Source organism: Engystomops pustulosus, chromosome 7 (assembly GCF_040894005.1).
Source record: "Engystomops pustulosus chromosome 7, aEngPut4.maternal, whole genome shotgun sequence".
In the NCBI taxonomy this organism is placed as follows: Eukaryota; Metazoa; Chordata; class Amphibia; order Anura; family Leptodactylidae; genus Engystomops; species Engystomops pustulosus.
Genome location: NC_092417.1, coordinates 84,889,948 through 84,962,036, shown reverse-complemented (window position 1 = coordinate 84,962,036; position 72,089 = coordinate 84,889,948). Strand labels below are relative to the sequence as shown.

Here is a 72,089-nt window from a genome sequence, read left to right as displayed (position 1 = left end):
AAATTAGGATGAAACAACAGGAGAGGAGAGCTATGTGGGAGAGAAAGGGTAACCCTCTTACCAGTAACCAAACGGTAAACACAAAAAACCTTACTCCAAAAGGGCTGGAGCCTGGAATCGCTCCACCAGATACCCACCTCTGCATCACTCCGCCAACACACATCATAATTTATAATTATTTTCCTTGGCACTAAAGGGCAGTGGTATCTTGTCCGAAAGGAGGAAGGATTTATCCAGTTCGGCATTTGTAATTTCTACCCCAATCTTTCCAAGCCTTGACAAAGCCTGGCCTACCCAGGGTAGCATCCCCAAGCAATATGCCATATAAAGTGGAAAGTGTGGACCAGTGCAAAAGACATCCAGAAGAGGGCTTTAGGGGAAGACCCAAGGGCAGTATGACCCGGTCTGGTGCTGTGTATGACGTTAGCTGCCTATGCTCCAGTCACAACATGGACATGTCAGGGTGAGAAGCCTAAATAGTCTCCAAAGAAGGGATGGAAGAGTCATCAACAATCTGGCCCATTATAATGCCTGAGAAGGCCTCTCAACAGAGAAATCTCTGCCTACCCACCCAGGGAGGAAGGCAGGGTTATGGAACAGCAGAGTCATAAGGCCCCTCATGCTGATCATGATGATCATCCCTGGCAGCCAGCCTATCCCAGACAGAGAAGAAATAGGGGGAAACAAGGAGTGAACTAAATTAGAGGAGCTTAGATTAGCCGGGATCCAGAGAAGGCTGCAAAGTTTTTAGTGTGTGAGATCAAGCTTTATTTGAACACATGTCTAATTAACCTCCTAAATGCTGAGCGTAAACACAAGAAAAGGGAGGTAGGCGGACAGATTGTGCAAGGTCTGGTACAGGTACAAGAAACCAGGAAGTCCATCCATTTTGATAACATTTATGCGACCAAACTAGGATACTGGACGAGATCCCTAATGGTACGCTCTAAAAGAAGTTTATAGTATATATATAGGAGTGTATATAGGAGTGATAAGTCAACCGGGTTGTTGTAGCGGAAATGGGAGTCCCGCCACTTGAAGGGGAATTGTGAGGACAGAAGGCTTGCTTCAGTTCCAAGAAGAGAGATCATCAGTATTTCAGATTTAGAGAAGTTAACCTTATTTACTGAGGGAGCAGAATTTCTTGAATTCCTCTAACATGGCTGTGAAGGAAAATCTAGGCTGAGAGATATAAAGGAGAAAATCTTAGGCATAAAGAAACTGTGTACATTGAGGTTCTCTCCCCTGAATGAAGCCCGCCTGATCGTTATGTATAATGGATTGTGAGGAATGCCCCAAGCCGATTGGACATCAGATTGGGCGATAATTAGTACATATGGAATGATCTTTGTCAGGCTTGGGGAGAACAATGATTTCTGCCTACAAGTATTGTTGGGGTAAAGGAGCCGATGTAAAGATACTGTTAAATTTGCGTGTTAACAAAGGGGCTAGTTCAGCCATAAGGACCTTATAGAAGCAGGGAGTGAACCCGTAGTTTCTGATTTTTTCAAAGCCACCACATGGCTTTACTGCAAAGGGTCCCTACTGAGGTTCTGTTGCCCAGTGGTCTTCTGAAACCTGGAGCTGGCCCTGCTAAGTGCCCACCAGTAAAATCTAATTTGGAGCCCACCACATTGCCTTTGCTTTGGACTGTTATAGTTCTGGAGTCAGTAACCTCTGGCTCTAACTTTGAACTCCCTTATCAAGCCAGGAATACATGCCCAAAAAGCATTTTTGGGAATCACTGACAACTAATATTTTACAGGGAGCATGCCCATGTTAGCCAAGCAAGCAGTTCCTGTAATTTATTTCTACCAGTCATCCAATTCTAAAGCTAATCTGAATCTGTAATACCCCAGAAAATACCTGAATGAAACTATGTTGGGCAACATTTAGAAATATAATAACTCATCACAGAGACGATCAGGTTTCTTTAGCAATTAAAGTGATTAATGCAGCTGAAACCAGAATATAAAGTAGAACAGAAAATCCCAAACCTCTTTGGTATAATCCTTGCTGGAGAATTATGTACATAGCAAGGATAAAATAATAAACTTCTAGAGAACAGGGGACTTTAGGCCACTTACTGACACTAAGCTCTCAACTATTCCTATACGCCTCCAAATACATCTGCAGAATAATAATAATAGGAGATTAACAGTAAAACATTCTACACTGAGCCTTATCCATTCAGGCACTAATCTCATTCTCAGAAATGGGGGAATGTTAAAGGGCCACAAACCATTAAGTCATGCAGTGTTAAAAGATCAGTGACTGCACACATTTATATAAAGTATATATGTAGAACTTCATCATATTAAAGGAAATCTACCATCAAAATTAAGCATGATAAGCCAGGGACACTTACTCATAGATCCAGGCAATGTGACTGTGGTAATCTTCTTATATTTGCTATGCATGGCCTCCTTCCTTATAAAATCAACTTTAAAATTATAAACCCGAAGCTATTTAGGCCCCTTTTGATCTGGCATTAGAAGCTGTTACACTATCTCACCTAGGATAGCCCCTCAGACTCATTAGCATAATTTTAAACTTGATTTGAGAAATAAGGAGGCCATGGATAACAAATATAATAAGATTGCCATAACCCTGTTGCCTGGATCTATGAGTGAGTGTCACTGGTTTATCGTGCTTTATTTTGATGATAAACATGCCAACTGATGTACCCAACTTAAAGAATGTTTTTCTCAATTAGCTTCTTGCAAATCTATACTTTTGGGCGACCGAAGCTGAACAATCCTGAACCACTATTGTTTAACCCCTTCCCGCCGCGGCCCTTTTTCGATTTTGCGTTTTCATTTTTCACTCCCCACATTAAAAAATCTGTAACTTTTTTATTTTTCCATGTACAGAGCTGTGTGATGGCTTATTTTCTGCGTAATAAATTACACTTCAAAATGGTGGTATTAAATATTTCGTGCCATGTACCGGGAAGCGGGAAAAAAATTCCAAATGCAGTGAAATTGGTAAAAAAAACGCATTTGTGCCGTATTCTTGTGGGCTTGGATTGTACAGATTTCACTGTGCACCCCAAATGTCTACTTTATTCTTTGGGTCGGTACGATTACGGGGATACCAAATTTGTATAGGTTTTATAATGTTTTCATACTTTTAAAAAAATTAAAACCTCCTGTACAAAAGTTTTTTGGGGGATTTTGCCATCTTCTGGCGCTAATAACTTTTTCATTTTTTGGTGTACGGAGCTGTGGGTGGTGTCGTTTTTTGCGGATTTTGATGACGTTTACAATGTTCTCATTTTTAGGACTGTAAGACCTTTTGCTCACTTTTTATAGAATTTTTAATTTTTTTTTAAGTGGCAAAAAAGTGCCATTTTCGACTTTGGGCGCGATTTTCTGTTACAGGGTTAAACGCAGTGAAAAACCGTTATCATATTTTGATAGATCAGGCATTTTCGGACGCGGCAATACCTAATGTGTTTATGATTTTTACTGTTTATTTATATTTATATCAATTCTAGGGAAAGGGGGGTGATTTGAATTGATTTGTGGTTTTTTTATTATAATTTTTTTATTTTAACTTTTTTTTAATTTTTATTTTTACTATTTTTCAGACTCCCTAGGGTACTTTAACCCTAGGGTGTCTGTACGATCCTATCATATACTGCCATACTACAGTATGGCAGTATATGGGGATTTTACTACTCATACATTACAATGTGCTGACAGCACATTGTAATGAATGGGTTAACCCGAATTGAGACCCGAAGCTACCATGGCGACGGATCGCCGCTCCTCGGTGACGTCACGGGGTGCGACGATCCACGGAAAGATGGCGGCGCCCGCGCGTCACCATCTTTTTAAAGCCGCCGGCACCGATCGCGGGTGTTACCGGAAAGCCTTTGCTGCAATATGCAGCAAAGACTTACCGGCTATGGAGAGGGCTCGGCCCGCGAGCCCTCTCCATGTACCGGGACCCGACATGTGACGTACTATTACGTCACATGTCGGTAAGGGGTTAATGTCCTTGTATCTCAAAGGTATCCACTTTTCTGAAAGAGGGAGGGCCAATTCTAGCCTTTTCGCTGTCTGAGGAGAAAACTGAAAATGCTGCTCCCATGTCTGATGATGCTACCTCACACTCTAGTAGTCAGTAAACGACATAGACATTAGTGACATCTAGTATCTTACAGTTGATGTTCTGCTCAGGAAGTCAGGAAGAGGACTTTTTCATGATTTCTCCCAGCCATAGTTTATCTCTGCTGAATTCACAGTCACATGTCTTCAGCTCCATGAAGCACGACTCCACACTGCGCCCCCAAAAAACCACAGTCACTTACAGTATAATGGATTTTGTTCCTAAATATATATTATATTCACAACACAACTGAACACTATTCCCCACATCCTTTATATAGACCCCCCGATAATAATAATAATTATTATTATCTACCACACCACAAGAACTGCAGCAACCTGCTAATTTATATAGGCACCCATTTTATTTATAAGAGATCCCCTAATTTATTTATAACAGCCCCCATTTACATACTCCCAAATTAAATTATATACAGTACTCCATATAAGGCTACCCAGTTTAATTAAAATCCACCCCAATATACAGATCCCCTATAGACAGTATATAAAGCCATGCCAACCCCAGTAACACACACCCTCCTTCAGTAGCACAAAGCCTCCCCCAGTATACACAGCCACCACTGTATACACTGCCTCTTACAGCATACACAGCCTCCCCATGATGATGACATCACACCAGCCTGTGTCCTGTGCACCACTCTTCCTATAAATTACATTGGCGCCTTTAAGGTGACAATGTCATTGATTTTTCAGGTAGTATGGAATTGCCAGTCTTTGGGTCCACAATCTGCCGCCAGAGGCTGTAATTTTATCCTGCCTCATGGCAGAGGTTAATTTTCCTTGGTTAGTACTGTTTATTTGGGTCATGAAGCTTTATGCAGGATTTGTTATTTTCTTTTATTAAAGAATAATAGTCGTCCACTGTCCCTAATGAGGCAAGGTTCACATAACACAACCCAAAATATGGCAGTCACAGCCCTAGATCTGTAAGACTAAACAGCAGTCCTGAGTAGTCAAAAATGTTAAGCTAAACACATGAATATGTGCAGCAAAATAGAAGAAAAGGACATGTGTATAAAGCAGTTTATGAAAAATAAGTACCCTATATTCTTGAGTATATTCTTGACCTAAATATAAGCTGAGGCCCCTAATTTTACCACAAAAACTGGGAATACCTATTGACTCGAGTATAAGCCTACCTAGGGTGTAAAATGCATTGGTTACAGCCTCCCCCCTGCCCCAGTATATAGCCAGCCCGGTCCCTGTATATTGCCAGCCAGTCCACTCTATATAGCCAACCATCTAGTTCCCTGTATATAGTCAGCCAGCCCCTGCATATTTACTCCATATTTTATTGTACATGTATCCATTCTTTTCCGTATATTGTACTTTTCATATATATTTATGAACCATATAATTAGAAAACATCAACTAAATGAATTGCTCTTTTATATTTCTGACCCCCCTTCCTTGTGTTTCTACGTATTATCACCTTTCTCAGTCTTTGTCACTTGATAAAGGGGTTATTCCAATCCCGAAACGCGTTGTGTTTTTAGACTTATATTAAATTCTATTTATTAATCCTACTCCGAGTGCGCCACTTTACTGGATCACAAATAATAAACTCTGTACTCACCTTTTCATGACGTCAGCTGCTTGCAGACATCGTAGTCTGTACACCGCCAGTACGTACGGACCTGGGACTGCGTACGGAGTTGGGGTTTTTTTTTATTGCTGAGTGGTACTTTTTCAGCACAAAAATTGTGCTGAAAAACTTTGCTCATACTTGAGAATATACGGTAATAAGCTTTATTACATAGCCAAAATGTAGACAAAAACACAGTACATACAAATATTAAAGCATTTAAAGGTACAAAAGTACCCAGAAAATAACATATATTGGTGTGGGCAAAGTGGCCCACCCAAATCACCTCCAAATATGACAGTATTAGTATGCTGCATCTCTATACCCAATAAAGACATATTAGTCATGGTAAAAACAAATGGATGCCCAGATGTAAAATATAACAAGACAATTGAAGAAACAGGATGCAAAAGGTGAAGTAGATCAGGTAGCCCCATATTGTAGCAAATATACCACAAAGGACCCAGTTAGCACTAGACATCAGTTGGATCCAGCAGGTAGTAAGGGACGAATGGAGCACTCCACACATTACATTACCTACTTCATGAGGGGTATATTTCGGGTTCAAAGCACACCACAGTAGCCATTGTCATTGTAAATAACCCAGCACGAAAGAAAGGACACTTCATGGATTCTTTTCATTTGGAAGTGATACTAAACAGAGGGGCTTCAATGTTAGCTGCAGAATTTCTAATAGAAAGCTATTAGAGTAATGTGACGGGATATCTGCATCCTCCTGCAGGCGGCGCGGAGCGTGACGTCACACTCCGCGCCGCCCGCACAGTGAAGCTGACATCCTGTGCGCTGTGTTTTATGGCGGCTGCCATAGATACAAATGTACTGGCGGCATCCCGAAAGAGGAGAAGGAGGTCGCCCCGCATCGTGGGAACGGGAGGTGAGTACAGATTTATTATTTTACTGGGGACTTGTTATGAATTATGGGGCGCTGTATTTATAACTGTTGGGCTGTATATTCATGGGAGGCTACAGTATATTCACAGGGGGGGGGGGGTTGTATATTCATGGGGTGGGTTGTATAATAATGGGGGGTTGCTGTATATTATTGTGGGGGGCTGTATATTCATGGAAGGCTACTGTATATCATTCGGGGACTGTACGTATGACTTGGGGGCTGTTTATTCATGGGGGGGATGCTGTATATTATTAGGGGTTTATGTATAACTGGGGGGTCTCTATATTCATAGGGGGATGCTGTATACTATACCGCGCGGCAAGCAGTGTAAATATTGGAGCACCGAGTGGGCGATTGCGGGCAATTTTAAATAGAAAAAAATTATATTTAAATGAATGTAGAAGCAGCCGAGCTAAGAGCTCCGTTAATGTACATTTAATATGCTCGTTTGGATGGAGGATCACATTTAACATTTGCCCTCAGCTGTCAGAATAGTTCAGGATATAATGAGCTCTTGTAGCCATTCATTTCTTGCATACAGAAGCCAGACACCTACATGTTCAGGTAAAGGGTACACGTTATTGAACAATGTATGTTTGCTGTTGAAAATTCCAAGTCCTCCTTTCGATTGACACTCATAACTGAATTTGGAGGGACTTTGCCAACAGCTTTTACCTCCTAAATTGCCAGCCCCCTCAGCTAGGCTATGAAGGGAAGAGTTACGCCTCTACTCATTTGCTTGAGATGAGTAATTTTTAGAGGCTGGAAGAAAACCATTATTTCAGATGCCCATATCTTGGGCTCTATAATACCTAGATACATGCTTTGGTATCATATTAAAAGTAAGAATCTCATCAGGCTTGTGTAATTATATGGGGCACAGAACAGAAAATATAGACGTGTAAGATGTAAATGTCTTTTTCTTTTCTATACATGCTGCAATTTGAAAGATGAGATTCCTATCTTTAATATGTATGGTTCAAGGTTTTACATTAGTCTTAGATGTGGGCACCTGAAGTGATACCCCCTGCAGAATATCAGCATGACTCTTCTCAAGCTTTCTTGTTTATAGATCACATGTATATGACTTTGGAGGTCAGTTTTTAAGCTTAAACAGGCAAGCGTTTACACAAAAGAAGGAATTAAGTAATTTAGTCAGATAAGAGCTTATAACAATCTAGGTATTTTAGCTAGTTGCTATTTGTTGGTTTTATTGTGACTTGTATTCTTGAATTGCAGAGGTGGCAACTTTGTGCACTAGGGGCACAATTTGTAGTTCTAGGACCCTCCTTACGAATAGATCCATAAAGAACGTTAAGGAGATCAGTAGCTGTAGGAACACAGCAATTTGTGAACAAAAGTGGCATTGTCTGGCTCCGTGGATTAATAGGACCAATGGCACCAGTGCTCCAACCTGCCATAAATCACACAGGCTCATATAGGAGAGATCTATGTAGGGGAACTTACAATATGAATTCTACAGAAATAAGTGTGTACACTAGTTAGAATAGTATTATGAGACATTAGATTGGTTGGCTCAAGCTCGTGTCATAGATGCTCTTCTTTTGTTAAAGTAATAGCAACACAGCCTTATAAAAATGTTTCTACCTCTTTAATTAAGAACTGAGGTTATAAAAACTAGATCATAACTTAAAACAACCAGACAGATGAATTATGCATTCATAGGGGAAGTAAGATTCAATAATCCCAACACCATGTCTGACTGCCACTGTGTAATTTCCATGTATTTGATTGATGGTTAAATGAGATAATCCTCATCACACCTCTGGGAAACGATGCCGTAGATGTGAGCGAACGTCCTTATACTTATCATCTCTTGAAATGCAGACAAAACACAAATCTCCTCGTCAGTGTCAGAAGGACAGGAAAAGCGTCTCTCGGAAAGATTTAGAATAATGAGACAAGGCTCAAGATTCTTCAGTCCGGTGCGAGTTATGATCAGGATGATGTACTGAGAGTAATAGACTCTCTGCATGAAGCAAACTAGGGATAAGAAGAGATTTCTGAGGCCAGGGAAATGGTTGGGGGGAGGGGGAGTTGTTATCAGAAAATGAAATTTTTTTAATCTATAAAAGATAGATCTGAAAATTAAACAGATGTATTTTCAGAGAAATGATTCTATAGGCTAAGTATAGTTAGTCTTATTACTATCAATTATGTTGTAGGGTTTTTTTTACAATGAGATCCTATTGCTGAGGAAACACCTACTCTATGCCTACACTGCAAAATATATTGCAGCCTTCCATTAAAATAATTTGTAGATTTTCGTAGCATTTTCTAACTGTGTTGGGCTACCATTTTTATTGTAAGCCTGACGCAGTGTGCACCTATTTCGCCTTATTCATGTGGTTTAGGTGGTGCCACGATAATGGTGCTTTTCAGACACTCATGAATTTTAGTTTTTTGTGGGCACACAATTTGGGAACAGCTGGGGAATCCAACACTTTTCTTGCACTTCTAGTTTCCCAACACTTTTTTTGCCACAATTTTTGTTGCGCACTAAGAGCTGTAAAAAGCTGGTCTATGGATTTCTATTTCACCTTCATGAATGTGGAGACAGTTCTAACCCCTGGCGCCACAATGAGAGCCACCAAAACATTACTTAGTTCACACAACATAAATCCATACCATAGCATATAGTAAATATAAATAGTCTGTGTGAACTAAATAACAATATAAAAATGACACATTTTATGGGAACGACATACAGATAAAACAACACACACTGCCTATGTGCTAATCGGGTTTTGATTATGTTGTCCCCTTGATAACTAGTAGTGTTCAAGGGAGTGGAGGCTAAAGTAAGCTACCACACCAATAAAACATTGCACTCACCTCACAGTGAAGGTGGCATATATAATACATATAGATAATGAATAAGGGGACAAGAAGTAAATGAATAATAAATACCGACCACAGGCAGTGTGTTTCGCACAAATTTGCTTCGTCTGGGGGCCACAATGCAACATCCCAGTGAAAACGTTAGCACTACAGATGAGCGAACATACTCGTCCGAGCTTGATGCTCGTTCAAGCATTAGCGTACTCGAAACTGCTCGTTGCTCGGACGAATACTTTGCCCGCTCGAGAAAATGGCATCTCCCGCCGTTTTGCTTTTTGGCGGCCAGAAACAGAGCCAATCACAAGCCAGGAGACTCTGCACTCCACCCAGCATGACGTGGTACACTTACACGTCGATAGCAGTGGTTGGCTGGCCAGATCAGGTGACCCTGGAATAGACTAGCCCCTGCCTGCGCTGCTCGGATCATTCTGTGTCTGGATGCCGCTACGGAGAGAGCTGCTGCTGGTCAGGGAAAGCGTTAGGCTGTTCTATTAGAATAGTGTTAGGCAGGAGTGATTCTACAAGAACCCAACAGCCCTTCTTAGGGCTACAATAACGTTATACATTTTTTTTTTTTATTTGCAGCTAGTACCATATTGTGAGGAATTTGCAGGGGGACTTGCTCATCTCATCTGGCATAGCAGTGTGCTTTCATAGTTGGCTAGAAAATAGCCAAAGGAGAATCCAAACGGCTTACTTAGGCCTACAATAGCGTTATATATTTTATTTCTGGTTGATCTGCTGGTGGCTGGCCTTGCTGTAGTGCATCTACTACCATATTGTGAGGAATTTGCAGTGAGACTTGCGACCGTTGTGTTTAGCGCTTAGTGACGCACATATCCATCGCAAACACCGCAGTGGGACAATTTATTAGGGCTTGGATTTCAATTAGGCACAGTCTGCCATTTACTTTTTATTTTACGTTTATTTTTTCATAACTCAGCGTCATCTCATCTGGCATAGCAGTGTGCTTTCAGACTTGGCTAGAAAATAGCCATAGGAGAATCCAAACGGCTTGCTTAGGCCTACAATAGCGTTATATATTTTATTTCTGGTTGATCTGCTGGTGGCTGGCCTTGCTGTAGTGCATCTACTACCATATTGTGAGGAATTTGCAGTGAGACTTGCGACCGTTGTGTTTAGCGCTTAGTGACGCACATATCCATCGCAAACACCGAAGTGGGACAATTTATTAGGGCTTGGATTTCAATTAGGCACAGTCTGCCATTTACTTTTTATTTTACGTTTATTTTTTGATAACTCAGCGTCATCTCATCTGGCATAGCAGTGTGCTTTCATAGTTGGCTAGAAAATAGCCATAGGAGAATCCAAACGGCTTACTTAGGCCTACAATAGCGTTATATATTTTATTTCTGGTTGATCTGCTGGTGGCTGGCCTTGCTGTAGTGCATCTACTACCATATTGTGAGGAATTTGCAGTGAGACTTGCGACCGTTGTGTTTAGCGCTTAGTGACGCACATATCCATCGCAAAGACCGAAGTGGGACAATTTATTAGGGCTTTGATTGAAATTAGGCACAGTCTGCCATTTACTTTTTATTTTACGTTTATTTTTTCATAACTCAGCGTCATCTCATCTGGCATAGCAGTGTGCTTTCAGACTTGGCTAGAAAATAGCCATAGCAATAGGATAGCATCGTTTGGTTTTAAAAACTAAAAACACAAAAAAAAACAAAAAAAAACAAAAAAAAAAAAAGGAAAAAAAAAATTAAAGTTATAATTTTCATTTTCAAAATGTTTAACCCGAGGGCTAGGGGTAGAGGACGAGGGCGGGGACGTGGGCGTCCAACTACTGCAGGGGTCAGAGGCCGTGGTCCTGGGCGGGGTGAGACACCACCTGCTGATGAGGGAGCAGGGGAACGCCGCAGAGCTACACTCCCTAGGTTCATGTCTGAAGTTACTGGGACTCGTGGTAGAGCACTGTTGAGGCCAGAACAGTGCGAACAGGTGATGTCGTGGATTGCCGACAATGCTTCGAGCAATTTGTCCACCAGTCAGTCTTCCACGCAGTCCACCCATGTCACCGAAATCGGCACTCCTCCAGCTCCTCCACCTCAGCCTCCCCCCCCAGTCTGCCCCCTCCCAGGAAAATTTGGCATTTGAACCGGCATACTCTGAGGAACTGTTTTCTGGACCCTTCCCACAGTCACAAACCACTTGTCCGGTTGCTGCTGAGCAATTTTCCGATGCCCAGGTTTTCCACCAGTCGCAGTCTGTGGGTGATGATGACCTTCTTGACGTAGTGGAAGAAGTGTGTAAATAGGTGTCCGACGATGAGGAGACACGGTTGTCAGACAGTGGTGAAGTTGTTGTCAGGGCAGGAAGTCCGAGGGGGGAGCAGACTGAGGGATCGGAGGATGATGAAGTGACAGACCCAAGCTGGGTTGAGAGGCCGGGTGAACACAGTGCTTCTGAGACGGAGGAGAGTCCTTGACCAGAACAGGTTGGAAGAGGCAGTGGTGGGGCCAGACGGAGAGGCAGGGCCAGAGCTGGTGCATCAGCGCCAAATGTGTCACGTAGTGAAGCTCCCGTGGCGAGGGCTCCCGCGGCGAGGGCTAGACTTTCAGAAGTCTGGAGGTTCTTAAAGGAAACACCGGATGACCGACGGACTGTGGTGTGCAACCTTTGCCAAACCAGGATCAGCAGGGGTTCCACCACTACTAGCTTAACTACCACCAGTATGCGCAGGCATATGAATGCTAAACACCCCACTCAGTGGCACAAGCCCGTTCACCTCCGGCCGTGCACACCACTGCTCCTTCCCCTGTGTCAGCTGATATTCAGCCCCCTGCCCAGGACCCTTGCCCAAAAACCCCATCGTCTCCTCCACGATCCTCCACAGCATCCACCAGCGTTCAGCTCTCCATACCCCAGACGCTGGAGCGGAAAAGGAAATATAGTGCAACCCACCCGCACGCCCAAGCCCTCAATGTCCACATCTCCAGATTGCTTAGCCTGGAGATGCTGCCCTATAGGCTGGTAGAGATCGAGGCCTTTCGCAACCTCATGGCGGCGGCCGCCCCTCGGTATTCGGTCCCCAGCCGCCACTACTTTTCCCGATGTGCCGTCCCAGCCCTGCACCAGCACGTGTCAGACAACATCATCCGTGCCTTGACCAACGCCGTTTCTGACAAGGTCCACCTGACCACGGACACGTGGACGAGTGCTGCCGGGCAGGGCCACTATATATCGCTGACGGCACATTGGGTTAACTTGGTGGAGGCTGGGACAGAGTCTGACCCTGCGGCTGGTCATATACTGCCGACGCCGAGGATTGCGGGGCCTACCTCGGTCCAGGTCTCAAAGGCCTACTATACCTCCTCCTCCTCCCACCCCTCCTCCACCTCCCCCTCCGAATTACCATCCGTGGGCATGGCGCCATCAGTCGCTAGCTCTAGGCACAGCAGCATTGCCGTCGCTAAGCGACAGCAGGCGGTGCTCAAACTGCTGAGCCTAGGCGATAAAAGGCACACCGCCCAAGAGCTATTACAGGGCATTCCACATCAAACTTGTTAACTTTGTCGCCACCCTGCAATTAGCACATTGTAATGCATGGGTTAAAACGAAGTAGCCTCGGGTGTTCGGAACACAGCATTGCCGGCGGCGATCGCGGAGAAAACACCCGCGATCGGTGCTAGCACCGATCGCGGGTGTTACCGGTAAGCCTTTGCTGCAATATGCAGCAAAGACTTACCGGCTATGGAGAGGGCTCGGCCCGCAAGCCCTCTCCATGCACCGGGACCCGGCGGGAAGGGGTTAATCTACTACTAGTTCACTGCCTCCATACATGGTCCCCTTATCAAACGAGCTGTGTCAGGCAGAATTTTCAGGTGTTTCACCACATACATAGTGGAACTCGGCGCGTCTGTCGCCGCCATGCTGGAGACCTGCAGTTGCAATCACAGAAGCGCAATATGGATGCCCCATACTGTCGCTCTTAATCATGGAAGTCGTCTCCATGGCTGCCTCCAAATGTCGTCCCCTTATCAAACGAGCTGTGTCAGGCTCATTTTTCGGGTGTTTCACCAGATACGTTATGGAACTTGGTCACTATGTCGCCACCATGCTGTGTTATCGACTAAATATACCGTCAACCTTTTGTTCACAGAGGAAATAATTTCAGCGCTTCTTGCTCACCTCCTTTGGTTCCTCTCTGCCACCCATTGGTTTGAAGCCTGAGTCCATTTAGGGTATGTCGCCATGCCACTCTCTAGCCTGCCACTGCTGCCCCTGCCTCTGCATGCCGTCCCCTATAGTGTCAGGGTCAATTATTGGATGTTTTAGATGCTATCTAGCTTCATTCTGTCACTCTGTCATGGCCATGCTGTTGCCCATAATTTTGGCATAATGGTGCGTTTAAGCAGCCTCAGAGGCATCCATGCATGCTGCCCCTGCTGTTTCCTGTCAATTTCCGTGGTGTTTCCATCCTTTTCTGAGGTTTCCAGGTGTTTGGCCAAGCTTCCCTGTGCAGAGCCTTGGTCCCCTTAAAAAATGCTCGAGTCTCCCATTGACTTCAATGGGGCTCGTTATTCGAGACGAGCACTCGAGCATCGGGAAAAGTTTGTCTCGAATAACGAGTACATCTCTAGTTAGCACCATTCATATGCGAAAAACACAGACCCTGCGCATAAATGATAAATGCCCCACAATGTGCCTGCCTATCCCAGGAGACAACTCTCCCATTACTTAATCCCCTTTAAGAAGACCACACATTGGACTTTTTGGGAAATATATTGAGCCCTGTACTCCAAATTCTGGCTTATAAACTTCAAAGTAGAGTAAAGATTGGATAGCAATACACATGCATCTCTACTGCTTAAAAGATACATTTTGATACAACAATAGGAGTATAATATGCACATTCTTCAAAATATTTATTTGGAATTAGTCCATAAAGCACAGAGTATGCAATACCTCAGAAAGCGATGGTGGGGTGTGATGCAGAATCCATTTTGAAAGGTCTGCCCCCCACCCCATTAGACCTTTGTACTTTTATGGCTTTTCTACCTCAATACAATATTACAGTTTCCTTTACCTTGATACAATATTACAGTTTCATCTTGAAATTACCTTTCTTCCTCTGCATAGGCCAAGTCCACATTTTTTTGCATTTATTTTGAGCAATCTGATTAAATAGACAGTGGCTTCATAAGTGAAGGTCAGCTGAGTATTTATTGCAAGTAAATGTCAGTGCTATTAAAGCTTATTCCCTTTCCTTCAGATTCTAAACCAAAATGGATTTTTTTTTTGCTGAAATAAATCTCATAAAAGACTACAGTAAATGTTCTGAGCAAAAAAATGGAAGATTCATAAGTGTTTGCTTGGATTATTGCTAGAAAAATTGTAAACACGAACAGCCTCTGCAAAGGAGTAAAAAAGTGTGGTTTCCTCTTGAAAACCTTTTTGTCTCACAGGTCCCATAGCAGCCTTGTAGTAGCTAGAAGGTGTGCCACATTACAAATGGACTCATTGCCAACACAGTAGTCTGACGCTACAAGCCATGTGTCTACTTTGCACAATTCAGACAGTGGAAGAAGGGACAGAAGAATGATGTAACACATGCAGGATCAGACAAAAGATTAGTAGTCTAGAATTCTACAGCCAATGGTGCAAATTTACAGTGGATAGGAAAGTATTCAGACCCCTTAAATGTTTCACTCTTTGTTTTATTGCAGTAAATTGATAAGATCAAAAAAGTTCCTTTTTTGCTTGTTAACCCCTTAAGGCACTTTTTAGTTTTTGCGTCTATTTTTCACTCCCCAAATTCAAAAATATATAACTTTTTTTATTTTTCTATGTAAAGAGCTGTGTGAGGGCTTGTTTTCAGTGCAAAATTATATATATATACACTCACCGGCCACTTTATTAGGTACACCATGCTAGTAACGGGTTGGACCCCCTTTTGCCTTCAGAACTGCCTCAATTCTTCGTGGCATAGATTCAACAAGGTGCTGGAAGCATTGCTCAGAGATTTTGGTCCATATTGACATGATGGCATCACACAGTTGCCGCAGATTTGTCGGCTGCACATCCATGATGCGAATCTCCCGTTCCACCACATCCCAAAGATGCTCTATTGGATTGAGATCTGGTGACTGAGGAGGCCATTTGAGTACAGTGAACTCATTGTCATGTTCAAGAAACCAGTCTGAGATGATTCCAGCTTTATGACATGGTGCATTATCCTGCTGAAAGTAGCCATCAGATGTTGGGTACATTGTGGTCATAAAGGGATGGACATGGTCAGCAACAATACTCAGGTAGGCTGTGGTGTTGCAACGATGCTCAATTGGTACCAAGGGGCCCAAAGAGTGCCAAGAAAATATTCCCCACACCATGACACCACCACCACCAGCCTGAACCGTTGATACAAGGCAGGATGGATCCATGCTTTCATGTTGTTGACACCAAATTCTGACCCTACCATCCGAATGTCGCAGCAGAAATCGAGACTCATCAGACCAGGCAACATTTTTCCAATCTTCTACTGTCCAATTTCGATGAGCTTGTGCAAATTGTAGCCTCAGTTTCCTGTTCTTAGCTGAAAGGAGTGGCACCCGGTGTGGTCTTCTGCTGCTGTAGCCCATCTGCCTCAAAGTTTGACGTACTGTGCGTTCAGAGATGCTCTTCTGCCTACCTTGGTTGTAACGGGTGGCAATTTGAGTCACTGTTGCCTTTCTATCAGCTCGAACCAGTCTGCCCATTCTCCTCTGACCTCTGGCATCAACAAGGCATTTCCACCCACAGAACAGCGCTCACTGGATGTTTTTTCTTTTCCGGACCATTCTCTGTAAACCCTAGAGGTGGTTGTGTGTGAAAATCCCAGTAGATCAGCAGTTTCTGAAATACTCAGACCAGCCCTTCTGGCACCAACAACCATGCCACGTTCAAAGGCACTCAAATCACCTTTCTTCCCCATACTGATGCTCGGTTTGAACTGCAGGAGATTGTCTTGACCATGTCTACATGCCTAAATGCACTGAGTTGCCGCCATGTGATTGGCTGATTAGAACTTAAAGGGAACTACCACCACGAATCTACCTATAAAGGTAGGTGGCCGGTGAGTGTATATATATACACAGAGCAGCTCAAAAAAATACAAGGCGGGTGCAAGCCTCCTTAGGCCGGGCAGCAGGTCCTCAGTAATATGTATGCAGAGAAAAGGCAGCACTCCAAGATTTCAGTAAAACGTGAGAGTCCTCTTTATTTCATATCCCAATACAGCTGTATTGGGATATGAAATAAAGAGGACTTTCACGTTTTACTGAAATCTTGGAGTGCTGCCTTTTCTCTGCATATATATATAAATATTCTATGCCATATACTGGAAATACTGGAAATGATGAAAAAACACATTTGCGGCAGGCATTTCTTGAGGGCTTGGATTTTATGGCTTTCACTTTGCGCCCAAAATGACAGGTCTACATCATTCATTTGGTCAGTGCAATCATTGCGATAACAAATTTGTATAAAAATTAAAACCTCCTGTACAAAAAAAAAAAAATTTTTCATTTTGCCACCTTCTGGCGCTAATAACTTTTTTATACTTCGTTGTATGGAGCTGTAGGTGGTGTCATATTTTGCCACTTTTTATGATGTTTTCAATGCTTTAATTTTTAGGACGGTACAACCTTTTGATCATGTTTTTATATTTTTCAAAGTGGCAAAAGAAGGCTAATTTTGGGTGCTATTTTCTATTACAGGATTAAACGCAGTAAAAAAACGTTATTATATTTTGATAGATCGGACATTTGTGGACATGGCAATACCTAACGTGTTTATGATTTTTACTGTTTATTTATATTTATATGACTTCTAGGGAAAGGGGGTGATTTGATTTTTTTGTTTTTTTATATATATATATATATATTTTTTACTTTTTTTTATTTTTTACTATTTTTCAGACTCCCTAGGCTACTTAAACCCTAGGTCAGTGATGGCGAACCTTTAAGAGACCGAGTGTCCAAACTAAAATGCAAAATGTACCTACTTAACACAAAGTGCCAATAAGGCAATTCACACTCAGGGCCAGTACCTGATCAGTAGTAACTCCTCTCTAGTGCTTCTAAATTGAATTGCGTTTTAAAATGCAAACTGCCCAATAATGCCAACATAGATAACTAGAAAATCTGCAGCAGTCCTAGGTTAGTAATTAATAAAAAAAATAGATCACTACATACGTAATGAGCTACTGGGCTTAACAGTCCAGTGTTAAGTTTACACAGAACTTCTTGGATACCAGATCGCATATATTACACAGGACTGCTGGGATACCAGATCGCAAATATTACTCAGGACTGCTGCAGTCTGCCAACTTTCTTTTCTTGCATAGGACTGCTACCTTATAAATCACTGTTTTACATGAAGGAAGAGGCAGAAGTCCTATGTAATGAATGAAAACTGTCTAGCTACAGAAGTCCTATGTAACTTATGGAGCAATAAAATGCAGCAGTCTGTTACTCAAATTGGCTTTTGTACCACACAGGACTGCTGCAGCCTAATGTTCCATAGTTTACTTAGGACTGCTGTATTTCCCTCAATGTGACACAAAAAGTACAGGGTAAAACCTTTTACAGGACTGCCTGAGGGAGGGTGAAGCAGCAGTCCTATGCATGTAACTTACATAGGACTGCTGCTTTTCCCTCCATGTAAAGGAGACAGTCCTGTGTAAGTACAATAGTGCTGTTCCATACACAGGAGTGTCTGATAGGGATTGGGATCCTGCAGTCCTATGTACAGTGAGTGAATAAGCATCAGGGCTGTTTGTGGGGTCGGGTGACAAAGGAGGATAAATGCAAGTGGAATGAGCATAACTGAGAGCTCACCCAGCAGCCTTCTCACAGCCTGGACTCCTGTGCTGCATCTGTAGCTTATCCTCAGTTCTTCCTGATGACAGGCGGGAGGAGAGCATGGGCTGAGGCAGGAGACGCTGTGTGAGTGTCCAGCGTCTGTGACTCCGCCCACATGCGACCTCTGACCTCTGTGGCCGGCTCCGTGCTGCTGCATGCTGAGGAATGTGTTAGCTGTGAGCAGACAGCAGCGCTGGCACACAGGAAACTCCACAGAGACCTGACAACTTCACAGCATGAAGATCGGCTGAGCAGGGTCAGTTCCAGTGAGCCTCCGGCAGTGGTTCCGGCATAGGTGCGGGTGCCCACAGAGAGGGCTCTGCGTGCCCTCTCTGGCACGCGTGCCATAGGTTCGCCACCACTGCCCTAGGTTGTCTGATTGATCCTACTATGTACTGCTACAGTATGGCAGTATATGGGGATTTTGCACATCATCTTTTACAATGTGCAAATCGCACATTGTAATAGATAGCCTAAAACTCAAAGGGTTACCACAGGTTAGTGAAGTGAAGTCAATGTGAAGCAAACACCCGGTGAGTATGAAGGGGGCTTAGCCAATGAGCCCTCTTAATACTCCCCCCTACGCAACAAGACGTACAGGTACGTCTTTTTGTGCTATAGGGTTAATGCACACTCTGCATCTCATTTTAACAGCAAAAAACAGAAATGTAGATATATTTGCTAATTTATTAAACAAGAAAAACTGAAATAATATGTAGCCATAAATATTGAGACCCTTTGCTGTTACACTCATATTTAACTGACATGCTCCCAATTACCTTGTGATCCTCCTTGAGATGTTTCTACCCCTTCATTGGAGTTCAGCTTATTTTAATTAAGCTGATTGGATTTGATAAGTAAAGGCACATACCTGTCCATATAAGACACACAGTGCATGTGAAAGCACAGTAGAATCATGAGGCCTAGTGAACTACTCATAGAGCTCAGAGAGAATTATGGCAAGGCACAGATCTGTCCAATGATACAAAAGAATTTCTGCAGCACTCAAGGTTTCTAAAAGCACAGTGGCCTCAATAATGCTTAAATGGAAGAAATTTGGGAGAAACACAACTCTTCCTGTGTTTTGGCACAGAGACTAGAAATCTTATCGTAGTATGTTTTCAGGTATACTGTATAAGCCCCATGGCCTTCATACAATACACACTAAAAAGGTGCTCTTTAATGTATGTATGCCTTACATCTGTGCTTCAGTAAGAGTTCCCTAACATTTAAGAAGAATGAGATTTCTGCTATTGTGAGTGGTGTGATGGTGGGTTTATAGCCGGGGGGCTCTGTCAGCTATACATGCTTATTAAACCTTAGATGTAGGAACATTTATAACAATTCCAAGTATCTTTATGTTCGCAGAATTCATCTTTTAGAAAATGACTTTTCATCGCCTCTCTGAGCATTTGGAAGCTCTGCGCAGCACTAAACAATTATAGTGCGTCTCAGTCTGTGTCAGCTGAAGCAAAGTGTTTCCAGAAAAAGCTGAGGTGATAAAATGAGAGACTCTTATAAAAAGAGGAGGACAATGACTCGGTTCCGTCGAGGTGACAGAACCTTAAAGGAAAAACATTATTAAGAAGGGCTCTTTTAGTACTGCTCTCTTGTGAATGCTTACCTAATTGTAAGTTTTTCCTTACCTTGATTTTATTTGCCATTGTTTGATCCATTTTGTGATGTTGTGAGAGATATAATCCTCTACAGGCGCCATTTTGGAGATCAAGCGGACATTTTACTCTTAGCCAGGGATAATGTTGATCTGTGTACAGCCATCGAAATGACTGGAGACTTCATTTTGTGTGAAAGTGTTTAGAAATTACTGTGTCTTCATTAGCTATCTTATCTTTTCTTCAGTTTCTCTGTGTGAATATGTGAAGGCCATGTTGTGACTTATACAGAGCTAACACAAGGGCAATTAGTATAAACATTCTGTCTCCCTGGAGACAGTGATCAGTGTGAGAAATAATATATAAAGTTCACCTACATGTTTTGGGAAAGTGAATTTATTGGGAGATATTCATTATGGCCAATAGCATTGCAGTATTCTGTATCACCTTTTCATGTCCCCTATGCTGATGATTTTATGTTTTATATATGCAGCTGCGCACTAATAAAATGGAGAGTTTCTGCATTTTCTAAGAGATTGGTGTGTCTTAGTTTGTGCTCTCGTCCCAGTACCGGTAAACCATGAAAGGGTTAATATGAAAGTCACCTTGCAATGTTGTTTAACCCCTCTAATGATCCTCCCTTCAAAAATCCATAACTTTTTTATTTCACCATTTGCATGTATGAAGGCTTGTTTTCAGTGTAACAAATTGTTCTTCCTAGTGTCAGTATTTAATATTGCATGGCATGTATTGAAATGTGAGGAAAAATTCCAAATGCTTTGTAATTGATGAAAAAATTTTCATCAATTTTCTTGTGGGCCCTGTTTTCATGGTTTTTACTGTGTTCTCCACATGTCACCTCCCCTTTACTCTTTGTAACGGGTCACACAAACAACTGGAAGGTACCTGGGAGTACCCAGGAGGAAAGTCTCTATGGGAAGAGTCCGGAGGGAGTGGTCTATGGACCACTGGACCCTCTGGACCAGTGTGGGAGATGGAGTCCAGAGGGAGGAGTCTGCGGACCAGTGGACCCTCAGAACCACCGCTGGAGGTCCGCGGTGGTAGCCAAGGTACCGAGTATGCAGGAAACAGACCAAGCCTGGGATGACAGCAGGAACACAGAGGAACACTGGTACGGACTGAAGACACCGCTGGACTGGAACCCTGGAAGGCACAGCAGGGAGCATATGGGAATGCTGGAGACAGGAGACACGGAGGAGTCTGGAAACGCTGGAAGACAGCTCACACCAGGAGCGTATGGGAACGCTGGAGACAGGAGACACAAAGGCATCTGGAAATGCTGGAGGAACACGGAGGTGCCTGGAAACGCTGCAAGACAGGACACACCAGGAGCGTACGGGAACGCTGGAGACAGGAAACACGGAGGTGTCTGGAAACGCTGGAAGAAAACGGAGGCGTCTGGAAACGCTGGAAGACAGGACACACCAGGAGCGTATGGGAATGCTGCAGACAGGAAACACTAAGGTGTCTGGAAATGCTGGAAGAAAACGGAGGCGTCTGGAAACGCTGCAAGACAGGACACACCAGGAGCGTATGGGAATGCTGCAGACAGGAAACACTAAGGTGTCTGGAAATGCTGGAAGAAAACGGAGGCGTCTGGAAACGCTGCAAGACAGGACACACCAGGAGCGTATGGGAATGCTGGAGACAGGAAACACTAAGGTGTCTGGAAATGCTGGAAGAACACGGAGGCGTCTGGAAATGCTGGAAGAACACGGAGGCATCTGGAAACGCTAGAAGACAGGAGCGTCTGGAAACGCTGATGGGCAATAACTTCAACAGGAACCACTATGGAAAGCGAGGTGAGGTGTAAACCTTGGAAGTTCCATAGAATGCTGAAGATCCGGTCAGGAAGGAAGGGAGGTGCCGGATTATAAAGGCTGAGTAGGATTAGCCAGTGCCAAAACGTCCAGGAGGACGTTGGCCCTTTAAATCCTGAGAAGTCGTCGCACGCGCCCTAGCAGCGGGAGCAGGCAGCCTGGAGGGAAGGAGGTGTGCAGCCTACACGCCAGGACCCGAAGCCCAGCTAGGAGCCAGGAGAGGTAAGTCTGGTCAGGGGGATGGGGACAGGCATACAGCACAGCATGGTGTACCCGCGATCCGCGACATGGATCGCGGGAGCACCCGTGACACTCTTTTGGATCAGTACGATCATGTGGAAATTTACATAGGTTTTATTGTGTTTTAATAGATTTCAAAAGATTGAAACCTTGTACACAATTTTTTTTTTCAGGGTGATATGGGTTTCTTTGCTACCATTTTGGAGACTGTGCAACCTTTTGATCACTTTTTATTCAGAGGGCTCAGCCCGTGATTATAGCTGCTTTGTATATTGGCAAACACATACATGTTTGGTATTGTTGCAAATGTGTGAGTGGGCAGATTATGCTGTGCTATAACGTTTTTTTGTTGAACGTAATAACTTGAGCTGCAAAAAAGTATATGTATATATATATATATATATATATATATCTTACTACTTGTCAAACAAAGTTGAAATTTTGCTGTGATCAATCCCACCCACAGACAGCAGATTCTAGTTTCAGAATTAATTTGGCTGTAGGCTGGTCTCTTCTTTGGTCAGAATTGCTGCAGATATTCCACTGCAATTCTATAGTTTGTGTCCCCCAACATAAAGTTTTATAATTTTGTAAGAAGCTTACTCATACTGTAGACAGTATTCTGGATTTTCCCATTTAACTATGAGTGTTACATATCTCCGTACATCCTCATAATATCTTGTCAAATAATCAGTTTACAAATATCAGTTCTCCTCTTTTCCAGCCTTCTCATTTCAATGAGCTCTATGTAGTGAACAGAAGTGGCAATTCTTCTGGCTCTACCAGATCTGTTCATTTTACTGGACAGGGAGATTGGGAAATTAAAATTGTGTATTTGGGTACACAATACCAGCAAACATGACCCACAAGAAGTCAGCAGATCAAAATCTGGTAGCACTACTGGTGAGAAATATTGCAATATTGGGTACAGGAAACATACTTATAAGGGAATATACTTATTGGGCCTCATGCACACCACCACAACATGAGCAAGAATAGGGTCTGCTCTGAAATTTGTACTGCCCCCGCCTGGCTAAGTCACAGTGCAGTGAGACACTGTGACCGTGGTAGTTTTGTGTATATATGCTACCAGCATTATTTTGCCTGTGCTGGATGTTTGGAAATAGGATGGGGTTCTGAGGCCCAGTTTTACGGCCTGCTTTATTTCTGTGAGCTATGGTCTCCAGCATTTAGGACAGTAGAATCACTATTCTGGACAATTAATACCACCAGTGGCCTTTCTGGTCTCATGACAGACGGTCCCACCAATATACACACCTGGAAGGTCAATTGGCAACCCACCCAACCCATGCTCACTGGCATGACAGTGCTGCTGAGCTAGGAAGAACCAGATCAGCTCTGCTAGTGATAATTTTCCCTATGCTGTCTATTTTCATCTGTAACCAAGGGCAAATTTGCCATTTTAGGGAAAAGTTATTTCTTGGGGCCCCCAAATACTAACTCAGACCCTTGGTGTGACATAGGATTGCTCCCCTTCTCTGAGAGGATACTAGACCAAGAGAAGGTCACACCGACAGGGACAATGCTGGTAATCTAAGTGCCACTCCAATGAACTTGCATCTCAACACTGTGTGGGGCAGTAGTGTGGGATGTGTTATAGAGACATTCGCCCCTGCCTATAACTTGGGCACCGACGGATGTCCAAATTTCTGTAAAAGACTGCTATATAATTAATAATAATAACTAAAATGCAAAGTACGGAAATATATCAACCAAACTGTTGCCAAGGCTGTATACAATTTTGAATCAAATAAAATTTAAAAAGTGAAAATTATTTTCTCTAAAAAGTGTTAATAAACAGCCTTTGGTGTAAAAAAAAAGTGGTACATAACTTATTGACAGAACAACAAATGAAAAACTTAGGGTTTGTAATACAAGTACACAAAAATGTTATCCATCAATGTCTCAGCATGTTAAAGAGCCCCTGATACAGATACAAATGTAAACTGGAATACAATCTCATGATCTAAAATTTTGCCTGGATAAACTAGGAAAATCTCTTTCATGATTTTATTTACTGGGAGGAATCAGAGACATTGAAAATATGAAGGAACTGAAAAAAGTTTGAAAAAAGTTGCAGAACTTTTTATTCTACAGACTACATTTATTCTATCATTCTTCTTTTGATGTTAAAGTTCGGAAATAGCGCCACTAGTGAGGACCCTCTAATGTTGAACCCCACTGTAAGACTGAAAAGCTCTGTTTATTAAACTTCTCCTTAAAGCATTAACACAAGTCCAACCGCAGAAACATTGGTATAAATCAAATTTTAGTAATTACCTTTGAGGACAGTGTAAGAACAAATTGGTTAATCTTAAGCACCACAAATGGTTTGTTGCTACAGCCGGTCTTTTAATTATGATACTTTAATTAGGCACAAAGTTAATTTAGTCTTCCTTCAGCTGTCATAATCAACCTAGAAATACGGCAAGAAAAATCATTTCACATAGCAGTGGGTGGTGTCAGCTGCTGGGGTGAGTGAGGAGGACAGAGAAATGAACAGTCACTAGGGACATTTTCATATGCAGTTGTTTCTAGGTGTTTTTGTACCAACTGAACTGAGTAGATACCTGTCTGTTTGTTATCTGACCACGATTGTGTACAGAGAAAATCATCATGATCTAGTTTAATCCTTTTTCATACACTAGATTTATGAAGTGAAACTTCTCAAAAAGTTGCCAATCCACTACAGTTCCTCAGTGGCGCAGGAAATACTTAGGAAAATGTTGCAAGATGTTGCCATTAGGTCAGTGGCACATCAAAGGGCAGTCAGTTCTACTCTTATCTATTTTGCAAGCAACAGAAAACAGCTGAAATCAACCAAAAGTTGTCTTCTCTTGAGGTTTTATACTGCATTTCTCCTACGACTGGGGGCTTAGCTCAACCTCTGCGTTACAAATGTGAAAAACATGACCATGTGATCAGAAGCATTAAAAACTATTGCATTTAATGTGGCAATGTGCTGTCCTTAAAAAGAACAGACAGCACATGAACATTTATTACTGTTATGTGAATCAGTAGTTCTCATGGCCTTGACCATTGTTTCCACAGCCTAATGTGTGGCCAACTGCCTAAGCTGCAAAACTCAGAGCATTTCCCATTCATGACCTAGTTAATAGATCGGCAGACTTTTCTTTCTGTCAACGGGCCTCAGACAGCAGACTGTTGTGGTTTGAAAGCAGCCATGTGGGCCTGTAATCTACAGGCATGTTTAATATGCCTCCCAACCGTAACAGATCCGGTGGGAGAATTTGGATTTTGGGGTATATCATGCTTTCTTGGGTGGTGGAAAATATGTCCCAGAATTAACTCCACTTGTGGCTCTTTGCTCCAACCATTGTGGTTCTGTTTACTGTTCACAAACTTTTGTTCCTTTAAGTACAATGTAAAACTTTTCAAGAGAATAGTGTACTGAGGATAATAAGGACAGAGCAGCATAAGAACAGGGCTTTATTTGCCCTGTTGAAATACTTGGTACATCTCAGAAAGTTGATTTTGAAAGTAAGAAGATCTTGATCATGATGGTTTTTGATGGTAGATTTCCTTTAACTTGAGTGAGTTAGGGTTAATGAGTTAAAATTAGTGAGTTACGATAAGTTGATTAGAGTTAGTAGCCATGGGTTAATGTGTGGGTAAATAGATTAGGGTTAGTGGATTATGGTTGGTCAGTGAGGGTGAGGAAGTTAGGGTTAGTATACAGTGGCGTAACAAGACAGTAGTGGGCCCGGATGCAACCTTGGGTTCAGGGCCCCAATTATGCTGCCACCCCCTTCTCACACATGACACAGCCTTCCCACACAGCAGCCTCCATTTAAAATGTCCAGCAGCAGCCTCCACTCAACAAAAATGTCCAACAGCAGCCTCCACTCAATAAAAATGACAGACAGCAGCCTCCTTTTAATAAAAATGACCGTCAGCAACCTCCACTCAATAAAAAAGGACCAACAGCAGCCTCCACTCCTACATGAATGACAGCAGCATCCACTAAATACACATGACCGACAGAAGCCTCAACTCAATAAAAAGGACCGACAGCAGCCTCCACTCAATAAAAAGGACCAACAGCAGCCTCCACTCAATAAACATGACAGACAGCTGCCTCCACTTAATAAAAATGACCAACAGCAGCCTCCACTCAATAAAAATGACCGGCAGCATCCACTCAATAAACATGACCAACAGCTGCCTTCACTTAATAAACATGACCGACAGCAGCCTCCACTCACTGAAATGTCCAGCAGCAGCCTCCAAGCACCGAAATATTCAGCAGCAGCCTCCACTCTCGGGAGTGCAGCAGCAGCCTGCTAGGGTGGGCGGGGGCCTATCCCAGGAGCACATGCATTCCAGTACTCTGTGTTCCTCTGGGCTTCTGTGTTCTTATGCCCAGCGCTGGCAGCGTGATTACGTAATTACACTGTGCGATGCTGGAACACTGGCATTCCGTCCCACACACTACTATAGTGATGGAGCAGGAACTGTCCGTGTATATCACTGCCTGCTCTGTCCCGCTTTTAGCAGTGGCAGAGCACAGCATATGTGAGTGCATTAGGCACTGGAGTCCACATAATTAGAGGAAGTGAGCTGGATTGTTTTTCTAGTAGTCACACTGTCTATAGCCCGGATTGCCAGGCAGGGCCAGAGAGACAGTTATCTAGCCTGGCCAAGGGGTGGGGGAACATCATATGCTGGAGCACAAAGCATGTGGCATGTTTCAGGGTCAGTGAACCCCCTGGACCACAGCGAGAGATGACACTAGCCGACACCTGGGCCAGGAATCTAAGTGGCACCCGGCCTCGGGATCAGGCAAAGGCAGGCAAGTCAGGGCAGGCGGCAGAGATTCTAGGTCAGAGGTCATGTCCAAGGTCACAACTGGAGATCAATGCAGGAACGGGATTGGAGACAGGAACAGGAACAAGGAATGCAATGGAAGCTTTCTCTAAGGCAGTGAGCTCAAAGATCCGGCAGGGAATGTTGGGAGCAGCCAGCTTAAATAGGAAACCCGGAAGTGCCACAGTCAATCAGAGGTACACTGGCCTTTTAAATCTAAGAGAGCCAGTGCATGCGAGTCCTAGAGTGCGGTTACATGCACAAGGTCTAGCCAGGACGGGAGCTGGAGAGTAGAGAGGTAAGCGAGGGCTGGAACAAGCAGCACCACGGAGAGGAGCATGGGTGTGCCTGCAATCCGAGACATGGATCGCAGGGACACCCGTGACAGCGTATTTGATACATTTACTGCTCTACCACACCTGATACAAAAAGATGCTGACAATGGACAGAGATCTTTAGCATATCACATTTCCTATGAGAGCATACATGATTACCATAACAGAGTGCACCCCACCAGTCCCTCAATTCAATATACAGTCTCCAGTTTCTTTTGCCTTTATTTTGGGAAATATTAATTATTATTGACTACAGCTCATGCATATTATCCCCATACTAAATTAAAACCTTCATAATATATAATGATATATCCTTATAAACTTATTGATTTAGTGGCCACAGTAAATATTTGTAGTCAGTGGGTTCTTTATAATTTATTAAAGGGGCATAGTGTGTATTACAATTTATGTAGGAGGCAGAGTATATATAAGAAATGAAAGCAGGTAAAACCTGATCAGATTTGAGATATGTGGGTGATACAACCTGGTCAGTTATGGTGTGTAAGGTAGAGTATATCTGAAATACACTGGGTGGCGTATAATCTGGTCGGTTGTGGTATGAGGGGTATCTAATATGTATACGTGGAGCACAGCGTGGTCATCTGTGGTGCATGCGAAAGCCAAGAGAAGACATCCTGTAGCTATTACCCAAAGTAGCAGATTGTAACCTGTAAGTTACTAGATACTAGTAACTAGAATACTTCTGCCTATGTCTGATCAGTACTGTAGTCAGTAACAGTGGTGTTAGTGAACCACATCACATACATATTAGTGTCACAATGGTAAACTGTAATGTGTGTTGGGACTAGTATGGGTCATCAAAATTTTCTCTGTACATCAGAGTACCATAACTCTTACCCTGTCAGTCTGTCTATAGTTTGACCCCAAAACACTCCATGACATACCTGCATGTCATGGCATCATTAAGGGAGTATGAAGAGTGTCACAGACGGATTTTCAAAGCTTGATCCATAGGGTCCACTACCAGTAAATAAATGATATAGCAGTGAGAGATTGTGGCTAGTTGTTTACTAGGGATGCATTCAGGGCCAATTTAATACATTGGAGGAGCCAGTGCAACATTTACAAAGTCGGGCCCCCTATTACTCTCAGGGAAAATTTAAGGTAAAGATTGTGGGCTTCCCACCTTTACATTGTAGAAATATCCCAGAAATCTGAGAATATCCAATACAGACGTGAAAACAGCCCACGGTTGACCATGTAACTCATAATAATCCTGTAGAATTTGCTACTCATGTGGCTATGGATAATGGTTTGCTGGCCCATTTAGTTGTATTGGCAATGACTTCAGTCAATTCAGGTCACTTTAACATTTTTGTGCATGGGCAGTTCACGTTTCTGATTTGCTACATTTTAAGTCTCAGACTTTTATCACCTAATCTGCATCATAATCTGCAAGAAATATGCAAATATGCATAATACACGCATCATGGTCAAGGTAATCTGCAGCAGATCTACATGGAAAAACTTCTGCATTTCAAAATGTCTAGGTGATATGTTGGCATTAATGAATGGATGAAAAGGATTGAGCCGTACAGCACGATGAGTGAAAGAAATACACACCAATTTATAAACTGTATCTCATTGAATGGGGTTTGTCAGAAGAGCATGCAGGGCACGGGAAATCTTAGATTGATTAATCATCTATCATAACAAGGAAGGCACAGGAGTGTCAGGGACAATCACAAGTATAAAGTCCGCCACCAAGAAGCAAGCTACCATAACATGTACTGACAGGAGGAATAGAGCGAAATAGAAAAGCAATACAAATAACCTTTATGTCCTTTAATATTTTCCTGCTTTTTGGGTTGTTTAAACTGAAATCTACCATCAAAATCAAGCATTATAACTTACACTTACTCATAGATCCAGAAACTGGGGCTTATTAAGTAAGAACAGTCCATGGATCGCATTTGCGTCTGACTTTCCGACATTTTTGGGATTTGCACTGCTGTGACAGCTATTGAGCAGGGGATTGTGTCGCACGTGATCGGATTTTGGCGCAGCTGTGCCGGCTTTCAAGGGACGGAAATTGGAATTGGCGGGAATCGGACTGAACGCGCAATTTAAGATTCAATTTGTGTCGCAAGACAATGCACTTTCATGCACCGGAAAGAAAAGAAGGTGAACTCCGGCGGGGAAGTAAAACATGCAGGATATCAGGCGCACAATCTTAGTGAATGGAGGCACCTTCAAGGATCGATCATGACGGGTAAGTAAATGTGCCCCACTGTGACTGTGGTAATTTTCTTATATTTGTTATCCATGTTCTTCCTTCTAAAATCAACCATTAAAATGATGATAATGAGTCAGAATAGCTCTGGGAGGCTTTATCTCATTACAGCAAAGGAAGTTTAAACACATAGTGGGAGGAGAGAAGTGCTCTATGCACACTGTAACAGCCTGTGAAGCTACAGCATGGAGGGGCTCTGGTAACACCCTTCGGAGCCCTCCCATGCTTATAGTTTCACAACACTTTTTTGCAGCATTTTCTGGCGCAAAATAAGACCTACAAAAAAGCAAGTCTACCAACTTCTAAACCCCTTCATGAATCTGGTTTGCCATTTCTGACATTTTCATTTGTTTTTCTTGCAGTGCACCAAATACATTAACCCCTTAAGGACGCAGGGTTTTTCCGCTCATTTCTCGCTCTCCACCTTCAAAAATCCATAACTTTTTCATTTTTACGTGTACAGACCTGTGTGAGGGCTTATTTTGTGCGTAACAAATTTTACTTTGCAGCAATGTTATTTATTTTAACATGCCGTGTACTGCGAAGCTGAAAAAAAATTCCAAATGTGGAAAAACTGAAAAAAAAACATCACGTTCTTGTGGGCTCAGTTTTTTCGACTTTGACTGTGCACTCAAAATAACACCTCAGCTTTATTCTTTGGCTCGGTGCGATCGCGGTGATACCAAATTTATATAGGCTTTATTGTGTTTTAATACATTTTCAAAAATTAAACGAATGTGTACAAAAAAGAAAAAAACATTTTTGCCATCTTCTGACGCTAATAACTTTTTCATACTTTTGTGCATGCAGCTGTGTGAGGTGTCATTTTTTGCGAAATGATGCGACGTTTTCATTGCTACAATTTTGAGGTCTGTGCAACATTTTGATCATTTTTTATTTCATTTTTTATGTGATGTAAAAAGGTGTAAAAGTCGCATTTCGGACATTTGGGCGCCATTTCCTGCCTCAGAGGTCACCGCCGGAAATAACTGTTTTTATATTTTGATAGATCGGGCATTTTGGTGATTTTGTGATTATTACTGTTTATTATGTTTTATATCCATTCTAGGGAAAGGCAGGTGATTTGAACTTTTAATATTTTATAATTTTTTTTTATTTTTTAAACTTTTTTTTTCTTTTTTTTTTCACTATTTTTTAGACCATCTAGGGTACATTAACCCTAGATGGTCAGATCGTTCCTACCATATACTGCAATACTTCTGCATCACAGTATATGGCATTTCTGCACACTATACATTACAATGCGCCACAGGCTCATTGTAATGGATATGCAGAAGCCATGTATCCTCAGGTCAAACGAATACCCGAGGCTACCATGGCAACCAATCGCGGCGCGGCGATCGTAACAAAGATGGCGGCGCCCGCACGCCGCCGTCTTTTAAATGCCGCCGGCAACTTTGCCGGCGGCAACGGAGGGGTTAATAGCCGTGATCGGTGCAAGCACCGACCGTGGTTAGTAGCGGTGGGGGTTTTCTGCAATATGCAAAAACCCCCACCTTTGTATGAAGAGGACTCAGCCCCTGAGCCCTCTTCATACACTCCTTATACCTCTGCGCCGTAGAGCTACGGCGCAGAGCGTTAAGGGGTTAAAAGGGGCATTCTCATTTCTTCAAATTAATGTTATGGTTTACATGATGAAAATTATAATTTTTTCCAATAAACTTTCTGTATCAATTCCTCGCAGTTTTTTAGATCTCTGCTTGCTGTCCTGCTATAGGAAGTTTCTATTTTAACTTCCTATGGGCAGAAATCTGTGCATGGTCACACAGGTGCATGGCTCATTAGTTTCATAGAAAGTAATCATAGCTTTGTGATGTGAGCCGTGCACCTGTGTGACCATGGTCAGATTTCTGTCCACTGGAAATAAACAATGAAGCTGTGATAAAGTCTATTGGAAAATTGTATAACTTTTTATTGTACAAACAATAACATTTACTTTCTGAAATGGGAGCATCCTTTTAACACTGGGAGCTGCAATATAAAATCACAATGGAAATCACCACAAAAATCAGGCGCCAAAACATAATAAATACCCCACACTGTGTAATAGTACAGAGACAGGGGTGGAAACTGGCCTGTTGCCCCGGTTTGAGCAAGTGAGTTGTTAAAAACATGACCAAGCCAGGGGCTAACCAGGTCAGAGAGCTGGCTCCAACCCCTTGCTTTCTGCAATGGAACTTGGAAATTTTCAGTTACCGTGCTCTGCTGCTCTCAGTGCACCACTCCGGCAGCCAGCGTGCATCAACCTGTAGCCAGAGATGACCAACACTACATCTCCACCATCTACTCATTGCTGTAAAGAAGGCTCAGACTACTGGCTACTGGGAGTATTATTGTGGCTACTGGGGACATCACAGTGGCTACTAGCAGAATTACTGTGCCTACTGTGGCAGGCACTGTGACTATTGGCTACTGGCACTATTGTCTACTGCAGGGGTCAGGAACTTATGGCTCGCGAGCCAGATGTGGCTCTTTTGATGGCCGCATCTGGCTCGCAGACCGGGCTCCTGATGGGGCCGGTGGAAAAATAAAAAAACATGTATTAACCTTTCCGACACTCCCCTGCAGCTGCTCTACTTGAAGCACTCTGGCTGGTGGTGACAGTTCCGTGCGTGCCTGCTTCACACAGACTATGACATCATCAAGCAGCTGACATCCTAGTTAGTGAACCGCACACAGCCAGCCGGACTGCTTCAAGTAGCGGAGCTGCGGGGGAGCATCGGAAAGGTTAGTACATGGTTTTTTTATTGGTATGTACTGGGGTGGGAGACGGGCTGGCAGGCTGTATACAAGAGGGTGGTGGCTGGCTTTATACATGGGGGGCAGAATGACTGTATACAGGGGTGGCTAGCTGTATACAGGGGGATGCTGGATGGCTGTATACAGGTGGGGGGCTGGATGGCTATATACAGGTGGGAGCAGAATGGCTGTATACAGGGGGGGCAGAATAGCTGTATACAGGGTTGGCTGGCTGTATACAGGGGATGGCTGGCTGTATACAGGCGGGAGGCTGGCTATATAATGGGGGGGGGCACGCTGGCTATATACTGAGGGGGCTGTCTGGCTATATACTGGGGGGACTGGCTGGCTATATACTGGGTGGGCTGGCTATATACTAGGGGGGGCTGACTGTCTATGTATAGGGGGGCTGGCTATATACTGGGTGGGCTGGGTGGATATATACTGGGTGGGGTGGCTGGCTATATACTGGTGAGGGGCATGCTGGCTATATACTGGGGCACGCTATATACTAGGTGGGCAGGCTGGCTATATACTGGGTGGACTGGCTGTATGCTAAGGGGACTGGCTAGCTATATACTGGGGGGGGCTGACTGACTATATACTGGGTGGGCAGGCTGGCTATATAATGGGTGGGCTGGCACTGTGTCCCCCTCATATCATAGCACACATTAGTATTTTGCCATTGTGCGGTATATGTCATACCAATGCACATTAGGAGGTTCATCAGTGATGGTAAGGATAAGACACAGGTAAAAATGGCATCAACATACAGGTGATAAGCTGCTCCTTTGTGTACAGAACATGAAGTATTTTCTCAGCCATGACTTACTGCTCCTGCATTTAACCTCAGATGTCTTTAGCTACATGCAGCCCATCTAAACACTGTGCAACTAAAAAAATGACAATTTTTTTCAATTACAGAGTAATGTCGCCTGATAAATACAGTGTGCCCCTTAATAATGCTTACCTCTCACAGCACAACTGACCATACCACTAGAGATCAGTGAGCACTAAAATGCTCGAGTGCTCGTTACTCGAGTTGAACTTTTTCCGATGCTCGAGTGCTCGTTTTGAATAACGGACCCCATTGAAGTCAACTGGAGACTTGAGCATTTTTCAAAGGGTCCAAGGGGAATAATTAAATGTGTCATTTTATTGAGAAATAAGGAAGTCAGACCTGTTTCTTAATTTTTATTTATTCAATGGAATATTCGTGGAACTTAAAAAAGGAGAATGACCCGTGTTAAACATCTGTAATGTGTTCTTCACACATATTGTTCTTCACATACTATTGTGAAGAACACCTTTCTGCACTAATGTCTTCTGATAAGTTAGCAGATGTATGGAAACACCTGCAATGTGTTCTTCACTGTGTTCTTCACTATGTTCTTCACTTAAATGATCCTTAAGTGAAAGCCCGTTCTCGAGTAGGCGAAGTACGAGCAACGAGCCGTTTCGAGTACGCTAATACTCGAACGAGCATCAAGCCCGGACGAGTATGCTCACTCATTTCTACACGCTACCCCCAATTAATTGCATTATATATTGGACCGAAAATGTTATTATTAGAATGGCAAGTGTGTGTAAAGCAGTAATCAAAGCAAAAGGTGGCTACTTTGAAGAACCTAGAACATGAGATATGTTTTGAGTTATTTCACACTTTTTTGTTAAGTATATAATTCCGCTTGTTAATTCATAGTTTTGATGTCTTCAGTGTGAAACTACAATTTTTATAAAAAGATGTAGCAAAAACAGTCTATTGTAGCACATCCATGTAAAATTTATGTTCCTTTATTACTTATCCATTAAAAGTGTACAACAGTGTACATGTAAGTAACAAAACCTACACGTTTCAGCTGTATTCACATAGGTTTTGTTACATACATGTACAATGAATGGGACTATGTATTTTGAAATTTTGAGTACAAAACTCTTTCCATTAGCAAGGGCATTCAAGATGAAACGTGACTGGGTCTTTCAGCAGTAAAATGTTCCCAAGCACATTACCAGGACAATAAAGGAGTGGCTTTGTAAGAAGCATTTCAAGGTCCTGGAGTGGCCAAGCCAGTCTTCAGATGTCAACCCCATAGAAAACCTTTGGAGGGAGCTGAAAGTCCTTGTTGCCCAGTGACTGCTGTAGAGGAGATCTGCATGGATGAATGTCCCAACATACCTGTTGCACCAATTGTTATTGTGGCATCCGAAATGAACCATCCACAGTCCCTAGCTGCAGGTGTGGATCTATTCAGACAAATAACACTTGTGGTTACTCTCTTTTTGTATCTGAAATGGGGCTGAGCCCAATAATTACTCACATAATTATGTGGGGTCTTATTAAGCAGTGACCTCATGCAATAGCCTTGCCACTTTTCCTAAAATTCTCCTCTCACTCACAGCTTTACCTCACTCTGACTAACTCCAAATTCAACATAAGACAACTCTACCACTATATCTAAGAGGTTTTAGTGATGGGAAAATCTCCACCCACCTTCTGGATCCAGCCAATAAGGATATGGATTCATCCCAATCTCAATCAGCCTGTAGTAATAATTAACAACAACTTGGGGTCAACATTACACTCTAGGTACAAAATAACATTACATTTGTCATGTCAATTTCTTTACATATGCATTAATTATAACAATTTAGAAATTCCCTTTGGGTCATTACATAAATACTTATTTTCCACCATAATTTGCACATCATTTCTTTGAAATTCAGACAATGTGATTTTCTGGATGTGTTCTCTCATTTAGTCTCTCATAGTTGAAGTCTACCTATGATGTCAATTATCTCTCTCATCTTTTTAAGTGGAAGAATTTGCACAATTGGTATGTGAGTGCAATCACCCTGTTAGAAATGACCCCTCAACATGTTAAGGGGTCTTCTAGTGGATCTATAGAAAATACTTATCTATTATTGCACACTTATGGGGCCCAAAATAAAATAACAAAACAACTTATCTTTTGGCCCCAGTGTAGTAACGTCATGATACAACCCACATAGCGTGTATCTTAAAGCATCAGTGTTGAGGGCGATAAACCTCCTCTTCCTAGCGATGCAACCGGAGTGCACATGGCAGTGAACAGCTGCAAGTGCGGGCCCTTCTCCATCGTCGGGCCCGGACGTGGCTGAATTCCTTTTCGTTGCACTTCATTTGTGTCCCACTTATTGTTGATTCTTTACCAAAAAATTACAATTGTATATCTTTATGATTGAAGCCTGAAATGTGGTAAACGGTAGAAAAGTTCAAGGGGATGAATACTTTCACAAGGCCCTGTAAATAGTGTAATAATATCAAAAGCATTTTAAATATTGGAATTGTTGATTAGAGTAGGTGTTCTTTTTTGTTGTGCCATGCGAAGGGCCATCTTGCTCCCAAAGTACGGAGGCGGTTGTTAAAAATTTGAATCCTACCCCTGCACATAGGTGATGTATATAGTCATGTCACTGAACAGGGATAATAACACAGTGAAGTTGCAGAACCCTGCTACCCTAGTAGTTAAGCCCATTCTCTGTAATGAAAAGTGGATGTTAACAACTTAATGAAGTGTAAGAGTAGACAACCCCTTTAATTGCCTCTCCACTTTTTTGGTAACAGATGACAGTGCTGAATTTGACATTGTCAAGTCCCATTAAAATTCTGAAACAACCTTACAGCAACAACAAAAAAAAGTGATACACTACAGGTCCTTGGTGCAGCCACTCACCCTTAAGCTTTGTCTGTAGGACACTGATTCCTTTCTTGGAACTCCCCAAGTAATGTGTGGTCAGCAGGTTCTGACGATAAAACCTTATGAAGGATTCCTATTAGCAATCTGCCGAGAATGACTTCTAATCCATTTCACGCTCAGTTTCTCTCAGGTTCTAATAAAGAGGTGAGACTATTTCATATGCGCACCGGGGTTTGTAGGAACATCAAAAATATATACAAAACCGATGAGCGGAATTGTATGCAGCGGGCTGTTAACACTCGCTGCCGCCTGCTAATGAAAAATGACAGAAGAGCCGCAAAATTAAGTCCCGCGTGTCTCTTTCTTCTTAAAAAATGAATTTTTGCTTCCAGCACAGTTTCTCAGAGCCTTGCCGCCATTTATCACAAGGACAGCATGGAAGAGAAATTATGTATCACAGACCGAAATAGCAGACATTTTACCAAACACGCACAAAATTTAGAACAATGAAATGAAGAACAACTATAAAAAGCCGTGTAGACTTTTTCTATTTTTTTCTTGTTTTTATAGTTGAACTTTATAAAATGAATTAACGATGTGGACACCTGCACACTGTATGTAATATATAATATAGCAGCAGAGTAAACCCCGGCTGTACAGTATATTTTCCCAGAAATCTTCACTAAAGACTCAATGGCTTGAGCAATGATAACTTGAAGTAAATATTTTCTTAGCACATTTCTTCAGTTCATTGAGGTTTGTGGACAGTCCTTAACATAACATAACTTATCCATAACTCTCTTAACCCCTTAACGCTGAAGCCACTTTTCACCTTTCTGACACGGCCCATTTTTTCAAATCTGCCCTGTGTCACTATAAATGGTTATAACTTTGAAACTCTTTAACATAGCCAAGTGATTTTAAAATTGTTTTCTCGTGACACATTGTACTTCATGTTAGTTGAAAAATTTTGGTGGTATGTTTTGCATTTATTTATGAGAAAATCAGATATTTGGTGAAAATTTGGAAAAATTCTCGATTTTCGAACTTCAAAATGTTCTACTTTTTCCACACATAGTCATAACAGCAAAAAAACTTAATAACTAACATTCACTGAATGTCTACTGTATGTGGACATGTTTTTTTATGCATACTCTTATTTTTGTAGGATGTTATGGTGCGATTTTTCACATTTTCATAAAAAACGCAAAATCCTGCTATTGAGGGACCTGCTCAGGTTTCAAATCACTTTGAGAGGCCTAAATAAAAGTAAAACCCCATAAATTACTCCATTATAGAAACTACACCCCTCAACGTACATAAAACAACTTTTATGAAGTTTGTTAACCCTTTAATTGTTTTACAGGGATACAATTTTGAAAGTACATTTTTTTTGGCTAAATTAATGTGTTTTTCAAAAAATGTACAAATTCTCAGTGGATAAAATACCAAATCGCTCCACAAAATTTGATACCCAATCCCTCCCGCATATAAAAATACCTCATATTTGGTGGTATCCTGCTGTATGGGCACACACCAGGGCATCAAAGGGAAGCTGCGCCATTCAGAGCAGATTATGCATTGTCACTTTTTATTGGCTATGCAATCTTTATTTTTTTGGCAATTTGGACATATAAGGGCTTATTTTTTGCGACATGAGATGCACTTTACAAATACTTCATTTTAGTCGGTCATTAGCTTATTGATGAGATTTTATTAACTCTGGAATGTATGGGTGAAAAGAAAATTGTCAATTTTGGTTTCCTTTCTTTTTGTATTTTTTGGGGGTCGTACACTAAAAACACTATATTATCGTTATTCTATAGGTCACTACGATTACGGTGATACCTCATTTATATAGTTTTCATTTATTTTTACAATTTTACTGGAAAAAAACTAATATAGAGGAAATCTCATTTGTTTTTGCATCGCCATCTTTTCGGAAACTTTAATATTTTTTGTTGACAGAGCTTGTTTAGGGCTTATTTTTTACGTGTTGAGTTGTCCTTTCAATTGATACCATTTTGGCGCACATAACTTATTTTGATCACTTTTTAGAACATTTTTGTGAAGAGATTTTATGAAAAATGTACATTTTTGGGTTTTGTTTTTACGGCGTTTACCGAGCGGGCCCAATAATGTTTCTGAGTTTTTGTAAGGATTGTTACGGACGTGACAATACCAAATATGTGGGTTTTTTTGTCGATTTTGTGTTTTTTTCATTTTATTGCTTGAGTATAGGGAATGTTTGTGTTTAGGGTACTTTAATTTAATTATATATACTCGATATACTCGAGTATAAGCCGACCCAAGTATAAGCCGAGGCCAATAATTTTACCACAAAAACCTGGTAAAACCTATATTTTTTTTACTCGAGTATAAGCCGAGTTTGGGGTTTCAGCACATTTTTTTTGTGCAAAAAAACTAGGCTTATACTCGAGTATATATGGTAATTCTTTTAATTAAAAAATGTTTTTATTAAATGTTTTTAACTGTGTTTTATCACTTTTACAGGTAAGCTTAAACAAGCGATCCACTGATTCTTCACCTTATACAGTGTAATACAGATGCTGCGCATGCTCAGTGTGCTACAGCCGGGTCCTGCTAGAAGGCAGGGACCCGGCTCACGGAGGAGGATCACGCAGGGGGGGTCCGATTCTTGTGAAATGCCCCTTGCACGCCGTGGTCAGCGCAACTGCGGCGTGTTAGGGGTTATAAAAAATCCCTTAGATAAATCCACAGTATCGTTCCACTCCCTCTCCTTAGGGATTTTTCTGGTGTAAGGAGTGGGAGTGGAACGATACTGTGGATTTATCTAAGAATATTGAAAAGACTTAAGAGGAGCTTCGGTCAGATTGATTTTTTATATATTTTATGTTTGGACGGGGGATTGGTCCGAGACTGTGTGACAGCTCCAAATAGGGCTCAGCTTGCAACCCAGTATATTTTTCAAATTGTGTTAGGGGTTAACACCCGTGATTGGAGAAATCTCCGATCACGGGTGTTAGAGGCAGGTGTCAGCTATAATATATAGCCGACACCCGCAGCTTCTGGCCCCGGCTCCGTGCCAGAAGCTTGACGTAATAGTACTGCATTTTGCGGGAACGCACCTCCCGCCATGTAGTACTATTACGTCTAATGTCGGGAAGGGGTTAAGGTCCTGCTAGGGGAAGTCACCTGTAATTGGGCCATTATAATACCATGATTACTTTTTCAATCACTCCGCTGTAGATTTGCTAGTTTTTTTTTTTTTAAATTGCCTTTCTGCATTTGACACTTATCGAATAACATCAAGTCCCATCAATATACTCAGGGCTAATCTTAATAATCTACCTGGTGAGTAGATTCCTTCAGGGGGCATACATATAAACCTCTCCCCTCATGTTACCTCCACAGCCCTGAACATCTACTCCCCTTTTGATGTTATAATGTGCTGTCCGCTTGTTTTATTTTTCTGTATTTTTAGATATCTTTTGCGCATCAGATTTATCAAAGTGCCTTAAACAGCTTGATAAATGTGGACCAATGTCTGCAGTGGATATGCATTTTTTTTGTTAAAAAGTCACATGAAAGTTACCAATTTAAAGGAAATCTATCATCAAAATCAAGCATGATAAACCAGGGACACGTACTGAAAGATCCAGGCACCGTAGCTATTGTAATCCTCTTATATTTATCAATGGCCTCCTTCCTTCTAAAATCTACTTTTACAATAATGCTAATGAGCCTGAAGCGGTCCTTGGGGTGTTACCAGAGCCCCTCCATGCTACAGCTTCACAGGCTGTTTCACGGTCTCCCCCTCCACCTCTGCTTCCTCAGCATTTCCCCATTCCCTCTTCCTGTAATCTCACTGCAGTAGAGGAAATTCACATTGGGACGGGAAATGTTTTTTATACACCATAACAACATATGAATCTGCAGCATGGATGCTCTGTAGTAAAAACCCCAGGAGCATAAGTTAAACTCGATTTTAGAAGAAAGGAGGCCATGATTAAAATATGTAAGAATATTACCACAGTTACAGTGTCTGGATCTATGAGTAATTGTCCCTGCTTTATAAATCATGATGTATTTTCATGGTAGATTTCCCTTAATGCAACTTGACAGATGCAACAAATGTCATTTTGAAGACATAAAATGGAGGTAACTGCAATGTTACATCCCTCCATGACTGAAAGGTACCCTGGTCCTGTGGCTGCAAAACATTGACATACCTCAGTTTCTGTTATCTACATCCATGAAATAATAGTGCAGGTATCTAAGTTTTTTTCATGGATAATGGATCAGTGGAAAACAACTGAAATGTGAAATCACCCATTAAAAACAATGGAACATTAAGTCATTTGTGAAAATCAATGAACCACAGACTGGAAAAACTTGGAAAACTAAAGTGTTTCCCCCTTTGGGTGATTTCACAATGATGTGTGTAATGCTCATCCATTGCACTTACATTGCATTTTGTCTCTGTTTTTTCTCCAAGATGCTTCTGTCTCTTTGTCTGCTTTGTCTCTGTTTCTCTGCGTTGAACTGAAGGTTTAACATTGTTTTGAAAACACCTTGTTTCTCAGCCTTATACGTGAAAAAATTGACCTGTCATCAGTATTTTTAGCGGACCCATATATTGCCTTCCATGATCCACATCAGTGAAAATCAACGGACAGGTATAAAATTGTTTACACACTCATCTGATCAGTGAAAATAAAAGGCAATGTGAAAGCACCCATAGACAACAGATATTTTCACTGATCCATTGACCGTGGAAAAAGTTCTGAAACATATCCGTTGATTTTCACTGATGCGGATCACAAAAGGCTATAGAAGTCTATAGGGCCGTAAAAAAAATCATAAAACATCAGTTTTTTCACTAATGAGGATGGGGAGCCAGTTGTTGTGTTTTAATTCCTTCAGATGCAGTAAGGTTGCGATCACACAGTTACAGTTCACACTTCATTATAAAGAACATGCATTTAGTTTTGATGTTACTTGCTTCTTAATTTAACAGGAGCAAAATTATTTAACATGTTTCTCCTGCAAGATAAGAACCTTTTGCGTGAAAATGGACCACGGTTCTTTATAATCCCGTTGTAATGAAATTTTTACAGCACCCTAAAGGTGCACCTAGTTTTTCACACACTGCTTTTGCATTTTTAAATAGTTTTTGAATGATGAGATGGTGGAATCTGTGTAATGTGGTTCTTCAGAGGTTGCAGTTACAGTAACTCATTTTAAGAAATACTAAAGACCAGATGTTTTTTTATTATGTTGTGATTTGTACTGTAAAACCATTAAATTAAAAAATGTTATGTTTTATTTTTTTCATTACTGTAAAATGCATTAAAATTAATTTTAACAGCCTGATCATGATAACTAAAGTGTGAGCCAGATAAATGCTGCCTTCTCCAAGATTATTCAGACAGGACAAGCTTATCTTTTCTATTCAGGCTCGTTACAGAGAAAATTTTCTACTTTCAAGGAGACACTGGAGGATTGGGCAATTATGACCACAATCAGCTCTTATTAAAAGGCCAAACAGGGAACAAATTTGGATTCAGTTCAATAACTTTTTGTGTAATTAACAGGAAGTCTTTGGACTTTAACGCTTTGTTTCCTGCCTCTGGTCAGAATGTAAAAAATAGGTGTTTAACTATTTACAGCTAAACGTTTTCATAGATTACAAAGGTAAGTTAATTTACTCAGTTTTACTTCTCTTTTCTCAATCCAGTATTACATTCTTGTATTTCTTATGCATCTTACCCACAAACGTTTTCCTTGGTTGAGTCCAAAGCGATCCATTATTGCATTGGACTGGCACTAAACTCATAGACACATAGCTGTTTTATAGATCTTTTCACACATACACTTTTTCCTGCTGCATTGTTGTGTTGTAAATGCTGTACCGTGGCTTAGTGGTTAGCATTACAGCCTTGCAGTGCTGGAGTCCTGGGTTCAAGTCCCAGGATCAACATCTGCAAACAGTTTTTAGGTTCTCTCCGTGTTGTTGTGGGATTCCTTCAGGTCTCTGATTTCCTCAAACACTCCAAAAACATACTGGTAGGTTAATTAGATTGTGAGCCCCATTGGGGACAGGGACCGATTTGGCAAGCTCTGTGCACCACTGCTTAATCTGTGAGCGCTATATAAATAAGGGAATTGTCATTATCATTATTATGTGATGTATAAAAAGTACAGTATGTCCTACTAGGATGCAAGTCCTGGTGTGTGAAAAAAAAAAAGCTGTGCACTCCAATGTCATAAAAGTGCAAACGTTTTTCATGCATGGTGACCTATCATCTCTATTAATCCCTTAGTGATGCGGCATGAAAATGCTCTAGTGACCAGGCATTTTTAGTGAATTTAAGGGCCATAACTTTTTTTTTGCGTTGTTTTTTTAGACACATAAAACTAGTTAAAACGTACAAAAAGTTCAAACACTTTTTTAAATTTTTAGTTTTATTTGGGGTTAAAAGTGGAATAAAGGCTTTTTTTGTATTTTATCAATTTAAAATTAACTCAAAATTAACATTATTAATGAATTGCGTATTTTGTTTTGGTAATTTTGATATACAATATGCAGTGGCGTAGCTAGAGTTTGCTGGGCCCTGGGGAAAAATTCCTAACGGGGCCCCCCTCCACCATTCCTGTGACCGCCGCCATTACGACTACCCCATAATTTTTTCACCAATTTCACCGCATTTGGAATTTTTTTCTCACTCTCCATTATACAGCATGGAATATTAAATACTGTCGCTAAGCAGTACGACTTGCTACACAGAAAACATGCCCTTATACAGCTCTTTACATTGCAAAATAAAAAAGTTATAGATTTCTCAAAGTGGGGAATGCAAAATGTACCGTATTTTTTGGACTATAAGGTGCACCGGAGTATAAGGCGCATTATCAATAAATGCCTGCTAAAATGTCTAGGTTCATACATAAGCTGCACCAGATTATAAGGCGCACCTGATTATAAGGATGAATGACCAGCAGGTGGCAGACCTGTGCACAGTTCAAGGCAGCTGTTGTCTGTAAGTACGGTTCATATATAAGGCGCACTGGACTATAAGGTGCACCTTTGATTTCTGAGAAAATCAAAGGATTTTTTGTGCGCCTTATAGTCCGAAAAATATGGTAAACAAAAAAGGGTCAAGCCATTAAGGGGTTAAATACCATGTATCTACTACACACACATAATACATACTTACATACATAGTACAACTAGCCCCACATTGCCATATAATTAAAAATATACATATCTATTACATATCTATCACACACGCAGTAAATATACCCCCCATATGTACAGTATATAGCATACATTACTGAACTTGCATGCTGTACATACAGACCATACATACATTACTGAACATCATGGGTGGACTAGGAGTTTAAAGTGGCCCTGGAAACAGTTAATGGAGCACATTTACTTACCCGTCCCATTGAGGCGGCCGATCCAGAGCTGCCACAATTCACTAAGATCGTGCATCCAATTTCCTGCATGTGTCGCTTCCCCCGCTGAGGTCCTCCGGATTTCACCTTCTTCTTCCCGGTGCATATGAGTGCTGATTTTGCGACACAATTTTTTTAATTTTTATGAATCAGTCGGGTTCTCCGACGTCCACGCCCCCCAATTTGTGCCACAATCTGATCGCGTGCGCCAAAAACCCGGGGCAATTCAGCCCAAAACGAAAAAACTGGGGAAACCCGACGGAAATGCGTCCGACGGACCCTTAGTAAATGTGCCCCAATATCTCTGTTTTACTGAAAATTTAGATTCATATAAAAGAGGAGACTCTTCTCTTTCATAGGAAAAAAGAAGTGACATTATATGTGTCACAGAGCCAGAGATACAGCCCCCTGAACTGTTCTCCCCCCTCCAGATTCTTAGCTGGCAGAGGCTGCACACAGAAGTTACTGCACCTCACAGATAATATAAATATTCACTTTATGGGGCTTATTTACTAAGGGTTTTCAGGATTTTTTGCAAGTTTGACATGTATTTAACGGGTTTGCACTGAGATTGTGTCACATGCGATGGGATTGTGACGCGGCTGTGCTGACTTTCATGCGACAGAAATCGGGGGGCGTGGCCATCGGACGATACAACTGATTCGGACTGAGCGTGTGATTTAAGATTCAAATTGTAACGCAAGACAATGCACTTACATACACCAGAAAGAAGAAGATGAACTCCAGGCGGACCTGAGCAGGTAAGCGACACATGAAGGATATCGGGCGCATGATCTTAGTGAATCGTCGCAGAGTGTATTATCGGCGGACAATGCACTTTCTGTGAACTCCAAGGAATGGGTAAGTAAATGTGCCCCTATATGTTACTACATTTTGATAAGGAATAATATCAACTAATGTTCATGTTTTAATGCTCTCCTATCCAGAACTATCTAAGAGCACACTGTGAACTTTTGTAGTTTAGAAATCCCCACTATGGAGATTGCCCCCAAAGGATACCCAAAAGAGGACAAGGAACAGAACAGTGTCCGTGTAATGAGTGTAAGGAAAGTTGGTGTAGCACATTTGACTGTTTTATACAGTTAAGCGGTGCTTGGAACAATCCTGAAAATAAGGCTATGGAGTTAGGGCATTATTGCCCACAAGCAACATGGCGGAATCTGTGGTTAGTCCTCATGATAGGAGGTGACTACACACATGCGCCAAACGGTGTCGTACGGCAGGCATAGTAGGGGTGTGATGGGAATAGGGAGATTTGATTGGCTGGAAGTGTTTCTACATTAGCAGACATGCGTAGAGGGATCATTAGGACACCGGGGAGCAGGATCTAAGAGCTGTGTAGTGTGTCAGGTACAATCCTTCACTTGCACTATATAAATGAAGTTTTATGAATTTGATAAATGTCACTGCTGGAAAGTAAAACTGTATTTTTGAATGTACACATTATGATCACATGGAATTTGTATTGCTGTGTTGATATATGCATTTGATCACATGATAATGTCACATGATTGTAAGAGACTTGTATATAAGAAGGAACTTGTATCCTTGGCACTTGGCTTGAGAAAGGATTCTGAAGAGTATCCGAAACGTAGCACTTGGGTGAATAAAGTACCCACTCTTTTTTACATTCTGGTGTGCAGCCTATTTTTTACTTTTATGCTTGTACCTTGGCTAGATGACTCTCCCAATCGTTACTATAGACTATGATGTCATCCAGTGTCATAAGTGACCTCCTAGCACATTTATGTGCCAAATCTAGCACCAGCCTACGCCAAGATAGGGGTACTACAAGTTGCTCGATCTCCTCGCTCCGTATCTGTTCAACCCTGTACAACAGTTCCCCAACAATGACCATTTGGGGGTACATTTTGTCAGCTCCTGGTATTTGGAGCATCCCATTTATTACTTTAACATTCTCCTGTGCTTTAAACAAGGTAGGGTCCTGGAGCTGTGCAGCCCCAAAATTTTCACAGGAAATCTCAAGGTCCGGCATGTCGCCCACCTCCTCTTGACCCTTGACCTCACCAGCTAGGACCTCTAGGGGAGAGAATTCATCACCTGGGTTCACCCCTACTGCTGGTGTGGGTACTTTGGCCTCAAAGGGTTCGGGGGCCAAGGCCAGACTTACACCATGTCCATTATCTGTAATAGCACCTGAGGTGGGTCTTCGTCTCCAGAGGTCCCAGAATACCGGCAAGTCTCTGCCGATAATAGCTTCATGAAACAGGGTCCCCACCACCCCACTTCATGTGTGATAGTACCACAAGGTGTTTGTAGGTTGATGATGGCAGTGGGATATTCGCGAGTGTCCCCATGTATATATAACACTCAACCAAATTTCCCTGCACCAGGGTGACCAGTCTCCCTGATTCTAGCAAGGCTTCCACCGTGTGACCACCGATTGTGACCATACACACTTGGGGTGCTGCATCCGTGACCGACTCGGCTTCCAGAACCTGCCTGGCAAACAGCGACATTCGCTGGGTCTGGTTGCAGTCCATTGGCTCCACTGACAGGGGACAGTTAGCTGCAATATGGCCCATTTTACGCCAGCACTGGATACGTCAGTGACCTCTGTCACGAGCCTCTCTGTCTGTGTATCCGAGCCCCCACTGAACCACCTCCCAACCTGACCTGTCTCTCCTTTTCTCCAGTAGCAGTCTTACCAGATGGTTTGGTGACCTTGTCACTGACACTGCTTTGTGCAGGAGAGGTAAGTAGAAGATCCTCCGCAGCCCGATATCTCTCAATTAGGGACACGAGTAACTCAGCACCGGTGGGACCAGCCTGTCCAACCCATCACTGGAGCCGAGAGGGCAGAGAACGGGTGAACTTGTCAAGAACAACTCTCTCGACCATCTGCACTGGGGTGCAGTCCTCTGGTTGTAGCCACTTCTGGACAAGATGGATCAGGTCATGCATTTGGGAACGCAGGGGTAGTTTTTCTGAGTATGTCCACTGGTGGACCAGGCTGGAACGAACTTGTATGGTGAACCAGACAAGCCAGAATCTCCGCCTTTAGCTGGGGGTACTCACGGGCCTCCGTTTCACTCAGGTCGTAGTAGGCCTTCCGCGATTTGCCTGTCAGGAACGGTGCCAGAACATCTGCCCACTGCTCAGCTGTTAACTCCTCTCGCTCAGCTACTGGCTCGAACACAGTGAGATACGCCCCCACGTCGTCGGTCGCCGTAATTTTTTGTAAGGCTTTCTGCACTGCAGCCCGTGCGGAATGCTGGACAACCGGGTACCCTTGCAAACCAGTATGGGACCTCTCAGTAGTCGTTGCTTGCGGTGCTGCCATAATGCCAGAAAACTTTTCATTTATCAGCTGGAACATGGCTTGGGACTCTTCCTGCTGTTTCTGGAGCATGGCTTGCTGCTGGCGGGACCTCTCCTCCTGTTGCTGAAACATCACTTGCTGCTGGTGGGACCTCTCCTCCTGTTGTTGGAGCATGGCTTGCTGCAGCTGCCGATTAGCACTGGACTCCTCTTGCAGGTATTTAATAAAGTCCTCCATCTTGGCTTTATCCTGCAATTTGCCTGCTGCTTTCACCGTGATTCGTGATGCAGTTCAAGATAGTGACACCAAAGTTTGGTCCAAAACAGGTCTCACCTGCGTTTATTCCAGCAGCAGGAACAAAATAAAACAGCCTTCACATTCAGGCATCAAACATAAACAAAATCCTACCCGTCTGGGTGCTAACTAAACAGAGTTCTCCTAACTCACCACTAACACAAAAGACGTTGCTACTCCAGGCACAGAGGTCAGGGGTGTGTACGCTCTCCAGCCTCCTTTCAGAGCCAACGCTCTCAGCTCTGCTCAGCAGCTTTATGCAGCCTGATTAGGCTGCTCCCACCACCTGTGTCCAAGGTGCTGGACAACACAACCTCAACACTAAGGCCTTGCATAGTAGGAAAATCCAGGGGAAACATACCGCCCATCCACAGTTAACCCCTTCAGGGTCTCACAACGTATTCTAGATTTGTACATATTTTAGAGGAAATTTTGAATTTTCATGCAATTTTTGTATTTTATTGCTGTTTGCTGCAAAGTTGCATAAAGGTGATAGTGTGTATGAATTAAAAAGTTATTCTTGTTTTCATGGTGATTTCTGGAAAAAAATAGATTCTGACATATTAGGAGATTTTTATTTTGTGCATTATGTATTTTAAAACACATTTGTGGATAGCAACCAAATATGTCATTGTTTTACCATTTTTGGGAGTGTAAATTCTTCATGTTGTGTATTGTGGTATATATAAATCTACTCACTTTGTGTTTTTATTTTTAAATACCTATTTGTGCGTAAACCTCCACTTCGATGTGAGTTTTATGCAAAAACATACGTTATCAATGGACTTTTTGTTTAATAATTTGTGTTTGTCACAAAGTTACATGAGGGTGGTCTGGGCTGTCAATTGTCAATTAAGTCAAATGCATTGCCTGGTTGTCTGCTTGCAAAAATATATAGGTTTTAGGGGCGCCTTTACTTTTTTATCTGTTTTATTGCTATAGTTTGCAGGTTGTGACTCTACACATGTCCATCTATTACATTTAGGAGATGTGAAGTTTCTGTTTGGAACACATATTTTGCCATCAAAGTAAAATTTTAAGTATTTTTTATAAAATGTTTCAGTTTGAATCAAACTTGCATGAAGGCGCCTATGTCCATAAACTCTTTAAAGGAAACCTACCACTTGAAGTGGCAGGTATAAGAGGGAACTACCGAGCACCAGCTCAGGGTGAGCTGGTGCCGGAGCTTATTTTTGTTAGTGTTTTAAACCGCAGTATCGCGGTTTAAAATACTTTTTAAACTTTATGGCCGAAGTTGCTTCGGCACAGGGAGGTACGTGCTTGGCGCACCATGTGCGTGACCGTGCGCACGGCTCTCCTTCACTTCCTATGTAGCCGCGTGCACAGTCACGCGCATGGTAAGCGCCGAGCGCGTACCTCCCTGCACAGAAGCAGCTTCGGCCATAAAGTTTAAAAAGTTTTTTAAATCGCGATACTACGGTTTAAAACACTAACATCTCACCACTGACAGTATGAGAGAAGATTAGCATAAGACATGCCTCCAGCTCCAGCCCCAGCTCCCCCAAACACAGATCATAATGGTCACATCTCGGGACTAATAACTCTGAATTTTCTTTCTAGTCCTCGCAGTTGCAAAGTGCCCGGGAATCTATGTAGCAGCCCCTACAGAATGGTATGATAATATCCATATAAGTGAGGTGGTGAAAAGTCCTCTTTAATGCAATTTTGAAAATGGGGCAAGTGTCTGCTTTCAGATAATATATGGTTTGTTGCAGTTTAAATCCTTTTGCTGTAATTTCGGTATTATTTGTAAATGTCAAAATTGTACAAATTACAAAATTGTACAGCTGACACTTGGCACATATGGAGAGGGCTCAGGCCATAAGCCCTCTCCATACACCCCTCACTGCTGTACAACGTGTACAATCCTGTGTAAATCATAGTATAGATCAGTCAAATAATTTAATTAATTTCTAATCTGAAGAAAATTATTAATCCAAAAATTATGACAACAGATACACAGAAAAATAGGCGAATAATATTTATATTAAAAAAAACCTTACAATCAAACGCTGGTGCCAAAACGGACAAACGCAAAATTCCCAAACATAAGTACATGTATGGACAACGCAAAAATAAAGAGCCACATCCAAAAGGAGAATTCATATTGCTGAAAACATAAGAAGCACGGGCGTAACAAGTAACATACAGCCGTAGCAACTGCTATGGGGCCATCCAGGAACAGGGGCCCATATTTTGTTGTGTGTCCCGGGCCCCCGTTGTGCCCCCTGGCTATAGCTATACTCCTGGATGTAATGGGCAGCACAGGGGCATGCAGGGTTGATTTAGAGGCAGGCACCACCACCTCCTTTCATGAAGCAGCTTCCTCCATATGAGAAAGAGAGGGAGGGGAGGAGACTCTGGATGTCAGCAGGGCTTTTAAATGACTCCTTATTACATGTATAATAGGGAGCCGCAGGCCAGTCTGTAACCCCACATCACTTCACTTATAACCCAATTGTATCGGGTTAAAGAGGGCATGGTGAGCCGGTTGGGGGCAGGGTTAAGTAAGCCATCGGCTGGGTGCCGGTTCCCATCATTCACGAACAGCACAACACTAGAAGGAGTCAGCAGTACTGGAATCAGCCAGAGATAAGTCCCCAGCCCCCCACCCCCCTAGTGTCTTCCAGTCACACTCTGCTTTAACCATTTAGTGTCCTGTGTGCAGGAGCAGCTATGAAGCTCTCCAGAGTTTGTCCCTAAAACACATACAGACCCCTTCTGCATCATTCCCACATATCTTCTCCCACCACTGCATTTCTGCATTAATTTGAGGTTGTGTATAATAAGGTTCTGAAGCAGCTGAGATATGTAGCTAGTGTAACCCAGTTGTGGCGCACGTCAGTAATAAATGTGGCGTAAAGTCTCTTTAGGTGTAAAAGATCCAAAGACGCAAAGTCACCAGAATACTGACACAGACATTTAGATAAATGTGGGCTCTGAGTTGTATATTACAGTGTTCTGAAGAGGCTAGCGCTTGTATTGGGGGGTTATGTAGCAGCTGGCGTGTGTATTGCAGCTAGTGCATGCATTAGGAGGTTTTGTAGTAGTTGAGCATATATTGGGAGGTTCTGCAGCGGCTATCGTGTGTATTGGGAGGTTCTGCAGTGGCTGTTGTGTGTATTGTGGGGTTCCGCAGTGGATAATGCATGTATTAGGGGTTCTGCAGTGATTGGTGCATGTATTGGGAGGTTCTGCAGCGGATGGCGTGTGTATTGTGGGGTTCCGCAGTGGATTGCGCATGTATTGGAGGTTCTGCAGCGGCTGGTGGGTGTATTGGGAGGTTCTGCAGCGGCTGGCGCGTGTGCTGGGAGATTCTGCAGTGGCTGGCTCGTGTGTTGTGGGGTTCCACAGTGGATTGCGCATGTATTGGAAGGTTCTGCAGTGGATAGCGTGTGTGTTGGGGGTTCTGCAGAAACTGTTGCGTGTATTGGGAAGTTCTGCAGCAGCTAGAGTGTATTGGGGGGTTCTGCAGCGGATGGCACATGTATTGGGAGGTTCTGCAGCAGCTGGTGCATGTATTGGGAGATTCTGTAGCAGCTGCCGCATGTGTTAGGAGGTTTTGCAGTGCCTGGCTCGTGTATTGTGGGGTTCTGCACTGGATGGCGCATGTATTGGGAGGTTCCGCAGTGGCTGGCACATGTATTTGGAGGTTCTGCAGCAGATGGCGTGTGTATTGGGGGTTCTGCAGTGGCTGGTGCATGTATTGGGAGGTTCTGCAGCGGATGGTGCGTGTATTGGGAGGTTCTGCAATGGTTGGCGCATGTATTGGTGGGTTCTGCAGCAGCTGGTGCATGTATTGCAGGTTCTGCAGCGTATGGCGCATGTATGGGGAGGTTCTGCGGCTCCTGTTCATTTTCATCAATGACTTTAGTTAATTGAAGCCGCAAGTCCAGAGATTTAACCCTTACACTGCTTTCTTGCAGGAAATGGCTCTTCAGACAAGCAGTGTAAGGGTTAAACCTCCTGTCTAATCACTGATAAGAAGACATTGCCCATACACTGATACTCAGAAGGAGCTGCCATACTGATGGGTCCTCACCACAATCAAGTGTTTCCATTATGGAGAATAACAGAGACCAACAGTAGTCAGGACAGGAATCCTCCCACTCTATACTTACAAGGTTGTGTGATTTCTCAAGTCCCATATTTGACCATATATAAGTAATGTTTTTCATTCGTATGCAGCACATATTTAACCCGTATTTATATGACCCAATAGACTTCTGAAGAATTTTGTTTTGATACTTTTTCTTACAAAATTTCATATGACTGGAGTATAAGATATACTATGTATAATCAAGGTCAATACTACTGAAGCTTTAAACTGTTAAATGATGTTCAAAATGAAGTCTCCAATGAAGTTGTGGTGGCATGAAACGATTAATTTCTGCAAATTTTAGATTGTTGGTCTATCCGGGGAACATACAGAGCTGGATTCTATTTTGTCTTCATCTGTCAGAGGAGACTGTTAAATATTAAAAGATATTCTGGCTTCAAAGGGAATGTGACAGTGCAGTGAAGTGGGTCTCTGCAGGATCAGCTTTATTTGGTGTGAAATTACACATATAGCCGCAAAGATGATTGAATGTCAGATGATGCTGTTCACCTCACCCATCACACCCTAGGCTCCTATGAGCAGAATGCTGCTGCCTTTGTACCTGCTGCCTTTGTAACTGCAATATGTTTCTTTGTCAATACAGCAAGAACAATTTACATGAAAAGTCACTGACCCACATTTATCAAAAATAGTGAAGTCTGTACTATGTGCAGATTGCCAGCATGGTCTTCATTAACTGGTGCATGGTCTTCATTAATCTGGCGCCCCTGCACTGCTCTGGAAGAGGGCACCATTTTGTTGGTGCACTTTGTTCATGCTGCAGAATTGTGGTGCAGACAGATTTGTGGTGCACCCCAGTAATAAATAACTAACATTCACTGAATGTCTTCTTTATGTGGACATGGTTTTTTATGCATAGTCTTATTTTTGTAGGATGTTATGGGGCTTTGAACGTTAGGTGCGATTTTTCACATTTTCATAAAAAACGCAAAATCCTGCTATTGAGGGACCTGCTCAGGTTTCAAATCACTTTGAGAGACCTAAATAAAAGTAAAACCCCATAAATTACCCCATTATAGAAACTATACCCCTCAACGTACGTAAAACAACTTGTATGAAGTTTGTTAACCCTTTAATTGTTTTACAGGGGTTAAAACAAAATCGGAGAGCTGCGCCATTCAGAGCAGATTACGTATTGTCACTTTTTATTGGCTATACAATCTTTATTTTTTGGGCAATTTGGACATATAAGGGCTTGTTTTTGCATCGCCATCTTTTCGGAGACGTAACTTTAATATTTTTTGGTTGACAGAGCTAGTTTAGGGCTTATTTTTTACGTGTTGAGTTGTTCTTTTCAGTGGTACCATTTTGGCACACATAACTTTTTTTGATCACTTTTTAGAACAATTTTGTGCAGAGATTTTATGAAAAATTTACATTTTTGGCGTGTTTTTCGGGTTTTGTTTTTACAGCGTTCACCGAGCGGGTCCAATAATGTTTCTGAGTTATTGTACGGATTGTTACGGACGCGACGATACCAAATATGTGGGTTTTTTTGGCGATTTTGTGTTTTTCTCCCTTTATTGCATGTGTATAGGGAATATTTGTGTTTAGGGGACTTTAGCTTTATTTAATTAATTATTTTTATTCAAAAATGTCTTTATTTAATGTTTTTAACTTTTTTTATTTATTTTTACAGGTAAGCTTGAAGAAGCGATCCACGGATCGCTTGTTCAAGCTATTCTTCACATTACACAGTGTAATACAGATGTATTACACTGTGTAATGTAACGCATGCTCAGTGTGTTACAGCCGGGTCCTGTCAGAAGGCATGGGCCCGGCTACAGGAAGGAGATCGCACAGCCCCGGGCACCGGCAGTCCCGGGGCTGCGATCGGAACAGCGGACCCCCCCGGTAAGCGCCGCGTTCAGGAGCCGGGGCCAGAAGCATGACGTAATAGTACTGCATTTTGCGGGAACGCACCTCCCGCGATGCAGTACTATTACGTCAAATGTCGGGAAGGGGTTAAAGGACATCTACCATCAGGTATAGGGATGGTAGACGCCTATAACTCAGCAGTCTGCTCTCTTCTGCACTTTATAAAACATTTTTTATTACTTGATAGAGTATTGTCTTGAGATGAAAAATAAACGTATATTTTATATGCTAATGAGCCGGAGGCGCACAGGTGATGTAAGCCTGGCTTACATGGAAAGTCTCCGCGTGTCTGCGCAAGACTTACAGACTGCCGTGTGTTGTCACCGGCAGTCTGAATGATCTTGTGACGGACCCGACTACAATTAAAATATATGACAATTAAAATATGGCTTGAATAAATTATCCACCATCCGAGCTAGGAGGCGTCTGAGCGCCTCCTGCTAATTAGCATATAGAATATAAGTTTATACTTCATCAAAGGCAATACCTTCTCAAGCAATAAAAAAATGTTTTAAAAAACGCAAAAGATGGTAAGTGGTGAGTTGTAGGTGTCTACTATCATCATACCTGATGGTAGAGGTCCTTTAAACCTTTCACGACCCGTGACGTAATAGCACGTCACGGGTCAGCTGCGGCTGCATGGAGAGGGCTCACGGGCTGAGCACTCTCCAAAGCCGGTAAGTCTTTGCTGCATATCGCAGCAAAGACTTACCGGTAACACGTGATCGGTGCTAGCGCCATCGGGGAACGGCGATCCGTTGTCATGACAGCCTGTCTCGTTTTAACCCTTTCATTATTGTAATGTAATAAAAAAAAACTGCACATTGTAATGAATGTGGAGGAAAATCCCCATATACTGCCATACTGTAGTATGACAGTATATGGTAGGATCAATCGGACAACCTAGGGTTAAAGTACCCTAGGGCGTCTGAAAAATAGTAAAAATGAAAAAAAAATTATAATGAAAAAAACCTTAAAATTCAAATCACCCTCAAAATGTCGTACAGCCCTAAAAATGGTAGTATTGAAAACGTCATCAAAAGTCGCCAAAAAAAAGATACCACCCACAGCTCAGTAAACCGAAGTATAAAAAAGTTATTAGTGCCAGAAGTTGGCAAAATAGAAAAACATTTCTACACAAGCTTAAAATTTTTGTAAATGTATGAAAAACATTATAAAACCTATACAAATTTGGCATCCCCGTAATCGCACCAACCCAAATAATAAAGTAGACATGTCCTTTGTGGTGCACAGTGAAAGCTGTAAATTCCAAGCCCACAAGAAAATGGCGCAAATATGTTTTTTCACCAATTTCACTGCATTTTGAATTTTTTTCCTGCTTCCCAGTACATGGCATGAAAGAATAAATACCATCACTATGAAGTGCAATTTGTTAAGCAGAAAACAAGCTGTCACACAGCTCTTTATGTGTAAAAAAAGTTATAGATTTTTGATTGTAGGGAGTGAAAAATAAAAACGAAAAGACAAAAAAGGGCTAGGTCCTTAATGGGTTAATAAATGTAGGCCACTTTTTACATTTCTTATTTTGTATTGATTCTGTGTTACATTATGTATGCTTATCTTGTATTATATCCCTGAGCAGTACTCACAAATCTTGTTGGTGAAGAGGTTCACTATGTTGCCATTAAGAATGCTTAAGACTTGTAATTTGTTTAATTATCTTGGATTGACATAAGGAAAACAAACTTTTTTTTACTAACTAACCCTGTGTCCTCCTCCAGTCCCGAGAACACCAGATACCAAGCTACAGGAAAAGGCAGGCGGTCAGGCGGAACCGTTAACCGTATGCCTGCCTTGACCTGAGGTAAACGCAGACATAGGGTTAATTAGGTGTGGCTAGAGGGGGGGCGGTTAGCAGAGAGGGTAAGGTAACAGGGTGGGAGTGCTTACCTGAATAAAAGAGTGGGGCCTAGCTTCTGGCTTCCTCTTTGGACTTTGGCATACAGGAGAGATGGCAGCGCAGCTTCAGGAACTCATGCAGGTTGCCGCAGCCGAGCATGGGCCCAATTGGGTGTCCGCCCAGCTGCATGCTACTCTTTGGCCAGCATCTTGCCTTGAACCCCTGTCTCTGGCGGCGGGATCAGAGTCCGGAGTGCTACATTCTGCAGGTGCCAGAAAGCAGCATGCCCACAAGGCTTCCGGAGCGCTTGAGCCTGTCCTGGTGGCTCAAGGCCACAGCCTGCTGAGAGAGGATGGTGCAGAGCATGAGCTTGGCGAGGGAGAGACAAGGGGCTGTGGGGAAGCACACCCAGCCTTCCTCCTGGTGCATAATAAAAGACAACTTGAAACCACACACCAACATTGCTAGATCCAGAACTTCAGAAAATAGGCTGTTCCTGAAACCGCTCCATCTATTTATTTCTAAGTTCATGTGTGGGAAGTTCAAATGAACTTCCGCTAAAATCAACTGAAAACACAGGAGAATTTTCTACCTATTCCATACAATGCCTGCAGGTAACTTGTCCATGGACTGTTGTTGTTCTCTATCTTCTCCATTAGGCTTAGCATCACCATGTCTTCTGTTCAGCCACGTGTCCTCCCTAACAGACATTTTTCACTGTTCCTACATCTTGGTCCCCTTACGGTGTTATCCTACTTTTACTCCTAACACTATCCCTTCAAATACTGTACAAGACTGCATGGAAAATCCATAATTTATAATGCCTGAAATTGTGGTCATTTTACATTTTACTGTCCTGATTTTGCCCTCTGCCCCTAATCCCCCTAAGAATAAACCATATATATATACTACTCTGGTTTACACATACTACATTGTCCCCATTGTGGCCCCCACAATTACTGCCCCTCCACAATATATGGGCCCCATATTTTACATTACAACCTCCAGCCACCTAATGATGTTCCCTAAATGTGGCCTAACATGTAATAATGCACTTAATGCCTGTAGCTTCTGCTAATGACCCTTCAATGTGACCCAACATGCTCCACGATTGTGACCCCTTTCTAAATATATTTAGTAAAAGGAGCCACCTTATAACACCAACACTAAATAATTCTACCCCCACTGAATAATTCTCCCACATGAAATAAGTATCACCAGCAAGTGATGTTGCCAATGATCCCCAGTATGATGTACCCTTACACTTATTGATTCCCCCAATCGCCCCCCCACTAGTTGATGTCCCCCAAAGCCCTCCAGCAATTGATGTCCCCCAAAGCCCCCCAGCAATTGATGTTCACCACAGCCCCCGCAACAATGGATGTTAATATTCCACACCAGCCCCCCCCCCCAACAATGGATGTCCACACAAATCCCAGAAATTAGATTAATGTCCCCATAGCTCTTCAGTAAATGAATTGATGTCCCCTTGTCCCCCGAGCATATTTGAGGTCCACTCTAGCAACTTTCTAAACTGTGAATTTAAAAAAAAAAATTCTCACTTCGTTTCCTGCTTCTCTCCTCTTCTTGCTGGTGTGTGGGACGAGACGCACCAGGTACTTCTATAAATCATTCAAATTAGGAAGCAGTATCAAGGGCTGGTTACACTAGTTATAATGGTTATATTTTTAGAGGAGAGAAGCAGAAAATGGAAACACAAAAATGGCAAAGGGTATCGGTGGGTAGGAGTTAACTTGGATTTCACACTTGTCTCACTGTCCAGGAAGCTTTCCCTAATATCACCTCTCTTTGTGTCCTCTGGACGCAGACAGAGCTGAGTATTGTAGTTAAAGGGGTTATGCCACGAAACAATTGACTACAAAAAGCTGTCAAAGAGGTTAAAATATTTTAAAAATCTATTTGTGATGGTTACCTGGAAGTAAAGATACCTTTCTATTTGTTATTATGATGCTTGTTCAGCCTGTATTCTGTTCCACACAGAAGCAGATGTGGGAGGGGCCAGGCCAGGCACATGCACAGCACTGACAGCTGCAGTTAGTGCTACAGAGCGCTCACCCTTCAGAGTCTCTTTCCACCTGCTGTGCTCAAATAGTCCCTGCATTTACTGATCCAATAGAAGTCCAATAGAAATGTGTCATACGCCCCATGTTAAAAGTGCACCAAAAAAAGTTGGTGCAGTCTGTCAAAGCAGTGCAGGGGGCACCAGATTCATGAAGAACGTGCGCCAGAAATCCTGAATCTGGCGCCCCCTGCACACTACACAGGACACTGCACATAGTACACATGTACTATGTATTCTCACAGCATCATGGTCGGTCAGGTTGACATGCATGGCGGAAGTCTAGGTGGATGCAGGGGAGGCAAACCCCACGTGTATCGTCACTCCAAAGTGCCACTTACCCCTGAGGAAGTCACTTTGAAGTGAGGATACGCATGGAGTTTGCTGTCCCTGCATTTTTCTAGACCTCCGACATATTTACACTTTACTGTCCGCCTGACCGACCATGATGCTGTGAGAATACATTGTTTTGCACTTCTTGTATGCATTGATTATACAAAATTATTATACAAAATTAGGTGCAATAGTTGTTTTTATGACTTTTACTAATAAACTTTTGTATTTTTGCATGTTGATTGAATCTCTTTCTGTGTATTTTGTAAGGAATTGCAACCAAATCACTAGATAGATAGATAGATAGATAGATAGATAGATAGATAGATAGATAGATGGGAGATAGATAGATAGATGGATATGAGATAGATAGATGGATGGATGGATATGAGATAGATAGATAGATGGACATGAGATAGATAGATAGATAGATAGATAAATAGGAGATAGATAGATAGATAGATAGATGGATATGTGATAGATAGATGGATATGTGATAGATAGATGACAGCTTCTCACATGTAACTGATCTTTAGCGACTTCCCTGCTAGTCAGGCACAGGGGCCCCTTTGCAGGAGAGCAGGGTAACATGGAGGGACAGTGCATGGAGGAGAGTACAGGAGGAGGACTGCATCAGGAGAGATCAGAGCTCAGCCTGTTACTTGTGTTATCTCTGCAGCCTCCTGTGTGACCTGACTAATGGTGGAGGGAGGAAGGGCTGCTACATTGCTATAACTCATGTTAGGGGAGGACTCCTCTGTGCAGCAGATAGTCAAGTCTGGCTACATTTACCTTGTATCTGATGCTGTGGGGTCCGATGTAGCTGGTGAGCAGTGGCCATCACAGCACAATCTCTGCCCCTCCTCCTCTCTCACCTCCTATTGGCTGCAGTGTGTCAGGTGATCTCTCAGTGTGGAGTGATCTGTAGTGCAGAACAGCTGTTGCTCAGGACGGGACACAGCTACCACCGGGGGGCGCCAGCAACCAGAACAAAAGGAGTTATCTCAGTAAGCCTGCAGATTTTGTAATAAGTGTAAATGGTCAAAGTACTTTTAACAATGCATTGGACCCAATTACAGCAATGTGCAATGGTGACACAACCCCTTTAAGGGTTGGGAAGTAAGACCGGAGACCAGAGACTGCCACCCTGTAGGCGTGTGGAGTCTTATAGCCATGGATGCTCCACTAGGGGATTCTGGGAAAATATGCAAAGTTTTCCAGGATGGGATAAGGAAAACCATGTCGATTTTATTTACCCTGTAAGGCAGCTACCTCGACATCAAGTGTGACCTACAAGAGGCCTTATGACATGGTGCGGAAATCAAGCCAAAGAATTATATGTATTCCAGAAGGAACAAACTCTCAACTGTAGACAGCACTGTTTCTACCTGATTGAGTCTCCTCTGTATTTTACTGTAGTTAAAGGGGTATTCCAATCTGGGCATTTACATCTTATTTAATTCGTTTGCCATATGTAAACATTTCTTCAATTGGATGTTATTAAAAAAAAGGTTCCTGTGTGAAGATAATTTTTCATAAATGTAGTGATGTTCTCCCTTAGAAACGAGATAGCTTCCTCGGATACGACCACCTCAGATTTTGGCAGCAATGGCCATACATGCACTATTGAACCCTGCAGGACCACATGGCTTCAGCAATCATACCTCAGGACGGCGGTGGGACATGCAGTATCTCTCAGACATTAAATATACAAAAACGTTTTATTTTTTTGTGCAATCACTCCAGCAGAGGTGGTCATATCCAAGGAGTAAGTCTTGTTTCTAAGGGACCATATGACTACATTTATGAGAAATTATCTTCACACATTTTTAATAACATCTTATTGAAGAAATGTTTATACATGGCAGATTAATGAAGCAGAATATGAATGCTCAGATGGGAATACCCCTTTAAGCATAGGGCGGCGGTCAGCTCTTTGCATCACCACAGGTCACTCACTGCTGCTGGGAAGGACATTACTACGTCACATCCTCTGCTTCAAGCTGTTTACAACAGTGGCCGGGAGACGCCAAATAGTACAGTCTATGCCAGAAATACATAATAAGTACAGGCCCCTCTATGCTATCTCCAAAGGAGGAGGAGGATCTGCTATTGAGGGGCCACCCTAGGAAGTGCTCACTGCACAAGTGCTGAGGAAGGAAGGGAAAGGATGAGACAGTGTAACAGCCTGTAAAGTCAAGTTGAAAGTAGGAGGCCATGGATAACAGATATAAGAAGATTACCAGAGTCACAGTGCCTGGATCTATGAGTAAGTGCCCCTGGTTTGTCATGCTGTATTTTTTTTTATGGTGGATTTCCTTTAACCCCTTCCCGACGCGCGCCGTACTAGTACGGCGCGCGCCGGGTCCCGGTGCATGGAGAGGGCTCGCGGGCCGAGCCCTCTCCATAGCCGGTAAGTCTTTGCTGCATATTGCAGCAAAGGCTTACCGGTAACACCCGCGATCGGTGCTAGCACTGATCGCGGGTGTTTTCTCCGCAATCGCCGCCGGCAATGCTGCCAGCGGCTTCAAAGCCATCTTGTCGTGGATCGCTGCTCCCCGATGACGACACGGGGAGCGGCGATCCGTCGCCATGGTAACCTCGGGTGTTCCGAACACCGGAGGCTACTTCGTTTTAACCCATGCATTACCATGTGGCAGTATATGATAGGATCGATCAGACTACCTAGGGTTAGAGTACCCTAGGGAATCTGAAAAATAGTAAAAGTAAAAATAAGAAAAAGTTAAAAAAAAAAAAATTATAATAAAAAAACCTAAAAATTCAAATCACCCCCCTTTCCCTAGAACTGATATAAAAATAAATAAACAGTAAAAATCATAAACACATTAGGTATCGCCGCGTCCGAAAATGCCCGATCTATCAAAATATGATAATGTTTTTTCACTATGTTTAACCCCGTAACGGAAAATAGCGTCCAAAATCGAAAATGGCATTTTTTTGCTATTTTGAAAAATATAAAAAAATTAATAAAAAGTGATGAAAAGGTCGCACAGTCCCAAAAATTATAGTAATGAAAACGGCATCAAAATTCGCAAAAAGTGACACTATCCACAGCTCCGTACACCAAAGTATGAAAAAGTTATTGGCCCCAGAAGATGGCAAAATAAAAAAAAAATATTTTGTACAGGAGGTTTTAATTTTTTTAAATGTATGAAAACATTATAAAACCTATACAAATTTGGTATCCACGTGATCGTACCGACCCAAAGAATAAAGTAGACATGTCATTTGGGATGCAGAGTGAAAGCTGTAAAATCCAAGCCCACAAGAAAACGTCACAAATGTGGTTTTTCACCATTTTCACTGCATTTGGAATTTTTTTCCCGCTTCCCAGTACACACCATAGAATATTAAATACCATCACTATGAAGTGCAATTTGTTACACAGAAAATAAGCCATAACAGAGCTCTTTATGTGGAAAAATAAAAAAGTCGTGAAGGGGTTAAAAGTGAGTGGAACCATTAATGTTAATTAAAAAAGCAGATTTAAATAATATTAAAAAGGCTATGGAAACCTGTAATGTATTAAATGAACCTGTACAGTAATAAATCTCAAAGCGATGCAATGCATTCTTCTTAACCAGTCACCGAATCCTGTAAAAACATTAATAAAAAGGAATCTATGCAACTCTAATTGAACATGTTTCTATTTGTTATCCTGCAAAGGACACACATCACAAATGTGTACAGAGAAATCTACAGGAAAAGGTCATGGAGCCATGTGTTAGTACAAAAAGAATGCAGAAAAGTAATTTAATCTAGGATGCCAAGGTCTGACTGAGGTAAACAAGAGAGGAAAGCAAACCTAAATGTACTAAGTTACTCTGTGGGCCTATCATACATTCAACTGCCTTCATAAGACAGCATGGAGTATGAGGAGGTAGAGTAAGGGTGGCTTCACATTAGCATCGGTGCTCAGCTTCAGTTGTGCATCCGCTGTGTTTTGTATCACTTGTGTTTCTTTTTTCTACCCTTTTGTCTCCATTATGCATCCATTTTGTCTCCTTGTCCGCAAAAAATACTGAAGGTTTAACATTGCTTTGCAAAAACATCACTGCTGCTTTTTCATCCTTATCAGTGAAAAAAATGGTTTCATGTTTTTTTTGCAGATCCATAGCCTTCTATTTTCTTCCGTAATTCGCATCAGTGAAGTAAAAAAATAGGACTGATTTCATAATTTTTTCCATAGATAACAGATCAGTGAAAATGCAAGCCAATGTGAATACACCCATAGAAATCAATGGCTTTTTTGAGACACCCATGGAAATCACTGAACTACAGATGTGAAAAACCAAGCCAATGTCATATAGCTCCTTTACCAAACCATAAATACAAAAATGTTTTATTTACTGCAAAGATCCTGAAGGTAGAACACCAGAACCAAGTTAAATACAGCAGATAATCTGAGTGCTATAACAAAGAAACTACTGGATATAGGTAACAAAGATACCCTGTTTCCCTGAAAATAAGACAGTGGGGGTCATTTACTAACGGCCCGATTCGCGTTTTCCCGACGTGTTACCCGAATATTTCCGATTTGCGCCGCTTATACATGAATTGCCCCGGGTTTTTGGCGCACGCGATCGGATTATGGCGCATCGGGGCCGGCATGCGCGCAACAGAAATCGGGGGGGCGTGGCCGAATGAAAACCCGACGTATTCGGAAAAACCGCCGCATTTAAAAACCGAAATGTGTCGCTTGGGAAGCGCTCACCTTCACCTGCTATGGGATGGTGCATTCCGGGGCGTTAAGATTATTTTCGGCGCAGCAGCGCCACCTGGTGGACGGCGGAGGAACTACCTTCTTAAATCCCAGCCGGACCCGAATCCTGTGCAGAGAACGCGCCGCTGGATCGCGAATGGGCCGGGTAAGTAAATCTGCCCCAGTGTCTTATATAAATTTTTGCTCCTAAAGAGTCACTAGGTCTTATTTTCAGGGGATGTCTTATTTTTCCATGAACAAGAATTTACATTTATCGTTGAACAAAAAATCTACTTCTCCAACATCCTTATGACTCTCCAAACTCTGAATTTCATTCTGTATTTCTTGTGACTCCATTACTTTTAGAATCATTAGACCCAATCTCTCATGTTTAGGTGTCACTTTCCATAAATGACACCTTCTTATCCTGGTAGCTGCTGGAATCACATTTTAAGCACAACAGCCGGTGATTGAATTCTTCCCCATGTTACAACCATTTGCAGCATCTAAAAGATTTCCTAATACTAATATGTGGTATGGGGGGAGCTGTTGCAATGACTGCCGCTAGGTCTTATTTTCAGGGGAGGCCTTAGATTTCTAAGCCGGAGCAAAATTGCACTAGGTCTTTCTTTTGGGGGATGTCTTATTTTAGGGGAAACAGGGTAATAGGCAAAGTAGTTTTACATCCCAAGAACTATTGATTTGTGGAAAAAAAACCTTTACAGTTAATCTTTACTGCTGTTCTTTTGTTCCCCTAGAAATCACTATTATATCCCCAAAGTAACCAATATAGTAAGATTCCCCCCAGGGTCAATGATATAGTAATGGTGCCCCCACACAGTAACCAATATAGCCAAAGGCTACCCTGGCAGTAGCTCATCTAGTCATAGTGCCTGAAAATGGTACCCAACAATGCCCCCACACAGAAGCTAATAGTCACTTTGCCCCCACACAGTAACCAATGGTCAAAGCCATTGACAGGACCCAGTAGTCCCAGTGCCTTCCCTGAGTAGCCACAGTGCTTGCCCCCAGTAACCAGTAGTTCCAGTGCCTGCCCCAGAAGTCATAGTGCCGTCCTGCAGTAGTGATGAGACTGCTCTAATAGGCAGTAGTCACAGTGATGCCCCCAGTAAACACAGAACCTGCTCCCAGTAACCAGTAATCACAGATCCTGTCCCCAGTAGTCACAGTGCTTGCTCCAATAGCCCCAGTGCCTATCTGTAGTAGGCACTGAATTTGCGATTTCTTCAGTGCATCTATGCAAGACACTGATGTAAAAGCACTGATAAATCTAAAGTATTATGCAAAATGTTGTAAATGAGCAGGAGTGGATCCCACAGAGAGAAAGTACAATGGAGAGATTCAGTGCTTTAAAAAGTCCGGGCACTCTGTCAGCCTCCTTTCAGAGACAACTCTGTCAGCTCTGCTCAGCAGCTTCATGCAGCCTGATTAGGCTGCTACCACCACCTGTGTCCAAGGTGCTGAGCAACACAAAACATGGCATAGCCTAATAGGGCGGTGGAATAGACCGTCCCACTACCAGCCTGTGAATCCATTCCATATAATTCGGCCCAGGAGAGCTCTAAACAACTGCTCCAACAAATAACTTGTTCAAGCCGTACTTCCCGAATTTACAATGTTTGCAGCTGGACAAACATAACCTCCGCATTAAGGCCTTGCTTAGTAAGAATACCCAGGGGAAACCTTTCTCCCATCCACAGTTAACCTCTTTAGTGCCTCACAAGACATATAAACCTCTATTTACTTATAGGAAATATTGGGTAATTTTTTTACACAGTGCCTTGTGTTACATTCATGTCATGTGTCCAGTGACGACATCGCAGGTCCTTTTAGCCTTCTTACAATAGCAAACTCTACACCATGTATGTGATTACATGAAATCACAGCAGCCTCGATGGAGGATAGAGAGTGGTAGAAGTCGTTGGAGGCTGCTGTGACTTCAGCGTGGTCAGATACAGGCATGAGGTACTGTTTGCTATTGTTAAAAGGTTAAAGGACCCAGAATGATGTCACACTGGTCACATGACATGAAATGCTAAATAGTAAGGAGGCATAGGGTTTGGGTAGGAGTAGATGGGAGGAGCCGGCTAAGCAGGACACACTGCTCTGATGCCAGGTGATATAAGATTAAAGATGATTTATTTGGATGTTAGGGAATCAATTTAGTTAGTTAGTTAATAGGGCTCTTTAGGAACCTGTCACTGGCTGTATCTGTGCTAATGGTGTGACAGGTACCCTTTAAAGAGAACCTGCCATTTAAAAACCTGCCATTTACAAAGCATTGCTCTTCTCCCTAAATGATTCATTTCCGTGCCTGGAAATCAGTTATGGGAAGTCTGATCACATTGCGTTTTAGTTGCGTTTTAACTGCATTTTGAAACACATTTCAACAGCTAAGGAGATTTGCCTAATTACATTACTTTTGACATTTGCTTTTGCAAATGCAATGTAAACACACTCCTGGCCGATCTTGACAACTGATTGTCGCTCCACATGATGTCCCAGGGAGTGACGATCAAAGCCAAAATGGCCATCATGGTTATTCCTCACAATTTCCAGGAGAAGAGTGAGAACTATTACCCACTTACTCCAACTACTTCTAATGGCTCCCCTCTTTCCCATGTTGAGCCATGATGCGTACACATGTTGCATTTGCATTGCATTAAAGGGGTTATCCAGGTTTTAAAAATTACTGAGGGCAGTGCTGGGGCAGGCTATTTAAACATAATAAACATGTACTCACCTCGTCCGGCGTAGCCGATGTCCCCTGCCGCGGCCGGTCTTCTCTGTGCGCCGGTTTTATTACAAGGGCGCACAGGGAGCTTACAACGCTGAGAGGTAGGGACGGATGGGAGGATCCGGCCACATCGCGGACCAGAAGCTCCCTGTGCGCGGCTTCCCTGCCCCTGTAAACTAACAGGGGCACGGATCGAAGGGACCGCGGCGCTGCCACTGGCTGCCACTGGAAAGTACAAGTCCCATGATCTCTCAGTTCTCAGTAGCAGCACCTCTCTCTTATGCTCTGATCCCAGTAATGATCTATGATCTAACGACTTTCTTGCTCTGTTACCTGTCACTGCACATTGCCTCACATACTGGGTACACTGCAACCAACCAACTACAGCCTAAATAGGGATGAGCACATTTCCTGCCCTGGCATGAGCATGGCATGTGATTTGACATGTGACCAGCGTCCATCTTCTGTCCTGTGTCTGCTCCGCGTGGAGAAAATCAACGCACTGATTGAAGGGTCAGTAGCATTTTAATTCTTCATTAAAGTGTATGTCAACAGCATTTTTCTGCTAAGGAGACTAATTACATATTATCTTATATTTTAAGGACCCTTTTGTATATGAATTATGCTGATTCCTGGAATACCCCTTAAAGTTGGGGACCACCTGTACGGAGAGTGACAGGGCTACCATGTACTGCAGCAGCACAATTAACATATAGGGGCATATTTATCAAGCTGTCTGAAAGTCAGAATATTTCTAATTGCCCATGGCAACCAATCACAGCTCAGCTTTCATTTTACCAGTGCTCATGAATATTTTAAAGGGGAGCTGTGATTGGTTGCCATGGGAAACTAGAAATATTCTGACTTTCAGACAGCTTGATAAATCTGCCCCATATAGAAGATAAGGCAGTTGTCAAAGGCTCTGCTTCAGTTCTCTGTACCATACAGCTTTGAATGCAAAAGCTTTTGACATAATACAGATCACATCTGCTCCCAGCTTTTGAAGTAACGTGAACACAATTCAGCTCTCAGAACTACCTCATTTAATTTAATCTGCTGGTTTTGCATGAGAGGTGCAGCAATGAGTAAATGGGATAGTTTTTATTCCTGTCATGCAAACAGTACCTTCCAGTCTGAGCTCAGAGTCGCTGTCCTGTCTCCCAGTGTTTTAATCAAAAGAATTCTGATTGTGGCAAGATGTTAGAGTAAAATGTGGAGATATGTTCTAATTAGAATGACCCTTGTGGGGAGATTTTCCTATGAATACAAATCTGTCGCTGCTGGAATCGACAGCAATTATGTAATTAGCAAATTCTGGGCCTTGTAGAAATGTGAAGGTTTTTACCAAGACTCTGTGTATTGATCGACTTATCTATTGTGAGTGCTAGGGGCATGGTTATAGGGAAATATCTCCAAGCTGTGAATGCCCAGTTGTTTTTGAAACTAAAATCCCCAGCATGTTTTGACAGCCCTAGGCCCTGCTTCTGTTGAAGTGAACTACTGTTTTTTTTTTACTCAGCAATGTTTTTCTTTCTCCAACTACCTCTAACATGGTTTTGGAGTGGATGGGGTTTTAATAATAATTAATAATAATTCTTTATTTATATAGCGCCTACAGATTACGCAGCGCTGCACAAAGCATGCCAAATTGGTCCCTTCACCATGGGGCTCACAATCTTTCTAAAACAAAGTCGACTCACCTCTTTCAGGTCCAGCCTTCCTACAAAGCCCAGCCATCCCACAGGTAACATCACCACTCTAACCGTGCAGCTTGTTTTACCCTCTCAACCCGGAGCTCAGCTCTTTACACACAGTGGAAAGAAGCCTAAACACCCACAGTCTTTGCTACTACTACCAGCAAATTGCTCCCCTGTCCATATAATACACACGGTATTAAAAAAAAAACTATTGCTTAACATACTTGGTATTTCTGTGTCCAAAAATGTCTGATATATTTAAATCCAAAATAATTCACTCACACAATGGGGCAGATTTACTTACCCGGTCCATTCGCGATCCAGCGGCGCGTTCTCTGCGCTGGATTCAGGTCCGGCCGGGATTTAATAAGGTAGCTCTTCCGCCGTCCACCAGGTGGTGCTGCTGCGCTGAAAAGCATCTGAACGCGCTGGAGTTCACCGGCTCGGGCTGAGTGAAGGTAAGCGCGTCCCGAGCAACACATTTTCCATTCTTAAATGCGGCGGTTTTTCCGAATCCGTCGGGTTTTCGTTCGGCCACGATTCCCGTCGCGCGCATGCCAGCGCCGATGCGCCACAATCCGATTGCGTGCGCCAAAATCCCAGGGCAATTCAGGTACAATCGGCGCAAATCGGAAATATTCGGGTAACACGTCGGGAAAACGCGAATCGGGCCCTTAGTAAATGACCCCCAATGAGTGCAATTTTTTCCCACCTGTAAAATATGGAATAAAATGAAATTGGTTCCACAATTTCTTAAATGGTAGTGACCCGTGCCCCTCTCCATAGTGCCGTCCCACTCCTGTGGACTTACCTCTCCAGGTTTCCGCCACAGGTGATTGGCACTGGCCACTCCCGGGTCTGCATTTAATTTAAGCGTTCCTGTGTATCCAAGTGTACCCTGTGTTCCAGTTCCTCCTCCTGTGTTCCCATGGTCCTGTTCCTGTGTTCCTGATCCATGTGATAGTCCGTTCCTGTGTTCCTGATCCGTGTGACAGTCCGCTTCTGTGTTCCTGATCCGTGTGCCAGCTCCTGTGTTCCTGACGTAACTCCTAGTGTGCCTTCCTGTGCTGTTCTCCTGCTGTCAACCCAGGTACAGACTGTCTCCTGCACTGCTACATTGGATGCCACCGCAGGCTAGTCACACGTGTGGAACAACCTGGTGGTACCCTGCCACAACAAGCACATCCCGCTTTGTGGCGGGCTCTAGTGAAGACTAGGTGCCACTTAGACTCCGGTCCCATGTGTCAGACTCTGAAGCCCGCAGGAAGATGGACCCCACCAAGGAGTCACAGGAGAACTTTCCGGTGTTTACGCCCGGCAGTCTCAGCAGATTGCTGCCAAAGGAGAACTTCTAGGTCAAGTTGCTTCTGCCCTTCAATGACTGCTTGACTCTCAGCCTCAGCATCAGGCTCATGTGACTACTCCTACAGCAGTTCCAGTGTCTACCCCTGCGACTTCTCCCGTCATCCCGGCTTGTCCACCGGCACCAGAGCCTAGGCTAAGACTATCTATGCCTAATAAATGATCCGTTATAGAGTTTATGCCTTCTCAGTTTGTCACTGAGCGCTCCAAAGTGACATTCATCATCAGCCTCCTCTCTGGGAAGACCCTGGCCTGGGCTACTCCTCAGCGGGACAGGAATGATCCAATTAAGGCCATCCATACTACTTTCCGGGCTGAGTTCAGGTGCGTGGTTGAGGAACCTGCAAGAGCCTCCTCAACAGAAACAGCGCTACTGAACCCACGCCAAGGAGACACATCTGGGAGTGAATACGCTGTCAAGTTCCGCACCTTGGCGTCTGAACTCTCTTGGAACTACCTGGCCTTACCTGCGACCTTTAAAAAGCGGTCAAAAATGCATTGGCTTCCCGTGATCTGCCGGCTACTCTGAGTGGTCTTATCTCCCTGGCCACTTGGATAGACGTACGGTTCTTGGAACAAGCTGAAAAGTTGCGACCTCTAGTCCAGCTTCTACGTCTACCTCGGTTGGCTCCGGTCTTCCAAAAGCTGCTCCAGCCTCCGGTTGCACAGTCTGCAGTAGAGCCTATGCAGGTTAACAGAGTCCGACTCAAGCCTGAGGAACGTTCCTGAGGTCAAGAAAACCTCTGTCTGTACTGTGCCAGTTCCAAGCACCTCATCGGGACTTGTCCAGTCCATCCTCAACGTCCAAGAAACGCAAGCACCTAGGGCTTCTGGGAGAAGCGTCCTAGGTGAATTCAGCTTCTCCATGCCTGACTGTTCCAGTGCTCCTCAGTGTCAGTACCGGCACTCCCGTGCAAGTCTCAGCATTTCTGGTTCCACATGGAACATTGTGGATGCCGCTGGAGTTCTACACCAAGAAAGACTGGCCTTCTATGTCCTGCCTTGCTCCACATTGGCTCTTCTTCTGGGTCTTCCTTGGCTTCAACTCCATGCTCTGGTCCTCAATTGGAAGACTGGTGAAATCCTGTGTTGGAGCCCTGAATGCCAATCTCGATGCATGGTGGCTTCTCTTCTGGTACTGACCTTTCTGTGTCTTCCAAGTCTCTGGAGGGTCTGCCAGCTTGTTACCAGGACTTTGCAGATGTTTTTTCTAAGAAACAAACAGAGACTTTGCCACCGCATCGTCCCTATGATTGTCTTCTGGATGCCACCCTTCCCAGAGGTCGTGTGTATCCTCTTTCTGTACCCAAGACGGCTGACATGTCCGAGTACATCAAGGAGAATCTGCAAAGGGGTTTCATATTCAAGTCCTCCTCTCCAGCTGGAGCAGTGTTTTTATTTTTTGTCACCAAGAAGGACAGCTCCTTACGTCTCTGCATAGACTATCGCGATCTGAACAAGATCACGGTTAAAAACTGCTAATCCCTGCCATTGATTACTGAAGTCTTTGATCACCTGCGGCTCCAGGATATTCTCTAAGCTGGATCTCCGTGGTGCTTACAATCTCATCCGGATCCACAAAGGTGACGAGTGGAAGGCAGCATTTAATGCCTGTGACGGGCACTTTGAATATTTAGTAATGCCCTTTGGACTGTGTAATGCCCCTGCTGTCTTTCAGGAGTTTGTGAACGACATTTTTCGGGACCTTCTCTATACGTATGTTGTGGTCTACCTAGATGACATCTTAGTGTACTACCAGACCATGAGTCCCACCAGGCACATGTACGACAAGTTCTTGGTCGATTTGGTGCCAATCACCTCTATGCCAAGCTAGAAAAATGCCAGTTTCACCAGCACAGCCTTCCATTCCACGGTTACATAATTTCCATCAGAGGCCTCCAGATGGACAGAGGTTCCTGGGTTTTGCAAACTATTACCGGCAGTTTATTTGGCAATTCTCCACTCTAGTGTCTCCCATTGTGGCACTCACCAAGAAGGGCGCCAATCCACGTGCCTGGTCTCCTGCTGCTAAAGTGGCCTTCTCCAAGTTGAAGTAGAATTCAATGCCGCGTGAGTAGCCATGACCAGATCGTCTCTGTCCCAAAGAGCCTACCCGGAGAGGAGGCTGAAGATAAATGCCAACTTGGATCGCTCTGTGACAAATTGAGAAGGCATGAGTTCAATGTGCAGGGAGCACTGGGTAATAAAGCCCCTGCATAGCTTTGGGTCCCCATCATACTTATCGGGCATAGATAGCCATAGACTAGGTTCAGTGGTAGGCAGGCTAACTGGAGCAGCAGGAGGGGCTGCAGGAGGAGCCACAGGAACTTGATACTGTGGCTGAGTTACCATCAATTGCTGTAACGTGGCAGTGACTAGTCCTAGCTGTACACCTTGCACGACAATATGCCGGGACTGCTGGACCACGAAGGTGGTAAGATCAGACCGAATAGGTAGTGGAACTTCGGTGGGACCCATGGCCGGATCTTACTGTCAAGAATGGAAGCTAGTGGATCCTCTAAACCACCGCGGATGATTATACAATCCAACACCTGGGACTAGAGTCTAAGCGGGACCCGGTCTTCACAAGAGCCCGCCGCAAAGCAGGATGGTCTTGCTGCGGCGTGGTATCATCAGGTCGTTCCACAGGCGTGACTTGTCCGGTAGGAACGGCAAGCAATCTCGTAGTCAGGGACAGGGTACCACAATATCAGAGTTGGGGACGTAGAAATAGGTCATGGCAGGCAGCAGAGGAGCATCAGGTACGGAACCAGGGTCACAACAGGAAATCACAATAGTAGCGCAGGGCATCAGACAAAGCTTTCTCTAAGGCACAACGCACAAAGATCTGGCAGGGTTTGATGGTAGAAGCAGATCTAAATATCCTTCTGGGAAATGGCCAGCACCAATTAGCAGTGCGCTGGACCTTTAAATTTCCTGAATCCGCACGCGCCCTAGAAGACGGGTAATCGTACACGGGCCAAGGACAGGAATCCGGAGAGGGGACGGGTAAGCAGCGCAAGCACTGCGCCCGTGGGCACCGGGAGGCACGTGGGAGCCTGCGACAATGTAGAGTCCTCTATGGAGCCTACATTCCTTGCACAGTAGATTTTTTCCATGTCTTCTTGATTTGGTTTCCCTGTAAGATGGAGCTCCCTAAACATGCTTAAATATTGTCTACAGAAAATTCCTTGTAACACTTAACAACAACCTGTACATCAAAACAAGTACTTAAAGTAATAAATGGTAATATTTTCATTTGGGCTTTTGTCTTGTCTTTTGTGTGAATTACATAGATTATAATAATTTTTAAAAGGCCTCATCTTATTATTGAAGCAGAAAACAGCAGCAGAACAGAAAAGAGGAAACACTTTATGTCTTGAAGGGCGATATGGAGAACTGTGGGAAAATTTATCATATACTGGCACATGGTGGAATCCTTCGCCCTACTGGCACCACTGGATACATCAAGGGCTTAGGCATCCTGATGTATTTGACCAAAACTACACCAACCGCTAGCTGGCATAGTTTTGTGAAAAAATAATGCAAACGTTCAAGGTGACCAGTCACATGGGCTAGGTAATGCCCTGCCCTGGCCCACTTCACCATCTGCTGCACCTCCCTTATGCCAAAAGGGTGTGGAGGTAATGTCAAGGGGCTGTGTATGGCCTATGGCTGGAGCTGTCCCAATGTGGGAGTTCCCGCTACTGCAGCTCATTCATGTTCCGGTGGAGGATGGCACGAAGGGAAGGAACAAGGTATTTTTTACATTTTTTTATGATTTGAAGATGGAGGGGTGATTATATTAAACTGGGGAGGGGCTGTTATTTGGCTTATATATGGGGTACACTGTCTTGGCTACTATAGGGGGGCTTTGACTTGGCTACAATGGAGGAGCACAGTGACTTGGCTACTATGTGAGAGTACAGGGTTGACATTACCAGTGGAGTTCCACAGGGGTCAGTATTGGGGCCACTTCTTTTTAAAATTTTTATTAATGACCTTGTAGTGGGTTTACACAGTCAAGTTTTAATATTTGCAGATGATACTAAGTAATAAATACTGAGGTCGATAGTTTAGCATTACAGAGGGATCTGTGGAAGCTTGAGGAGTGGGGAGAGATATGGTTGATGAGGTTTAATGTAGATAAATATAAAGTTAAGCACTTGGGTCGTGGAAACAAAAAGTATAATTATGTTATAAACAGTCAATTACTTGGTAAAACTGGAGCTGAAAAGGACTTAGGGGTATTGGTAGATGGTAAACTTAATTTTAGTG

At 42.9% G+C, this 72,089-nt stretch overlaps 1 long non-coding RNA gene across 1 annotated transcript; it reads right to left on the bottom strand.

Moving 5' to 3' along the window:
* Positions 1-34,126: 34,126 nt before the first annotated feature.
* On the bottom strand, positions 34,127-58,130 carry LOC140068877 (uncharacterized). Its single transcript, XR_011848605.1, has 3 exons — positions 58,064-58,130; positions 34,749-34,798; positions 34,127-34,501 (listed from the first exon to the last, which is right to left on the bottom strand). It is a non-coding gene; the product is annotated as an uncharacterized lncRNA (long non-coding RNA).
* Between the last annotated feature and the right edge of the window lie 13,959 nt (positions 58,131-72,089).